The sequence below is a fragment of the Plectropomus leopardus genome, chromosome 3, assembly GCF_026936395.1.
Source record: "Plectropomus leopardus strain MGB_pleo_1.0 chromosome 3, ASM2693639v1, whole genome shotgun sequence".
NCBI lineage: Eukaryota > Metazoa > Chordata > Actinopteri > Perciformes > Serranidae > Plectropomus > Plectropomus leopardus.
This window is the reverse complement of record NC_142178.1, coordinates 31,990,651-32,051,598: the sequence shown is the minus strand read 5'-3', so window position 1 is coordinate 32,051,598 and position 60,948 is coordinate 31,990,651. Positions and strand designations below refer to the sequence as shown.

General features: G+C 38.3%; 1 long non-coding RNA gene across 1 annotated transcript; it reads right to left on the bottom strand.

The window, feature by feature from the left end:
- Positions 1 to 1,092: 1,092 nt before the first annotated feature.
- On the bottom strand, positions 1,093 to 4,422 carry LOC148190029 (uncharacterized). Its single transcript, XR_015776154.1, has 3 exons — positions 4,026 to 4,422; positions 2,586 to 2,736; positions 1,093 to 1,447 (listed from the first exon to the last, which is right to left on the bottom strand). It is a non-coding gene; the product is annotated as an uncharacterized LOC148190029 (long non-coding RNA).
- Positions 4,423 to 60,948: the final 56,526 nt, after the last annotated feature.

Genomic DNA, 60,948 nt, shown 5'->3' with positions numbered 1-60,948 from the left:
GTTTAACCAATGTTGGGTTCAGCATAGTTTGCGGGTTGCCCTGTTATTGCTGCAGAGACAGCAATGCAGTTATGATTCACCAACCCAAGGTTATGGAAAAGTGCTTTGCTTCCAAAGAGTATAGTGTTTTGAAGAAAAAAAAGAAAACAATGTTGCAATAACTATGGTCATATTGCAAAATACTGTTATCATTGATCACTGTTCACCTCGACTGTTTAGCCTCAATAGCACCGTGGCCCCGACATGTCCAGTACCAGCCAGCAAGCTGTATTGTAGCTTTCGACGCTTAGCAACAAGACTTAAGCTCCGGGAAACACACCAGAAAGACGCCTAAAGTGCTTCCAGACACGTTAATGTCACAACTGTTACTCATACAAAACTGTGGCCAACACAGTTTGACTGGTCCTCCCAAAGAATGTAAGCTTTCTCTGACCCATTGATGAGGCCTAAGTCAAAAGTTACAGTGAACATTTCTGCTAAGATGCATATTGTGACAGAACTAACAGTGACCTAAAAAAGTTCAATAGTTGAAGATCAGAAACTGATTTGAAATATATTTGTGTGGCTCAGATGTTGTAACCTACAGAACAAATCAGTGGCCAGTGCCCCCGCATGTCCGTCTCTCTGCCAAATGTAGCTAGATACTGCCACCTGTTGGTTTGAGTAAGCACCCTCAGAGGTTTAACATCAACACCAGTAGGTAATGGTCTTTATCCAAATGTGTTTTTAAAACAATGATATTGAATCAAAGTGAAAACCTTTACAGAACATCAGTGGCCTTGAACTGCACTGCTGCCAGCAACAATGCCATCTGTCTGTACAAAATAACTAAATGCTGCCATCTTGTGATCTCACTGAAAAATTACAACAGACCAGGATGATACCTGTGCCATGGATTTTTATTGATAATGTTTTATTTATTTATGCTTTAATTTAAACAAGAATAAAAAAGTAAATAAGGATAATCTTTTACATCGCATGTGCTGCATGATGTTAATTATTCATTAATTACCATTTTTTCTTTAGAGTCCCAAAAAACAGTATTGATATGAAATACTGCCAATGCACTACTGTAGTTCATGAACAGTTAAAGAGTAAACACCAAAATATCAACTTGAAATACTAAAGGCATCAAAACACGGATTTTGCAGTGGGTGTAAAAGTGGTACTGATTAACCAGGGAGAGGGGCCCCTGAAAAACCTGGAATAGTTTGTTTTTGCTTGAAATGTTTTATTTCTAAGTAGTAAGTGCCGTAACTAAATAGAAATTTAGCTGAATGAAGCAGTTAAAAGACTGAAGTTTGTATTTGAAAAGATTTGGCAGTTCTCTGAAACCCTTTTTACCTCTTGTATGCACAATGTGTTTTAGTCTGCCCCTACACTAAAGGATTTGTCTCTAATGCTGTGTGAGTGACTGCTTATGCTGCTGGCTGCTGCACACTTTGACCTGTATAAGATTAGACAAAAAAAACACATTTCGGTTACCTACGTTATGCAATTAGAGCAATGCAATATTAAGGGCAAAGCATTCAAGTAGTAAAGGAATAGATTATCACATACCAAATTATGAAGAACTGTTATGTTCAGACTCATTACATTCCCTGAGCATCGATTACTGCCAGTTTGTCTCAGCCCTCAGCTTGTGATTGACACCAAACGCGCCCCTTAGCGGGTTTATGACTCACATCAGGCTTTCTACTAACTGCTGCATAAACCCATCCACAGCCATACTTGACACTAAGAACAACCGACATATTATAATAAGCAAGAAAATCTGCGTATCATGGGAGGAAGGGGAGGTAGACAGATCAAACAAAACTGGACTTTCATCCGGGAGACAACAGATCAGGTCGTTTTGTGACCAAAAGTCAATGTGGTTTTAAAGTAACATTACATATCTTACATACTAACACTCGTGATGTACTAATATAACGTTACGTTATGAAACACACACTTTTTTATTTTAACCCCAAACATGATCTTTGTTCTGAGCCTGTCACTCAGCGTTCTGTTTCTACATGAATTAACCAACAGTTAAGTTTATCAGACAGTCACTCTGCTTGGTGCTCCGCTGTCCCGTGTAAAAAAAACAGAATGCTCAAAGTACACTATACCGGTACGAGTGTGGGGTACATTCAAACAGCACGCCAAATCTATGAGCGGTCAACACATTCTCATCCCAACATGTCACATGGTGTTGCTCTATCAGTGACCTTCCGCGTCTACTCATGACATTTCTGGGATCCTTCTGCGTCAGCTGTCCACGCTGCGGGATGCTGTTACAGTAATGTCAACAAATGCACATGTTGCGGGATGAAGCAGCATGATCCTTATGTTTACACAACAGCACAGATTGTCAAGAGGGTTGGGATTAGGAAAAAGGGGCATATGTTAAGGTGTAAAGACCCTCCCCACACACACACACACACACACACCTACACGCACACACATATCTACATGGGGAGCAAACTCCTGAATCCTGCACAAAAGTCAATTGTTTGTGGGACCCATCTACCTTCCTACCCTCCCGCACTATAAACACACTCATGCTTCTTGTATTATGTGGTTACAAGCAGTGTTTTTACCTGATGCTGTCCTTCAGTGTTTCATGTGCACATGTTTCGTCCTGCCGCGTTCTCAAGTGACGCCGCCCATGTGCATTGCTTGTGGACCCTCCCAGTGCCCTATGGCTGTCGGTTGGATGTGGATGGTGGCTTTTGGTATCAGGCTCGTACGCTGGAAGCACAGACAGAGCGGCGCTGTTTGACGAGTTCAGAGAGAGAACGGACTGGAGAGGTCCAGTTTGTACTAGAATGTGCTTGAACATTTGGTAGTGAGTATTCAGCTAAGCGTCACAAAAACACGCGAAGGGGTGCCCTGTGCATCAATATGAGATGCTGAGGGGCGCAACAAAGGGTTGGTATTTTACGACCTGGGATTGGGAACAGGTTGTTATGTCATGCTGTCACTGACATAAATACACGTAGCAGAACACACCACCCACATCAGCCTGGCAGGACTGACTGATCTGACTAAGATCAGTGTGTGGTGCGTCTAACCCTCATCATTAACCTCTTCTACGGTAGATTGATGAAAGTTAATACGCTGCGGGAGGGCCCAGCCTTCTGGGACTGTATTTGCTGTTACGCAGCAGGTGGTATCCCAGCATTCACTTCTTTGGCTAACGCTTTTTCATTTGACCTGCTGGGTTAATTAGCAGCTGCAAATCATTTTTTGGTATTTGTTTTAAGCTACGGGGAGTAAGTGCCACATGAGAGGGGTTTACTGAAGCAGCTAAATTCTCATAATGTCGGCCACATTGGCAGTCACACAGAAGCACTGAAGTAACTGCCAAATACTTTCCTAGAAAGGTCTTAACAGCATCTGCTCCAAGTCTGTTTTTTTCTATATTACATCAAGCGGAGAGCCCACAGTCCTGACAACAGGGTCATCCCAAATGCTTCACTCATGAAGAGGTTACTGAGTGTTTTGCTGAGGGACGATTTACGGTGATGGGAGGCATTACCGAAATGGATGGTCAGGTCGAAGTAAACTGATCTTTAATCACCTCCCCAGCACTAAAAAACACCCCCTGAAAGCCAAAAAGCCCTCAGATGTTGCTTCCAGCAGCTCAGTGTGGGAAACAGAAAATGTTTTTACTCTAACTTCTGCAAATAAAAAGCATTATTTCTACCTTATCTTAGTTATTACAGAATTAAAAAAATGTTTTAACCCAAAGTAGAATGTGTGTTATGTTTTTCTATTGATTTTTGACAGTACAACTATAAGCTTAGTGCAAAATCAGCTTCAAGACTTGATATAGTAATGTAATTTTCAATAATATTGTACATTATTGTGAAGTATTTAAATTTAAACATGCTACTTGCTGTAAAACAATTATTGTCTGTAATGATCAAAATCAGACCTGCACAATTCATATTTAGAAATAATGTATAGGGATTCTAAATTGATACATTACTTCTTAGTACACCAACAAAAAAAATCCAAAAAAGTCCAGTTCACACCTCTTTTGTTCCAGTTTGGTTTCCAAAGACTCCTTCAAAATGTATCTTGCTCTTTAGCTTTCTAAAAATCAGTAATCACCAGCTAGTTTCTAACTTTGTCTGTTTGCCATCTGGTGCTGGGCGGGGAGCATCCAGTATGTCAGAGTTTTTTTGTTTTTCGTTTTTTTTTCTGAAACAGCTACAGTGTCTGTAGGAGTATGCAGGCCAGAAAACAAAAACAATGGGCTGAAAAAGGGGAAAACAGTAGAAGTGCAGAACTGGAGATAATTCAAGATGAGTTTGTCAGTATGAAAGACAACTTTTACATTACGAATTGTCATTTATCCATAGTTATTTTTTAGTGCAGGCTGCACTTAAAACTCAATGCAAACTAATCTGATGAGAGGAAGAAGTGCAGGTGAAGAGAAGGGCAGAGAAGCTCAGGTGAGGGGAATGAGGTGATTAAGTAGGAGAGCAGACTGACTGACAAACGAGGCTGATGCAGAGAAGCTGTGTATGGACAAATGAGGGGAAATGCTGCAGGAACACAGGAGGAGAAAAACACAATAAACAGAACCTTTTCAACTGAATAATAAATGGACTGGGGTGAAACAAAGACAGACTAACTACTATAGGCAACTTGATTCTCAAGTCTACGACAGATAGAGCTTTAGTCTGAGATTCTTTGCACAATGACTTTTGCAAAGATTTGATGGAATTGAACAAATGACATAACATTAAATATCACTGTTATATTTGCTTTCAGGATTAGGTTTCAGAAGTGGGGGACACAATGAAATGAAAAAAAAGACAGAAATATAATAGGCATAATATAGTTGGATATAGTGGGGATACTTAATAACAAATTTAATATTTAGGCTAGTTATTATGCACATGAATATGGAATTAGAATGGCAATATAAGTTTTACACTGGGTTCACACTGGATGCGAAAGCGCTGCAAAGAGCACTGATTTTTCATAAAGCACTGCCCACTTTCTTTCAGCACCCGTGTGACCATTCACAGTAGACGTGCTTTGAGCACTATTACCAAGTGTTTTTTGTGTCTGCACCTATTCACACATTCATCGCAGCACTGCTGACAGTTGTAATGTGGTTTACAGAAACATACAATGAGAATATTTTTTGAGATGATTGGGTTGTCTAACTGCAGGGAGTGTCTATTTTCAGAGAAATGGGACTTTGGGCAATAGGCGTTTTTGGGATAATGTTCTGGTCGAGAAATGCGGTTTTGGAATCGGACATCTATCTGACCTATGGGGCTTCAGAAATAGGGCTGCAAAATAATGGACGGTCCCCTGTGAGGGTGGAAAAATAAGTATTGCCTCTCACATTGTGATTGGTGTGCTGTGTTGTTTATTATCTTAATTTTTTTAAATAATTCCAAGCAGTGCTTCACCCCTCTGTTTATCCATTGCACATCAATAGAAAAAAAAAGAAAAAGAAAAAACGGTTCTGTTAAAGCAGTTGTCAATGCAGTAAACTTTAGTTATAGCAAAGTTACTGTTCATTTGGAGACTGTTTGAGATTCAGCACTGAGCAGTTGTCGTTTTAAAGCAGCAGTGGAGATGGGGCCGTGGATCGATCTATCTGTCTGTCTGGGTTTGTGTAAAACCAGGGAAGCGAGTCGTGTTTTCCTGCTTCCTCAACATTCCCATCCCGGAAGTTTTTGATTGATCCCGAGCGCTGTCGGATCGGAAGCTCAGCGTGCAGATGGGAATGAGAGGCCCCTCGTCACGGCCTGTCAATCACAACCACCACCCACCCACCCACAAACACTCACACACACACAGACTCTGAGCAGCTTACACACTTCATAGACTTGCCTTTTCCCTACAGGAGAATAACCACAAGAATATTTAGTTCCCCCACATTACCAACAGACACACTTTCACACATACACTCAGAGAAAAGCTCAGTCATCTGGCCTCTTTCTTTCCCTCCCTCTTTGTCTCTCTCTTCTGTCATGTGGTAAATCTTTGAGGTTTTTGACAAGAACACAAGTAGTTTAAAAAAAGAAAAAAAAATCTAGTTTCATCACCATCCTCCTGATCACGCTTTGAAAACATGACGGTACACTGATGTAAGATGTCTCCAGCTAACCAAACAGCGATAGAAAAGCAATGACCATGTCTGACTGAAACTAATAAAAGAAAGAAGACACAAGCTTTTTAAATTGAGTCCACTAAGGCGGTGGATGGAGCTCAAACAATTCAAAAGTAACTAGTATTATCAGGCTCACCCTAACCTCCTAACCTGGGTGTATAACAGACAGAGAGGACCACACAGTGTAGAAGTTATAGACAGCAGAGATTACAGCCAGAAAGTTGTGAAAATTCCACACTTCGGAAGAGAGATTTACTGAATTTTATGCATATCGATAAAACCAAGTTACAGATGTTAGTCAGTCCCTAAAGGATTTTGCAGGCTGTTTTTGTGATTGTTGTGATCTGAAATGTCTAATGTTGTGGCAGTGTTTCTAAAGCAGTGTGTCTAAGAGTTTCTAAGTTGTGATGCAAGTTGCAACAGAGTTTTCCTTTATTAAGTTACAACTATGTAGGTTTCACATAATGATATGATGCATTTTCAGAGCCTCTATTGATGTAAAATAAAACAAAATCTTAGCTGGTCCAAAGTTTTCTTTGTCATCTCAGTCAGAACCAGTCTGGAAGATTTAGAAAAAGCAAGGTCGAAGAGGATGAAACGGGCTGATCTGATTGTAAAGACAGTGATCGACAGGAAGAATAGGTTACATTTAAAATGAGACACACACAGATAAGAGTGTGACCACCGAGCATTTAACAGCTTCACTGTCAGGCGAGCAAGAGCCCGGTGTCCCGATCCCCGACAGCATCAGAGTCAGGCGAGGGAGAACCCAGTGTGCCTCTGACAGCCTGACAGCAGTTGTGACACTTTATAGTTTATAAAGCTCAACACCTCCCACAGTTACTCAGTACTATAATCTGTGTCCAGTGTAATCTGTTAAATTTCATTGTGCATTTGAAATGATAAGTGTCACTATAAAAGACATTAAAATTTGCTATCGCTGTGCTGCAGGAAAGGGCTTGCAACTGCTGTACGAGTGCAGTGCAGAGTGACAGCGAATAACTAGCCAGTGGGATACACCCACAGGAACTCGGCTGGACTGGCCACCACAACAAAAAACAGAGAAACTCAAATTACAACACAAACAGTGAGAGAGTAACTTTTTCTGCTGATGAGGCCATTACTCCACTGTACAGTTTCTTTACATAGCAATAGTTTGTTGTATTTATTTAAGCCCTCTATTTTTCATACAATACTGTATAATACAAATATTTGTGTTTTTTGTTTTGTTAATAGTAAAGATAAAGTTTTAATTCTCATAGTGAATGAAATATCATGCTTTATGTAAACCTCGACAGTAAAGGATTTCTTGTCTGATAGGATTGCCAATTATACTTCAGTGTACTTTGAAAAAATGTTTCCCAGAGACATGGGAAAATCTAGAGAAATGCTTCACACACTGAAATCAATATCTTGCTCATGGAAATGTTGCTGTGACAGTGTTTTGTGCTAATCTGATAGAACTAAAGGATTTTTTCAACAAATGGAAACCACAAATCTCCAGCATTGCAAAATAATTCTTAAACTTGCAAGTCTGCTGCCTTCAGAAGGTTTTCTCTTTTACTTTATCCTCCTTATTTAAATATGTTAATCCAGTCCTGGGGTTTTCCCACCAGCATTTCAATATAACATGATAGTTTTGGCTGTTCCTAATTGAGATCACCACCAAACTCTCATAAACTGGTCTTTGGATCTGGCTTCAATCTGTGGACAGATTGCCCTCAGCATTCTCAGATTCCTCACAGGCCTCAGTGTCATTACAGTGATGCTACTGACCTCACCCCGACCAAAGAGCTGAGAAAACACAGAGAAGCTGAGGATGCAGTCTCTGTTCTCCTCCCATTTCTTTTCAGTGTCATCTTTTCAGCTGCATCAGTCTCAAGAGCATGATTTCTTGACATGCAAACTCACACACAAGCGTTAACAAGCTGTTGATTGACATATTTGACCTTTGAATCAATTGTAATAATAATATTATTAAGCATCCTGTTTTACATTTATATGTTGAATTGCTAATTGCAGAGCCAAAACATGTGGTCTAACATGTTGGCTGGACACCTCTCCAAAAATATTAATTTGGGAAGTTTGGGAATTTTTCAAGAATTGTCATCTTAGGACTCATTTATACTGCCTTTTGTGGATGAAAAAAGATTACGCCAGTTTCACTGTCATCATACCCAGCACAGATACAGAAAATAGATGGCACCATAGAGGGCAGAGTCAAAAGTTTCAGATAAAAAACAAAGCGACAGTAGAGGTCAGATGGTCAGTGGATGGAGTTTTTTTCACTATATTATTGATTTATTCCATTCAGCCTTTCTCTAAATGCCCATAACACCTCATACAGGAGTTTCTGGTTTGAACTATATAACACTGCCCCCACAATCTTTGGTGGTATTGCTCCCCCTCCATTCGCACCTGTAAGCTCTCAAAAATGCACACAGAAATGGACAAAATTAATGGAAAGTACAGACAGAATTTTCCATCCATGTCGGTATCTAACGTTGAGCATCAATGAGCCCTTACTGTGGTGGAATGGTTTCTCTGTGGAACTGGAAGCTGTATGTTTGGAGGCAGTAGTTCCCTAGTAGGGTTCAGGGATTATACATCCCATCTGGCCTGACGATACCCCTGGGTCCCTTAAAAAAAGCTAGAAAATGTTGCTGGAAAAGGATGTGTGGAATACCTTGCTTGGCCGACCATCACCACAAGCTGGCAGTGATATGGAGGTCATACATACTTTTGTTTTTTCTAGACTTGATTATTGCAACTCTTTGTATTCATCAGTCAGGAGCAATTTTCACAGCAAGTTTGTTACTGTGCTGTGAGGCTTTTAAAGTACATTAACACAACAGAGCACATCACACCTGTCCCAGCATCATTGCACGTGCTTCCTCTACATCTTAGAATCAATTTAAAAAAATTATGTCTCGCTTTAAAAACACAAGACTGAGCTCAGAGTATATAATGGATATTTTAACACCCTATGAGCATTTATGTGGTCTGATATCATCTAGACAACAACTATTTGCTGTTACTGTAGAGATACAATCATGTACATCTCTATCTATATTTATTATATCATTTTTTAAACTTTTACACTGCTTCATGTTTTGTTTTTATAGTTACTTTATTGTTTTTACTTTTGCTCCATTTACCTGCATGTATTGTCTTGTGAAGCATTTTTCAGTTTGTTCTGTTTTGGAAAGTGTTATATAAATGCATTTATTATACAACATTTTATAGAGGTAGTGTCAAAAGTGATCTGACAATGAGACTCAGATAATGATGGGCCAAAAGTAACTCATACACTGCACCAAGTTTCAACAGGATTGCCTCATTTGATAGAGAATAAAAAAATATGATGCCATCAGAATTATATGAAAGATCATAATCATATAAAGGTTTTGCACATACTGAAGAATAAGCCAACAAAATGTAACTGTTGGTCTGAAACAGGAAACAAAGGCCTTACTTTTCACCACACTATGGCACTGAACACGAGAGATAAATGTGAATCATCTGAAGAATAAATGAATATCTTGGTGGACTGTGTCTACGTAGCTGTCAGTTAAATATCAAAGCGATATTGATAGGTGCTGGTTAGATTGCTGAGGTGGAAGTGACACATCATATTAACTCTCGTTAGTGTAACAAGGTCATTTTTTGTGTACTTTTTGAGTATTTGTAAAAATCTGTAATTTAGTACTTTTTATCACAAGTATCATACTCCATTACATTTCAAGTCACATCCATCATCTCTGATATTGTGTATGCTAGATCAGGTATCATCAACGAAGCAGATGGAGGAGGACTTGCAGGTGTCTGCAGAGTGTCGCTCAGACAGGTGAGTACAACAACAAACTCTTCAACTCACTCCCTGGATGAGAATGTCAACAACAACAGCGTTGTCAAACAACATTGCCTTTGCACCCACAACCACAGCAACAATCACTGTCTCCCCGACACATATTTCTTTACTGTTGGTTTAGGCTGTAACTCCACTGGTCAAGTTAAATGGAAGTGAAAGTGATTAAATGCTGATGTTAATGATTCTCTTTTATAATGAATGTCCATAGGGAAAATGCTATTTTGGCTGCATAGTATTTTTCAAATTTTATTTCAGTACTGTGGTTGGCCATTAGAGTAAACTGGCTGAAAGGCAGCCTGGTAGCAACCAATGTTGTGTCAGGTCTTAATTATATCCGTAGGTAGGTCATGTAGTTGACAATCCAGTTGATCCCAAAGGAGTCAGATGGGGTTGAGTTCAAGGCTGGGCAAACCCTCCATGTTCTTCAACATCAAACTGGACTTTGTGCAAGGAGCAAATAAAATTGTTGTGACAAAGTTAGAATCACATATTTGTCTTAAACATCAGTGTTTACTGTTGCATGGCCATGTGGTGGACATCACCACGATTCAAGCATCAAATACTTGCAATCATGCATAAATTAAATCTGCTGTGCCACTTTTTCGAACTAATATGGAAAACAATGAGCCTGTCTTTGGTAAATATAGCAGGATTCCAATTGGTAAGTTTTATTTTGCATGTGCAGCAGCAGCTAGCTTTTTACATCCTGGAGTCTTTCCTCTTTCTTAAAAAATATTGTATATTGCACTCTACTTACCTGACTATAACATAAAATGTAGCTACTGTGTAGTGTGTGTGTGTGAGAGAGTTTAAATAATTTAGACTCTAAATACACTTTGGAGAAGTTTTTTTCTGGGCATGAGCAACTGAAAGTAACTGACCTGTTTTAACTTTTAAGTTAACCTACTACAATACACATGCTGTATCAACTCTCTTGTACCAAATAAAAAGTTTTACCATCATTGAAAGTGTGGAAAAAGACCAAAGAGCTTATAATATCCTAGCAAGTGTAATGTTTTAATTCAATAGCCTATTTGAACACATTTCTATACCTAGGGTAATAGCTGTTTCAAGCATTTAATATTTAAAACATTCATTTTGTTTGTCCTCTTGTCATAGGCATATTTGTAGCGCTTATTTTCAGCCTAATCTTTTTTCAGTTCTGCCAAGCCGTCTTCTTCTCTTTGTGAGATCCTAATCTTCTTTGATTTCCATACTATTCTTTTCTCCTCTGGCCAGAACATTTAATGGACAAATTGATGGACCCACTTAGCTGTCCAGGTCTGCTGGCAAGACAGAAGTTAACAGTCTGAATGTTAAGGTTTGAGCTGATTTTGCAGGTAGCATCTTGTGCAAGTGAAGACAATTTTTTTTTTATCATAAAACCGACATGAGGAACTACCAAGCCTTGTCTGATTCGGACTCAAGCAGGCCTTTACAGTGCGAGCAATTCACTCAAAATTGCACCTAAAAGTTGTGCAAACTGGAAAAATAATTAAGGAGCACAGTGTGCGAGTAACAGAAACACCATTACAGAAACGCCTTTTTGTAACTATTTAATTTGAAATGCCGGATACAGAAAGAGGCAACACTAACTCCAGTGACAGTATCACAGTCACAGACGGGTGACTTGCGCTTGCAAAAGCTATTGTTAACGATACAATAGCTGACCTCATGGATAAAAATGAAGCCCATTTACAGCAAAGAGAGAAGGAAGAGGAATTTGATGAGGGATATTTGCAAGGTTCAACAACTTTGCAAGGTTTGAATGAGCTGGCGGCTAACACATACATGGCTGACAGCAACGAGGCCGACATAGCTGCTAAGGTTAGTGAAGCTGCTGTAACGCTTGCTGTTGTCCCTGACAGAAGGACAGCATGAGACTGACATGATTTAAACAGTAAGCATGCCAGACTGCCAACATACAAAAGCAGTTGAACAGTCTTTGCATTTAGTAGACATGGACCAACATGGCCAACACACAGACAGACACAGTCAAATTGTATAGCAGAACCGCTACAATACACCAAGAGAAACAACACACATGAATGCATCGAACAAGTATGTATTTAATGGTTTAGTAAACCCCATGTTGGAACATTGTGAACAAATTTTCTTTGTGTGCTACATGCACTCATTGGGGAAAAAAGTTAGAATAGAGGCCTGCCAGGGTGCAAAAAGGATTGAATGCATGTATTGTTTAATTGGAAACATTACAATAGTACTTGCTACTACTTCAGTTGAAACCTTGAAGGTATCAAATACCGCTACTTAGCCCTACAGGGACACTACTCCACCATGCATGACACAGTACAGACATGTTTTAAACAGTAAGGTTTTAGTGGAAATTCATAAGTTTGGGAAGTACTGAGCATGCCACTGGCTAAATGTGACTCAGATTATACTGCATGAGTTAATTTTTGTCCCTGTTTACAGTCTTAGAGAATTTTTGCTTTTTTTGGATTTTTCCATTTACCTTGGAGACATGTGAGAAAAACAGTTTGCTTTGAGAAATTCAAGGTAAAATACAATGAATAATTGATGTACAAATGGACATTTTTCAGGTGAAGTATTCCGCGAAGCAAGGACCCTGGATGGCCTTAGCTCTGCCGGGTCTCTGCACAGCAGACAACGGTACTGTTGGTATGTTTTCATGTGTCATCGTCAGCTCCCCAGATAACAGACTAAACTTGCTCAGCTTTACTCTCAGGCTGAGCAAGTTCAGAAGCGTGATTGATTCTCTGTCACTGCAGAAAACTTCAAAAAGAGCTTCAAATGACTCGCAGTTAACTGCCTTTCTGCTTCCAGACTGCTTCTTTTTTCACTCCTTTAAAATCTTATTAGACATCACATCAGAGACTCTGGACCTATTCAGCTGTGTCACTCCCACTAGGATAGCCACTTATCCTGTCACCCCCCCCTACCCACCGGACATGGCAGGACCCTTATTAACAGGCAAAGCTCCAGTGGGTCGTACCAAAACCCCCATGGGGGGGGGTGGTGATCAACACTGTGCCGCTGCGCCGGTGAGTGACAGCTAAACGGCTTAAAATGTCACTTTGAATAAGAAGCAGGCCACACACAGGGACTCACACATAGTGCATACAAGGATTCGCACACACAAATGCATACACATACACACACTAAAATGCATACATACCATTTATTTCAGGAGAGGACGTTTGTGTTTCTGTAGAGGGCGCTCTTTTCTTTGTTCAGCCCTGTAGTTCCACATTTATACATTGTGAACGAACCAAAAAGTGAGTGTTAAACTGAAAACTTAATAGAACAAAGCTGAGAAAAGGAAGTGGTCTTGAAGCCCCATGTGTTATAAAAGTTAATATCTCTCCACTCGCCAAATCTCCATATATTTCAAGCTGAGATGAGCGATTTTATTGTTAACGGCATGTTTCACTTCATCTTTGGTGATTTGATTTCACTTTATAATGAGGATATACATGTGTCTTACACGTACTCTGTTTCATAAAAATGGGAAAACACAATATTTAAACAAACAACAAAACAAATAGAACAAACATAAATACATAAGACATCAAAATAAATTGCTGCAACACAATCAATTTAATCGCTCCCTTTTACATTTAATGCCATCTTCTTTTTCTTTATGTTCTCTAATCAATCTTTGATGACAGTGATTCAACCCAGTATTTCCTCCAATAAAAAGCCTTTCTTGCCATGTTATTGCCCAGCAGCCTAAAAATTGATCCTAGCCTGTTCAGTTGGAGTTGAGATATTCTGGCCATTATCCATAACAGGAGGAGTTTCTTTTGTGAGGTTTTCTGATAAAGCACATTCACATTCTGCTAGTGTAGTTTCCAGCTGTAGACAGACGATTCTGGCTGGACACAACTTACATTTTACACTGATATTCCTATCTTTACATGGTGCATGTACCGTGGTGAGTATCTGAGCTTATCAAAGCATCCAGCCTCCTCTGACATTTGGTTCTTCATTTATGGTCTTCCCTCCCGCAGGTGATATTTTTTACCTTTCAGAGGAAAGAAATGGGATGATAGGTTTATTGGTCACACAAATGTGCTGATAGCAGAGGGAGCAGCGAACCAAGTGAAGGTTATTTTTCCTTGAAATGCACTCATTAAAGATTAATTTAATATACTATAGCATTATCATGTTTCAAGTGAAAGCAAATTATCGAGATTTTAAGTCAGTAACTCAAATGTGCAAAGTCGTTATAATTATAAATAATAATTTATAATATATATAAATCACCCACCTGTACAGCTGTCATGAACTGGGGATTTTTCGCTTTTTTTTCACCAGGCTGTACACCAGACGTGTTTTTTTTTTTTATACCTGTAATTCTTCATAATGTTCTGCATTTAAACATCGGTTTCTGTGGGCATTCACTGACTTCTGGAGCCACAAGTGGCCTTTCTAGGAACTGCAGCTTTTGGCACTGCTGTGCTGGCTTTCCATTTTCAGCTGCCGGAGGTTGCCCCTTGAGTTTGACTTTGCCTGAAATGACTTGCTTTACTTATATTTTAGCTCAATATTGGTTCAAAAAGTGTTGGGAGGTTTAAATTAATGAGTTGATTGATAAAAGAGTACATTCAAAGAAGACTCAGTGAGTATTACTTTGTCCTCTGTCCTCAGGTGCCCTTTGATAGAAAAACATCAAAATCAACGAAAAAAGTACCACTAACCTCAGGGCTTTTCATAACTGAACTGTTAATTAGAAGTGTATGTGTGTTTATGTGTGTGTATGTGTGTGTCTTTCCATCAGGGCTGTGCTTATAATAATAGTGTGTTTATCATTTTTGCTGGGTCTGTAGAGCAGCTCTCAGCGTTTTCTCCCCGTGCTGATTGGAAAGCCTTGCCTGCAGTAAGCCCCGGGGCTGTATCTAGAAAACCTTGTTAAAGTCTCTACAGAGACCCAGCCATGGAAATATTTGCCTAAAAGATGGACTAATGCCAGTTTCTACCACTCAGCCATATAGACTGCGTCATTATCTTCACAGCTGGTGTCTTTCTTTGTAAAATTTCTTTGATTTGGCACCAAAGACGTAGATTCAGATAAAGAAGCTGCAATTTGAGTTGACATGCTGAGGTGACCCTGATCCTGTGAGACCCATTACTGAGACAAGCCTTGACAAATGGTTTAATGGTAATTCATAATATATTTTATGTATTTACAAAGCTATCTTTAATTATTTTATTTTGATATTTTGAGTATGCTTGTGTTACAGTCTGAGAATATTGCAGTATGTCATTTTTTCTTCTCAGAAATGCTAGTTAGTTTTCTACCAACAATCCTATAGCTAACTTACTTAAATATTGAGTCTTAGCTGACAAATTTATAGCTTGAGGGTAAATAAAACGTTCACAAAAGCACACAAATCCAGACAACAAAAAACTAGGTGCTGGACGAGAGATAATACAAGTGAAGAAAAAACAAAGTCTGCACACTAGACTTTGCTCCCATAAATATGTAATTCAGTTACCACTGAGGTGACATTTCGAGCTACATGCTCCTCTCCAGAGTGATGAAGATGTCTCATGAAGAGCATATAGCTGGAAACGTCACCTCGATGGTAATTGAATTAAATATTAATGGGAGCGTAGTCTAGTGTGCGGACCTCGTTTTTTCTTAGCTTGAGGGTATAGACATGTTTTCTCATGGCTACAACCCTAACGCTCATTTACATTTCAGTGTTACCCTACTGTGCAAATCCACCCTGGCTCAGAGCCATCAGCAATTGTTGGTCAGGGAATTACCTGTGTACATCGGACTGAGACAAGTCTGTGACGTTGTACCATTCCTGGAGCCAGTAGCAAATCATCTCTGGAGGTTACCTGAGAGGATTCTTTTATTCTTCAGTCAGATCCCAGGAGTTTTCAGCCTTGGCAGAACCAATGCTGCAGAAAGTATGCCGGATTTATACAAGCAACAAGAGTCAAGAAGAAACAATTCAGAAGCAAGAGAGCTCTCCCCAGGCAGCAACAAAGCACAGCTGATAATGGAGAAAGTCTCTGAATTTATTGTGCTGGATGACCAACCCCTTTCTCTAGCTGGAACGCTCAATCAAACAGTTGGAGCCTTGTTATACACTGCCAAACCATCAATTCACCTCTGAAACGGCTATCCCAGATAAGAACAAGCCGGTGTGCAGATTTATTATGAAATGCTTGGATAACATGCCATGGTTAGTTTCAAAACTGATATCTGGAGCTGAAATGTGTCCAGTGTCACTGTTAAGTCTTACAGCACAGTGGATAGACTCAAGTTTCGCTTTCGAGAAAGCAAGCCTGATGGAATAATGTAAATAATGTATACATTGTATGTTTCTACAAACCATAAATATGGTACATTTAATTGATTCATATGTATCATATCAATGTTTCTAAAATGACGTAGTATAAGAGCTGACTTTGTCATCTGGTGGAGGGGATGGTGGATGTGTGTCACCTTATTGAGATGCCTACCAAGCTGCAAAAAAGTGAGAAAAACATACATTGCTGCATTTTTTGCTGGATCAGCAGCACGGAAAGCTATTGTTTTTACAGACATATTGCTACTTTGCAAGCAGGGATTGTGTTGTTTCTTAACCATAACCAAGTGTTTTTTGTGGCTAAATAACCACAAAATAACCACAGTGTTGTTGAATTTTCAATGCATTTGCCAGATAATAACATACAAATGTAACATATATGTGGTCTGCAGAAACATCCAATGCCAACATTTTTTTTCTGGTGATTTCGTTAAAAAATCAGTGATGCATGCTAAGCAGTTTCTTGGCTCACAAACAGGAGGGTTCATTACAACAGCAACCAGATAGATGTTAAGTGCACGGAAAATTGACAAGAGGAAAGTTTTGTTTTAAGACACAGTGCCAGTAACATATAGTACGTTACATGATCAAGAGCCTTACTGCTCAGAAACCGGCCCTGTGTGCATAAACAGTGCATTGCAGCTTGCCAGCCACACTTTCAAATATACTGAAAGGGGATACTGAAAAAGACGGTCGCAGTTCTAGCCCGCTTTGAGGAGTTGACAAGGGTGGTAGGCGCTTTATCTGCATACGATGTCATCCCCATTCTTAATTCAGAAATCGAGGCCAACAAGAGAATTAGGACCACGAAAGGCTCTCTCCTTAAAGCTGTGAATAGACGTTTCAGAGATGTGGAATCCTATACTCACTTGCAACGCTGCTGGATCCAAGATATAAAGAGAGGTATGTGGGGTTTCTTGTTAACTTTATTTAATATGAAAGAGAGAGAGAAAGAGAGATTTACACTCACAACTCCCACACCTGTCAGTGTAACTTGAGTTTTTTCTTTTGCACATCTAATGACAGTGTTTCTCATAAAGCATCAGCCTTCACATCGGAGTAATCACTTGATATAAAGCACAGGTTAATTTTAAATGTTAACACAGGTTAAAGTTTAAACATTCCAGGTACTTATGCAAAGGATGCATTAATGGCAGAAGTAAAAATAATGGAGAAAGTGTTGAAGAGGACCACATAAGACGCCTCAGAGCCAGCAATTAAGACGCTATGGGCAAAGTCTAAAAGAAAGAGCAGACTTGGGGGCTTTTTGATGAAATCCTGGAGGAAAGCAGAACCTGGTCCAGAATTGTTGCCCATGATATGAATGCTTTATACATTATCATAAGCCATCTCCAATGTCATTTCCATGAATTTGGACATACATCCAACCATGCATATCCTTATGAGCCAGTAATTTGTATAACTCACCTATTTGGGTGGCGAGTATGTACCCAATGTGCTGGAGGGAGTAAAGAAAGAAGTAAAGAGAATGGTGCCTAGGACCATGTGAACTTTGAGGGAAGTTTGAGTCATTTTAAATTAAGTCATCTTTTCCTCAATCCAACCACAATATTACAACCTTACAATTATGTACTAAGGTATGTAACTTTACGTCAAGTACATAATATCATCTGTGGGTTACTAATTCATAGGATATGTACAAACTTTCATGTGTGCATTTTCATAATATATGACACAAACTATAAACGTAAAGGGATGCATTGCAGGCGGAGGGATGTGGAATGTAGAAGCTCATGAACACGGGTTTTTATGAAATTTGCAACAAAAATTTGAAAGAAATAAGTTTTTTATATGCCTTAAAGTCTAAAATCTTTAACTAAAACCTGTGAAAAATGGGAGCAAAAACAGAGATGCTGCTTTTAAATTTTTGTTCAGTGTACTTTTGTGGTAAAGAAAAGTAGAAAAATTGAGAAATGACTGAGCAGATATACTGTGGGGGTATGTATTGGTGGGCAAAACTAAATGCACACGTGTGCGCAAGTATTTGGCTGTGTGTTCGTGCGTGTGCATGTGTGTGCGTGTGTGTGTGCACATGTGCGTAGGTTGGGGGGCAGCGATGTGGGTTGGGGGTTAGGGGATTTGTTTCCTGAAGAGGGTTGAGCCTGCCAAGTCAAGCAATCAAATTCATTTCTATTGAGATGGAAAACAAATAGCTCAATCTATCAATGCCACATATATCCATCTCCTTCATACCATAATACACACATACACACACATGCACACGCGCACACACACACACACACACACACACACACACACACGCATGCATGCACGGGCACGCACACACATACACACACACCACACACGCAGGCACACACACAAATACGTGGACTAAATCCCACTCTCTTTCCCTGATTGTAACAATCGCATTGGCAGACTTGATCTTTCTAATGCACGTTTACACACTTATTTTTGTGTGTTCATTTACACACACACAAACACACAAACACACACACACAGTCACACAGAAATGCTGCCAAGCCGTTGAACGCTTGGAGGCGATAGGAAGCCAGATGTTTGAACAATGAGCAGCGCCCCTCAGAGGCAGGACGGGGAAGAAAAGTCTGGAGCTTTTCTTACACAGAGGAAACAAATTTGTCACTCGGCTCCCTGCAGTACAAGCACAGATACGAGCCCGGCAATTACTGTGACAATGCTGTTCAGACACACACACACACACGCAAATATGACTTCACCTTTGAGGGCATGTGCACACAGTCTAAGCAGGAAGCTGAAGAACAGTGAATGGTCTGAAAAGAGAATCAATTAAAGCCCAGATGTTTTGACAAAGAGAAAGAAAGCCACAGGGAGTTTTACATTGTTAAACAAATTGCAATCTCACAATACAATACATTTTAATACAATGTATATGCTGTCATTCTATAATGATAGAGCAGGAGAAGCTGGCTCATTCACACCAGCAACATGCAGCTGAGTACTTAGCAAAACTTGGACTTGGAAATTAACAGATATTTCGGATATTCCACCGAAGCGTATTTCCATCTATGAAAGTATAGACATCCTAAGTACATAACTTCAGTTGTCAACAACAGCTGGCGTGAAGTTCACACTTTTATTGCTTATTTCACTGTAGTGCTGGGAGTGCTGCTATCAGAGCTTCAACAATCGATTAGCTGTCAACTATTAAATTAATTGCCATTGAATTTAGTAATTGATAAATTGGTACATAATTTTCAAAAAAACTTCTCTGATTACATCTTGTTATATTTAAATCGTTTTTTAGTGTCTTTACTCCTCTGACAGTAATCTGAATATCTTTGGTTTGGGATTTGGTGAATAAAACAAAGTATTTAAAGGTGTCCTGGGCTTTGGGAAACACTGACATTTTCTCCATTTTCTGGACCAAACAATTAAAGGATTAATCGAGAAAATAATCAACAGATTTGTTGCAATCTTAGCTGCTATTAAATTAGCTCTCTGGAAGCTCTTTTACAGCTTAGATGTTACTCATTTGCTTCTTTTGCCACCTCTTTTTCATTGGCTGTTGGTTTCTTGATTTTTGCTTGGTTGCTGTGTCTAACACATGACAGTCTCCTCCACACGCGCAGCTGTGCTGGTGATGATCTGAGAGTCTTTGATTTTATCTGAGTACTTTTGTTGTTTCTAACAGAATGTGGTTTGGATTCATCAGCCTTATTTTACAGTTTACCGATTGCTTTACATTTGTATCAAAGCTTGTTAGTTTACTGCTTATGTAAACCCCATATTCCTTGCAGCAGGGGAGAAGCACCAAAAGCAGATGCAGTGAATTTGTTACCAATTTAGCAATACTTCCTTAGTGGTGCTACAATTCAGTAACAAAATGGTCATCACAGCAAGATATTTGTATGCTCAGATCTATTTGGCCAGCAGAGAATTTTAAATATTGCAAGATGGAATAGTTAAAGTTTTTCTCCACAGTGTCACCTTTTAAGAGTAACTGTTATGTTCATTGGTGCCCAATTAGCCTGACCTTGGCTTGACCTCCATGTCTCTTTAAAAGGACTTTCAAACATGAGGTGCTGCAGATCTTTTGCAAACACCAACGAACTTTCTATCTAAGTTCTCTGAATGAACTTGGTGTGGCAAAATATCATGAGAAGCAAAAACTGGTTTAATAGCAGACCGGGTGGACAATTTTTAAATTATGCCAGAACCAAGTATGCTATACTCTGATGACGTTTCAGTTTGAATGAGGAAATCCATCGTTCCCAAACATATTCTCTATTCTCTATACTAATATTGATACGTTGTGTGTGAAAAATACAACGCTGAAGGCATCCTTTGGAGTCTCTAGGAGACACACCCTTCAGCATCTGTATGTAACGCACAGCTGTCTCCTGGGTGAAACATGTTGGATTAGATAGTCAAACAATCACAGTTAGGTTTAGGTATCAAAACCACTTTGTTAGGTTTAGGAAAAAACATCATGTTTTGGGTTAAAATGAGTACATAACATTACTTAAATATATCACATGAGCACTCATGGATGTAGGGTTAAGGTTATAAACATTATATCAAAACAGCCTCGACTTTTGGTTTTACAGGACACAAACAGCATATTCCTGGGTGAAAGTCTGGGTTTGTTTGACCAATCCAGCTCCACTCCCTCCTGCCCTACATGGACTCTGTTGCTTTTTAAGCTAGTCAGTAGCTTTCAGTCTCAAATATCACCCCAAATGGGTCTATACTGAAGTTAGTTGAAAGTCTGGTGCATCTCATGCAGATGCCAAAGGGTGCCTCTGCATCAGTATTACACAAAAAGTGCAGTAACCAAGTGTCAGTAGTTTGTGGCCTTGGAATGAGAATGAGCTTCCAGTGGCAGCCAGAATCAAATTCAAAGCACTTCTCTTGGCTTACAAAACAATCACAAGAACTGCTCCAGCCTACCTGGAATCCCTGATCCAGGTCTACTCTCCTACTCGTCCACTACGCTCTGCATGCGAAAGACGCCTGGTGCTTCCAGCCCAGCACGGCTCTAAATCTCTAGCCAGACTCTTCTCTTCTGTTGTTCCCAAATGGTGGAACAAACTTCCAAACTCTGTGCGTTCTGCTGAGTCCCTTTCTACTTTTAAGAGACAATTGAAAACTCAATTGTTCTGAGAACACCTAGGCACTTAACCTGACTCTTCTCCTCTTTGCCCTTTGGGGTAGAGTAAGTCTGATGGTCCAAAACCCAGCACTTAATGATTATCTAGCACTGACAAAGTTGTGTGATGTTGTATGTTGATTGTCATCGTAAGTAGTGATACTGAGATTGTTGAATCTCAGATGCTGAGATCGCTACTGGTTATTACTTTGGTTTCCAAAAAAAAGGGGGGGGGGGGCTGTGCGGCACTTCTTCTGCCACTAGACGGCAATACCTGTGACCAATCACACCTGAAGCACTTTTTGCACTTACTAAGGGTTTTTTCCTTAAGTCTAAATTCTTGCTTGTGTTGTACGTCGCTTTGGATAAAAGTGTCTGCTAAATGAAATTGTAGAATTGTAGAACATGCTGATCATTCAGTTTTAGATGCACCATTTACTGTTTACATGTTTACTGGTAATGCATCTGTAAAATATGTTAACTGAAACATGGTGAACTAATTCTGTGAGGCTTTTTTGTGGATTTACAGCCATTTAAGTATTTTTTCACAGAGAATAGAAATCAAGGTAATTTACTGATAGAAATGACATTAAATCAATATGGAATGGAATGAATTGTGCACTTTCAACTTTTAAAAAATAGTTAAATTATCTCACTGGCATATGCAGTAAAATGATGTGTATTCATTGTACTGACATGGAGTGTCATTGACCTTTTCGTGGTGCAAGCAAGTAGTTGGCTTATTTTTCGGTGTGTCATTTGGAGTTGAGGGTGTTACAGGAAAGCTAGCGAGTGGCATTTAAAAACATTCAGAGATTGGTATTTTTGTAGATCAGATGATTAAAGTTACAATGTTTAACATTAAAGAAGATAAAGGGCGGAGGAGCAAGACGTCAACTGTAACAGCTGAATTGTGAGCGCAGAACACAATGATGGAGATGATCTGTAGAATTATCCACCCTGACATGCATAATAAAATGTTCCTCAATGAATTGCCTGCACAATTTCATTTCATAATACACACAAAGAGCATCACCACCCTGTCTGGCTGTCACCACACACACACACACACACACACACACACACACATGCACGCACACACAGTTTATCACATTTGTGATACATAATGTGACACTACATTAAGGAAAATCCCACCTATAAATGAAGAAGAGAAATAAATCATCATGTGCCAATATAAATAAGAAGCTTATCACTACAAAATTCAGAGAGAGCTCACCTCGGTTTAAAACGAGCACGAAATTAACAGTAATAAGACACAGGATGAAGAACAGTAAATGAAGGCAGCCTGTGAACAGAGGCAAGCACTGTGTATGCAGTATAGACATGTGTTTTACTATTATTTTTCAACTTATGCCAAAGTAAACTCTAAAAACATACAAAAAGAAATTATACTTCTGCTACTTATATTGTATATTGCAGTGAGGTGTGTCATTAACAAGACAGCTAGTTGGGCTGTATATACTATAAAACTATGATAACAGCATGCATTTATAATTAAATGTTCATTTTGATGTCACTGTTGAATAAATACAAGCAGTTCTCTGTCAGTCAAATATAGAACAGGCGTTGAGCTGGATGCAGTTAATTTGCTCTTGCCAGTGTTGGATTCAAGACCACCTAAAACGAGACAGTCATGACCAAGACCAGAGTGTATTTTGACAGGGACAAGAACAATACCTTGACAGGTTGAGACCAAGTCAAGACCAAGACTATACCCATGTGAGTCCCACATTGCATGATAAACTTATAATAAAATGTGGAACATTTGTGGTCAAAGCCAAAGAAAACAAATGGAAATTCCTCTTCATTCACCTCTTAACTGCAAAATACACCGACCAAGAATTTTAATGGTTGATGCAAGAATGGATCATCCTGAGAAGATAGATATATCTCTTGCAATGAGCATTTCTTCAATTCCAAGATAATCCAGCCACCTGACAGGTGTGTCACATCAGGGTACTGATTGAACAGCATTGTTACTCACAGGTGTGACTTAGGATGGCCTCGATAAAAGGCTGCTCTAAAATGTGCAGTTTGATCACACAACACAATGCCATAGATTTCATGAGTTTTGAGGGAGTTTGCCATTGTAATGCTGACTGCAGGAACTGAGTGTCATTTCTATTGAGTGCATATAAAAGTCTTAGATATTTAACTTGAACCTGAGGAGAATGGGAGTAAAAACAAGTGTTCCATTGAAATCTTTGTTATTTATTTACCGTGAGACATGCCTTGATAAAGGTATTGTAGAGGCGATCTTCTTTATATTGTAATTTTACTTTGTTTTCTTTAAGCAAATCAACTTTATCTTCTTTATTCAGCACTCCTTTTTTGCACTGGCAATTTTGTGATATCCCTGCTGTCGTGGTCTTGAATCAAAATCCCAAGCTCTCTTTGTGTGGACCAAGATGAGACAGAGTGAATTGCAGTTGAGTTTGAGATGAGACCGAGACCTTCAAAAAGTGGTCTTGAAACCAGTTTAGAGACTGAAACCAATTTGTTTGTTTTTAACTCTGCAGTTTTAAGAAGTATTAAATAGCCAGATATAGTGGAAGGTTAAATATGGACCGCTGGGCAGTTTGATATTGATGTCATTGGACACAATCATCGATGTTATTCATTATCTTCTAACTTTTGATAAGTTGAAATGTAGTGAGTGGTTCACGAAGTTGAGAGGATAAAAACTGAAGAAAAAAAACAACAAAAAATCCCCAACATACTGTTGCTCCTTATTCAGAATTAGCCTTGGCATACTTCTTCCTGTACAGTCACTTCAGCCAAAATAAACATGAAAAATATAAAAATAATTTTCCCCACTGTTTCTCCCATATAGGCAAAGATCCCAAAGACATAAGTAAGAATATGTAAAATTCATCAATAATGGATGGTTTTGGATGTGGAGGAGGGGTGTGTGTTTCTGTAGTGGATATTCTTGAGGAAATTAACAGCTACTCCGGACAGTTCTGAACAAATTCACCTGAGAGGGTTTTCATTTTTAACATCGATGTGCTGTTGACACACACACACACACACAGATTACACATTTTAAAACAAAGGTTGTAACCTTCTTTCACTCCATTTATTTTGTCTTTTTTATTTTGTTTTGGATCAGTGTTTCCAGCTGATGTGCACGCACGCACACACACACACACACGTGGACACACAAAACAAAGCACATCGTCCTGCCATGGACACATTAATGTCCCTTGAGACTTCTTGTCCAAAACAACTCAACCATCGAAGAGACAAATTGGACAGTGTGTGTGTGTGTGTTTGTGATTGTGTGTGTTCTTGAGTATTTTATAGTTCATGTAACCATGTGGTGTTGTGTAGCTGAGGGTAAGTGTGTGTGTGTGTGTGTGTGTGTGTGTGCGTGTGAGAGAGAGAGAGAGAGAGAGAGAGAGAGATAGGTGAATGTGTGTGAATAATAACAATGTGTTTCTCTCCTGAGGGGCTCCACCAAGCCTGAAGAAATAAAATATTAATGATCAATCACTGCTTTGGGACCACAGACACACATTCACGCATGCACACACACACCAACATGCACGCACACATGCACGCACACCAGAACACACCCACACCCACGTCCACACACACAGACAAGCAGACAAAATTTGTTAAAAATGCTGTGCGTTTGGAAGAAAAAATGAATACTACTGCTACTACTACTACTACTACTACTACTAATAATAATAATAATAATAATAATAATAATAATAATAATAATAATAATAATGATAATAATAATAATAATAAAATTAATAAAAAAGTAATACATAATAAATAGGCCACACTTTGTGGGGAGTTCTCTGTCATATTTAGTGTCTTGGTCTGTGTTACAGACAGAAATATGTATTTGTGGTGTACTTTTCATTGTTTGCAAGGAAGACTGATCACAGAGGTTGTTTATGCTAAAAACCATGGTCTGTTGCATATGCAGTGATAACAAGCTTGGCGGTTTAGAGTTGGGTGTTTTTATATTTTGTGATGCATTTTATCTTGTACTCTGGTTAAAGAAAAAATAGAAAACTTAACTTTCTCTTGTAATGCCACACTGAGATCAAACACATAAGATGGCATGCAATCTAATACAGTAATAATGTCTTGAAACAAACTGTACTTTACTGTCAAAATAGTTTAATTTTAAAATGTTGTTATCATTTTACATAAACCCGTGGTTCAGGGGACTTAGTTTTCCAGTGCTGCTGTTTAATCGTCCCCATCATCAGCATCATGGAAAACATTATCATCATCCTCATCATCATCATCATCCCCACCAACATAATAGTTCACACCTATATATCCCACAAGGGTAAGCCGAGGCCCTTAGGCAAGTGCACGAGAACACAGTGAAAAAAGACAGAGTGGCGCTCACCTATCACCGCCATTATTACCCCTTCCCAGCTGTCCCCTTTGGGGAATGGACCGGTCCCTTGTCACCGACTGACATCTCTCCCATGGGTCTCTAATGGTCCACACACGCACACATACACACACTCACACACACACCTGGATCCCGAAAGTCAATTCCCAGGGAGCTGTCAGACTATCCCTGGCCAAAGACCAGAGGTATCCATGAGTGAGTGGTAATGTGTGCGCACGCGTATATGTGTGTATGTGCGTGCGTCTAAATGTTGTCTAAATGTGAGACAGCGCCAGTTTTGACATTTCTTGATCCCTCTGACACATTCTTAGGGGCAGTGGACAGTTATTTTTTTGTAAAAATGAAAATAAATAAAAATAAAGTAACACATTTTCTATTGTCCTTTGGCCTGCTGCTGATGTGATTGGCAGAAATCCTCAGGGGCAGAGAAAATAGTCACACCTAGACACCTGTTTGTGCTTGGTGAGTGTGTGTGTGACTGTGGTATGATGGACATATTTCCTCAAGGCATTATTGACAGCTAAAGTCATAATTATATGAATTTAACCTAAAGAAAAGGAATGACTTGACCCTTACCAACCTAATTTTGGTCAATTTACGAATAGCTCTATCGAGCCAACTTTCTGACCTTGTTTTCTAATAAAGTTTCACTTTTTAAACTGCAAAGCTGCATGTTTAAAATTCGCTTCTTGTATCTAAGTTCACGGGCACACTGCATTTACCAGAGCAAAGATACTGAGTAGGAATTATTACTACGGATTTCATGATTAAAATGCAGAAATCTGTAAATACAAAATACAGATCTGATATCTTCAAGAAAAAAAAATCTGATTATAAAACACAGATTTCATACTGACAAAAGTAACTCATAGCTAAACCATATATATAAATGATAATTAAAAGTAAAGATTGAAAACACGTTATAATAATAATATTGCTATATATAAATCACAAAAAACAAATCTGATAATCATCTGTATAAACCCATGTTTTGATTTTAATATATATATCTATACAAACTTAATAATTATGAGATAAACACACATACCATCATTAAAGATACAAATGTCATAATAATGATATTTGACATGATTCAGATAAAACAAGTTACAAAATTTCACTTCATAATTATGAGATCACGATTTCTGAATTATGAGAAGCAGTTATTGTAATTATGGGAGACAAACCTTATTACTACAAAATAGAAATCTCAGAATTATAATACAGGGATCTTATAATGGCAAAGCACAGGTCTTATAATGATGAAGTGCAAATCTTATATTCTTGAGACAGAAATTATGTAATTGCAAGACACAAATCTCATATGTGATATTCACATCTGTTTATACATGATATATATCACAATATGTCAAACTGCAACAAACAGATCTAGTTAACAGAAAATACTGAGTTTTGAATAAACCTCATAATTACAAGTTGCAGATCACAAAATACATATTTATGTAATTACAATACGGATCTCATAATTTGTAAATGCAAATTTTGCAACTTGCAAGACACAAATCACATGACTTCAAGATACAAGTCACATAATTTATAAACACAAATCTCATAATCACAAGATACAAATTTCATAATTACTAGATACAGAATTCATAACTAGGAGACATAAAGTTTTTACAGTTAAGCAATGAAAATCTCATAATGTCATAATCACAAAACATGGATCTAATTATCAAAATATACAGAAGTCATTATTATTACAGATGTATTTTATAATTACATATATCATATAAATCAACAAATTCTAGATGTAGGACATAATATGAATCTTATCATTATATGAAAGAGCTTTAATAATCTTGTAACTGTGAGTTAAAGATGTCATTGCACAACTATTCTGATATTACTACTATTGCTTCTGATACTTCCAATATTTTTTTTTAGTACTACACTTGCTGCTGTTAGTACTACAGCTTAATACTACAGCATGTCAATACTTATCTGCTGAAATCTGATAAAGAAATGTTTTGGTCTTTTGAGTAGTTTACAATTGTACTGATGGACAGTCCTGCTGTCCATTGCAGCATTTTGTCCTTTTAGCCTTTAAATGAGCTCATATTGTCTTTGCAGTTCTCCACCTATATGAGCATACATCATTTCTCAACCGAGAGTTTCCAAAATCCATCGTATCTTATTTGGGTCTAAGCTGCCCATTTTGGAGGAAAAGAAAAAAACATTGAAACACCAGGTACCTCTGGGCTAAAACACAACAAAACCGTCCATTTCAAATTTGCCAGCACAAAGCTCGGCATTCAACAGCCAAAAGCAGAGAACTGAGAAGAGACAACAAAACAGAAATAACAGAAACTATCCCATATCCATCCTCCTTCTGTTTTTGTCTCCCTCAGTTGTTGCTCTTTCCTTCCATCTTTCTCATTTCTTTTTGGAGAGGTAAGTAGACAGAGCAAAACACACACACACACACACACACACACACACACACACACACACACGGGTAGAGTAAAATGTAGAGAGACAGAGAAAGAGAGGTGGAAGTAGCGAATGCAATTGGGCTGGTATCAATATCCCACAGGCCAGCCAACAGACTGCCTCATCCTCAGCAAACACAACCTGTCTGAAACACGGATTAGATACAGACACTTGGAAAATGCGTCCGTGTGTGTGTGTGTGTGTGTGTGTGTGTGTAAGTGTACCTTGTGGGACATTGATTGCTTTGTGTTGATTTGTTCAGACTCATTTCAGTTGTACTGAACTCTGCTTATTTACCAAACTGACTTTGACTCTTTCAGTAGAACCATGTTTACATGTTTACAGTTGCTTTTAAAATGTTGTTTCCAAGCATAAAATAATCATCTTTTGGTTTCTTGCAAGCTATGTATTATTTTAGTAGCAGGTACTGTTGTGTCCTCCAGTGAACTATTCATTTATGATGACCACCTTCTTAAATATATCATACATTGATGTCTGAAAGCTTTACTGGTGAACTTACAAACATGACTGTAAAGTGGACCAAAAATTAGTAACGGAAGTTAATACTCTTATCCAAGGCATCTGAAAGTAGTCCAATTATTAGTTAAGTATACAGAAAAAACTAACAGATGTATGTATGAATGTATGTATGATGTATTGTGCATAACACAGCACAATGTAGTTGTAAGCAAAGGTAAGGACAATTTAAATGCTGATTCATGTCAAAGTCACCGTGTATATACTAAATAATTACAATAAAACTAAATTACCTGATAATGATGTGTAACATATCTATATTTAAAAACAATTTCTCACACAATGTTACACAGTATTTGTGCTCTTACAATTATGGGTGCAGTTATCCATTATGGTCATAGCTGTGTGAGTTAAAGGTGTATGTTATGTTTGTTTTAATTTTAATTTTATTTTTGTCTTTTTTCCAACAATGGCATTTTTTATCTATTGCCATAGCTGCTAAGATATATGTGAATAAAGCAACTGGAATAATTTTGTAATAATTTGTAATTATTTTGATTTCTAATTTTTGCAAGTTTTTTTTTTTTCATAAATGCACATCATTCAAAGACCCTCTACACGAGTGTGTTTGTGTGATTGTGTGAGTGGCAAAACGCTGCACAGCACAGTCTTTTAAAAAAAGCATATTGCTCATGGAATTTCTTCGAGCAATTTGAAAGAATCAGGGTGTATATCAATGGGTTGCTGTCCAAGGTGGGGAATTACTTGTTGGACACATTTCAAAGTAAAATCTCTGTGAGAAAGTATTCTATTACTGCAAGGATCAGGCCAAAAACTAATTCTAAGTAACATTAAGATGTGATATGATAGATGAGAGTTTTCAGATCTGCATTTTTATATATTCAATTTTGACTACTACTACTTCCCCTTACTGCTAGACAGCTAATGAGAACCTGGTCCACAGACCACAATGCAGGGGGAAATGCGTTTCAGGGGACTGGTCAGCTGCGCTTTAGGTAGTTCAGATTATATGAAATAATGCATCAATAATAAAAAACTCATCTTTTACAGCACTTTTACAAAGATTTAAAACTAAAGTGCTCCGGACTGTCTAAACAGTGTGGTAAAGCAGTGTTTCAGATGGACAGGCATGAATGTAAATGTGTTGTTGCTCTGCTAAACTGAATTGGAAAGGTGGGCTCACTGCGCAGCCATCACTGCAGGCAGAAGGTGTCAGGCAGATGTACAAGAAATTACGCAGTGGACAACTGCATTGTGTTGGACAGTTACTCCAAAAAGCAGTGGAGGCAAGCAAGTCCTGAAAGCTCTTGTCCAAGGAGAGACTAAAAGCTTAAAGTTTATTCTGTTTTGTCCACCTTTTTGTCTTAATCTACGGTATGACAGATAACAGACCTTATACTGCTTATTTTGCATTTCATAAAAAAAAAAAAAAGAAGAAAAAAAAACAGAATTCAGAGTTATTCCTAAGAAGGATTCAGATGCAAATGCTTCTGGTTTGAGGGCATTCTATGCCTCTTTACATGATTCTTTACACTGTTTCTTTTATTTTGGGATAGTTTGTTACAAAAAAGTTTAAGCTCCACTGAAATGAATCTGACTGGAAGACACAGACAGCTCATATGCCATGGCTGCATACTTACTTCTGCAAATGGAATATGGGCTTATCATTGATTTAGTATCAGATTCAGTCCAAGTAAATCTGATGAAGAATTATGTGAAATGCGTAGTTTGCTTCTTCTTGCCCACTTTGAAGAGATGAAGAAAAAATCGGTATACACATGAAAGACACCACCATTGCATCTGATGTTGACATGACAGAGCTGGACACGGACATCCTGCATTGTGATCTGTGGACCAGGTTCTCATTAGCTGTCTAGCTTGACCCAAGCGAGAGTCAAGACCCTCAGTATTAAAGTTTAATGCATTTGTCTCCCGATAATGAAGGCAAATCTTCATTTCTCCACATTTCTCCCTTTTTAAAAATCAAAATATACACCTTTATTTACAGTGTTATGATTGAAATGTCTTGAGTCACTAAAATTTGCATCTTCAAAATCAACCTGGATTAAGGTTGTGCAACACAAGGAAAAGGTACGCCAGTATGTTGTCAGCCAAAGGTGTTGAGCCTCATTTTCCAGATGGAAAGAGTAAGAGAGTGCAGGGGAAACTCACTCACTCTCACACTCCCTGAAGCCCCATTAGTCCAAAAATTTCTCCTTGGACCGAAAGCCTATTTCTTCGACAGCCCGTCAGCCCAAAAATAATTCAGAGCCCATTGCTCTAATGTCCTGTTTCTCCAACAATACACACGCTCCACAGTTAGTTTCTCAACAGAGTTTTAGCCACCGATCCTGGATGTTTTTACCAAATCTTTACAGGGATTCTCAGCAGGGATTGAGCTACTGAACCCTGGTTTTACCTGCTTTTCCAGTGATATTTGTGTCACCTAATGTGGGTGTTTTAAGCCAAAACATGATCTTCTCCTAATCATAACCAAGTGTTTTTTGTGTCTGAACCTAAACACATATCCACCACAGCATTGCTGATGAATGTAACATATCCATAGTTTACAGAAACATAATGCAAAAAACTTCTACTGGTGATTAGTTGGTGAACCAGACGAAGAGCCATGAAGACTATGCAGTAGCTGTGCAGGAAGGATGACTAAAAGAGATGGGGATTGGGCTGGTGGCTGAATTTGTCCAGCAGGGAGAAAGTTGAGGCTGAGCTGAGCGAAGAGTCCAAAGCTCGGGAAGCAGAACTGGGGAGTTGCTGAGCTGAACTGAGTTGGGGTCTGAGGCAGGGGAGCAGGGCTGACATGTTGAAGGAGTTGGAGACAGGGGTCTGAAGCAGAGCAGACATGGCTGCAGGGAGAAACTAGGAGCACAGAAACAATCAGATAGGCTCTATAATATATTAAACGGCAGGAAATGCAGACTGACTGAGCAGGAACTATGAGCTGAGTCTTGTTGGACGCTTGATCACAAGATGGGATGCAGCTGGTGGAGCTCTGCTCTGGCTCCAGCACACCTGTCTCCACTCAGACATTCACACATACACACACACACACACGCACACACACACACACACACACACACACACACACACACACACACACACACACACAAGGAGAAACAGAGACTGCAGGGAAGGCAGTGGTGGAGGCTGTGACATGTATCTGTCGATGTCAGACCTTGTCCACATGCTCATGGGTAAATCTGAAAGGTTCACACAGTCTGCAGTTTAGGTCACTGAGAGCAAAACTTTTGTAAAAATCCTTTCAGGAAATTTCATTTCATTTCTCTTTTTGTAACATCAGAGTGTGCTAACATCTCCTTTGTGAGGTGTCACAAAAGTGACAGCATTTTTGTGCAATGGCAAACGTGGTCAAACTAGTGTTGGCTCCAACCTCAAGGCCTTATGTTCCCTGGCACTTTAAAATTGTGCAAGCATTTTAAGTACAAAAAATAGATGATTACTTGTGCTATGGAAAATACATTAGCATTTTTTTATGTCCTGTAGCAAGAATCTGGCTGTATATTAATAAAGTAGACCTGATTAATAACGTTCAGTACTAAGGTACTTTCCCACTATTTGGACCTTTCACATAAAGTGATGATTCAAATTTAGAAATAATTCAGTTTGGTGTTATTGTCACCCTCTCCTTGAGTACCCAGTGTTGCTCTTCAAAATAACTTATTTGAAGTTACCTTGTCACATATCTACATACCTCTTTAAGGGACAGCTGCCTGGAGGGAGATCGCCAGGGAGCTAAAAGCTTCTGGTATTTTTTATTATTTTTTTTAATCCCCCATTGTACAGTTATCATGCATGTTGAAATTAGCTTTAGAGACCAAGAGTGTTTTTTTGTACCAGGCTGCAAACGTGTTTATTTCAGCTGTAAAATTGAACATTTTGGAGCCAGCCTCAAGTGGCCATTTGATGAACTACAGTTTTTGGCACCTCTGCATTGGCTTCATTTTTTCAGCTTCAGAGGCTGCCACTTGGTGCTTACCCAATTTTAAAGTGATTTTGTCTCCTGTTGAGGACACAGCTGTTTGGTAGCCTACGTGGTTTCATTTTCATGACATAACAGAAATACAAATATATGGTAAAAGTATGGTAATGTGCACACAGACTGTAAGAATAAACACTTTCTATTTTTATGCCTTTTCAAGGTAATAATGATTCCAAACAAACCACTGTTATTGCTGGTGTAAATGGCAACCACATTAATTTCTATAAAGAAGATGACTTCTTTTTGAAAAAATAAAAAAAAATAAAAAATAGATGGAGAGGAACTCATATTACAACGGAAAATGTAAAAGTGTTATAAAACTTGCAAAAGGTGGCATCATTTGGTTTGTATGGCTGGGCAATGGGCACTGGTTGTTCTTAGCAATATTTAATGAATACTGGCTGTTTTTTATCACCAGTGGGCATCTGTGTGTTTAAATGGCTTGCTAGGCAGATTATTTGTAGTACAATTATCTTTAGTGGGCAACTATTCTTTTTAAGTGGTCATTCACAGTGATGTAAAGCTGCTCTTTGTAGCATTTGATGACTGTGTTTAAAATGGATATTTAATTATTTCAAGGCAAAGAAAAGAAAGATCAAGTGACATGGGAAAGTGAGGAAGCCTTGGTGAAGAAGAGAAGTCTACAGAGTGAGGGGTGAGAAACAGAGGCAAAGTTTCAAACAGCTGATGACTGAATGTGAAACAATTATAGCAGAGATTTGGGTTGAGTGGTGGAGAGGCAATCCTATTAGGGCTTTCAGGAGAAACATGTCATTTCATCGACAGTGACAGTGACACCAGATGTCATTTTAATTGACACTATGCCATAGGAGAGGAGGGACTGAGAGAGAAAGAGAGAGACAAAGAGAAAGGAGAGAGAGAGAGAGAGAGAGGGAGGGAACCAGAGCTGGAGTCCTACTTCCCCCAGGGCGATCTTAATTGGTAAAGTTAGGAATATAAGCTATGAAATATTAAATGTATAAAAGTAGAATATATTCACTCTATGCTGGGAGCACTTTCACTCAACACAAGCTTTTGCACAGTGGTGCACCTAATAGGCAAAGTTGGTAAATACTTCTTTTTTTTCCATATACCATTGTTGTGAAAAATGACACCCCTCTGCATTAAATAATCATAAGTATCCTGGGCTTTCTTTCATGCACCCAGACAGCCCATATACAGTGTGGAGCTCCACTGAGAAGAAAATGCACTTTTGAAATGTTTTTATGCCTCCACACAGGTGATAGCCATGGCCGGAGGCGTTACGTTTTCAAGTTGTCCATATATCCATCCGTTCATACATGCTTGTCCCATTCTCATGAACGCAATATCTCAAGAGCGCTTTGAGAGAATTTCTTCAAATTTGGCAAAAACTATGCCTTGGATTCAGGGATGACCTAATTGGATGTTGTTGGTCAAAGGTCAAGGTCACTGTTCCATGTGTCCTCATTTCGTGAACATGATATCTCAAGAATGCCTAGAGGGAATTTTCTCAAATTCGGCACAAATGTCCACTTGGTGACAATAATAAACTAATTAGATTTCAGCAGTCAAAGGTCAAGGTTTAGGTAACCATGTACCCTCATACTTGTGAACATGATTTCTCAAGAATGCTGTGAGGGAATTTCCTCAAATTTGGCACAAACTTGTAAATTGGTCTTTTTTTCATGTTACTTTTATTTGCTTATAAGAAAAGTGCCTATCTGATTGACCAGTTCAGTAGTGAGATCAGGACAATATGCGATTGACAACACTCTCTGTTGTTTACCTCCAAATTAGTCCTTCCATTGACCTTATTTGCATTTTTGTGTCCTTTAAATTTGACTTAGCCTTGTACCTTATGGGACATATCCAACTGAAGTGGATATGCCACAGCAAACAAAGAGCAAATTGCTGAACACTCATTTATTATATTAACATTTTTGTAAAATATCAACTGGTTTCCAGCTCAGATATGAATAAAATGGAGCATGTTTTCTCTCAGCATGAGCCGAGAGTGACAAATAGAAAACTCAGAGCAGCTGACAGCCCTGAATGCTTTCAACTGGGTGAGTAAAATTGCCCCACTTTGCTGCCATGTTTGTAAACACAGGGGAACTAGGCAGGCGCCTTGAGCGCCACCAGCCAGAGGAAGTGCATGGAGGAGAGAAAACATTTTCAGTCATTTATACAGCAGGCATCTAAATTCTGATATCAAGCTGACATGCAGTGCAGTAATTTAATATGGAAAAACCAGTACAGGCACCACCATACACACCAAAAAAAGGCTTTTACCACACTGTCCTGAGACACTGTGTCAATCTGACGACACTTACATGTTGTCAAGGAAAGCGGCTGACCTGACAGAGGTGCACTGTGGGAGATAGGGCTTCAGGAAGGTCAAGTGCAGTTCAGCACTGACAGATAATAGAAAAAAGGGAATGAGGTGTGAGTAGTAGTTCAATGAAATGACAATGGTGTGAAATCAGTATATTCTTTATTAGGAATTTTATTACCCTCGGGAATGCAATAAAGAATGAAAGGAAAAAGTAAACATTGAAACTGATAAAAGTACATAATATTTAAATTTCTTACAATATTTATAATTACAATTTACATGCTGATTTCTGTAAGACTGTTCCAGTTGCAATTAATGTATTGTGGTTTTCATAATAATAACAATTGTATAATAACATTTGAGGTAACTGATTCACAGAAAAATGAAGCACCAGTGAGTCTCCGGCCCCGTGCACCAAATTGGCAGTCTTGCTGCTCACACACATTAGGTGATATTGGGACTTGTGGACATGTGTAGGGCTGTTTTTTTTTTTCTTTAGTGCAGCACCTGCAGCTCCTGATGGATGTCCGACCGTCTCCACCCACGCCTGCAGATGTGTCATCTCCCTCCCACCCACTTGCTCCCACAAGTTCAAAAAAAAGTGTCATGATGATGCAGTGCGGACTAAAGGTGGATGAAGATGATAAGGATTGTACCCATTTCTCACTGTGTTTCCGTAGCAACAGATATAAATCAGATGCAGAATCAGAAGTAAAAATTTAGTTTATTAGGTGCTACATTTAGAAGCACACAGAACACTGAAAAACACACGCAACTCCATCAATAACCAGGTGACATTTCATCCCGTGCTCACCCTATTGGCTCATTTATGGTCAATGTTAATCTCTTTTCGACACAGAAAGAGCCTTGTGTCTGTACTTTCGTTTCATTCGTATTCGTGCACGTTTTCTTAAAGCTTACCAATATGGATAGACCATGCAAGACCGTGGGGGCAATTTAGCAAAGTCCAAGCAAGATACAACTGCAGGACAGGAAAAAGACATTTTAAAAATGGTTGGACAGTACACATTGGACAGTGAAAATAATTTTCTATCTTCACGTCATGATGCAGTTAATGGCCTTACAGACCATCACCGCTGCAATGCCGATAAAAAGGACAGAATTATGATTTTCTCCACTACTCCACAAAAATCAACCCCACTTCCCTAAAAAAAAACAAAAACAAAAAAACTGGTGACATATTCATCCAGTTGTATATATAGATTGGTTAAATAAATAAACCATAGTCTCAAGCACACCTCCGTTCAATGAGGAGCAAAACTTAGATGCGTAGTAATGCACCATCTCTCAGCATTGTTGTTGGCAACAGCATCCAACAGAAGCTACCCTGCTGAAATTCAATACAGCAGCATGATTCAGTTTCTGTTGGTATGCAGGTGAGTTTGAGCAAAGGCACCACCAGTTACCATTCGCTCTTAGCAGCTCAGGTTCTGGATGGTCCCTGCCAGTTGTATCTTCTTGCACAGATAATACAGCTGCAGCCTCAGCTGCTCTTCGCTGGATTCTTTCCTGTAGTTCTTCGGAAAGCCATTTATGTCACTGGTTTGTGAATGAACAACAGATTCTGAAGCAGACCCCAGAGCCCACTGTTCTCATGCACTGTTACTCTTCTGTTTTTCTATAAAAACTAATGCACCAAAAGTCGTATATATTGCACATTATGATGAGCCAGTAATTTGTGCTTAAACCACGTTCTTTGGAAGACTGTGATTACGTGATGTACTGACCGAAGTGAAGTAGGAAGTACCCCAGAGCGCTCAATTGGAAAGTAGGTTTAGGTGGTGGGTGGGTCACAAAACACAGGACTGTCCCCAAGAGACAGATGTTTGGAACCATATGAACTTTAAGTCATTTTAAGTTATGGCCTCACCATGTTTATTTGACTAAACCCAACCTTTGAACTTCACATTAATTATCCAACTTTACGTTAAGGATGCAACGTCATTCATGGGCCATTAGTTTGTAGGACATCATACGAACTGTTGTGTGAGCATTCTTGCGGGACATCAACAGATGTATAAGGATAGATTGCCCACATACACAGAACATCGCTAATTCATATTGATGGAGATAAAGTTTAAAATTAAAAATGATTCTTTCAAAGCTAAGGTTGGGGGTTCCTGCATGTAAACAATTAGATTCAATGCAACTGGAAAAGCACAGGAAACACTTGCCTACAACATTTGACAGCATGACCACTGTCAAAATGAGTTTAGAAAGTTGCTAATTGGGAGATAAAAAAACATTGCAGATCTCAGACAAAGCCCAAATAAAGCCTGTTTGCTTACGGGAAAAGAGGGTATCGCTGATTTCCAAGAAAGGGAAGAATGTCAGCTTCAAATTAGAGGCCGATTTATTTATTTGAGGACAATTACTTAAGGCCAATTAGGGCATGCAGCCAATTAGCCTCTCTGGCTTTGAAAATAAATAAGTGTGTTCACTGGAGCTGTTTACGGCAGCTGTGGGCTAATAATTACTCCGAGCATTTGTTTCAGCTTTAGTACTTCTAGACGTGGGTTTTGGTGATTTGACAGGTTTTTTTGTGGCACGTGAGCTCTCTTAATTCAGATGGTGATTTTAGCAACTCAGAAATATAGTGGAATTTAGTCTACTGTGCTGTTTTCACTGAATAGTTTCTAGTTTTAAGTCTGATATACATCATTATGACGTGTATTTATTGTTTTTGTCAAGTAACTTTCTCTCTCATTTTCCTGCTCACACTCACACATATTTTATCTTCCTTGCTAGAAGGTTTATGATGATTGGTGAATTCTATTAGTGTCTGTGTGTGTGTGTGTGTGTGTGTGTGTGTGCGCGTGTGTGCGGTTGTGTGTTTCTCACAGTGCAGTGTGCAGTGCCATATTCCACTATAGGACCAAGAGTGCTGTATAGTGACTGATGAGCTGGATGCAGGGAGGGGATAGAAGAATGAACATTTAGAAGGCCATACACACATACCCACATACACACGCGCGCACACACACACACACACACACACACACTGACAAATACGTATTGTCAGAGCATTCATGAATGGGAAAAGTCTGTTTAAATGAGACTCAAAAAGTTTTAAACAAACAAAACACAGTAAATAATTAAAATAAACACACACACACACAAAGCATTTCTTTTGCGGTATAACTGCAGCTGTACAGAGTGGATTACACTGATATAAAAAGACAGCACAGTACTGTTAGTCAAGGGTGTCATGGTTTCCTGTCTGGTGTGATGGATGTGATGCCGTTTGATTGATTCCATGCTTATTGTAAATTGAATCAATACTTCTCTGTTTGCCTGTGAGAAACACTGTCAGTGTCCCCTGATGGTCCAAATGCTTTTGGAGAAGCTTCTTCGCTCTGACATGAATAATATTCTGGTTAAGTGATCGTATGTCAACGTTACTCACTAGAATTCCATTGATGTTTAGTTAGACTGCACCACTGGAGCTTCCTTTGAAAATGTTAACTGACCAAGTGTTGAGTTTCTAACCATATTTAGACTGCTTAGGACAGTGTCAAAGGCAATGAAAACAAACTGCATATAAAAATATCCAAAAGGCTTTACAAGTTCGAAAAACACAAATGCAAAAACCTCAACAGAAGCGAATGTCAACAGAAGTTGACAATTAAATGGGCGACTATAATTTCTATATTCTTCAGTGTCTTTATATTTTTATATTTATGTATTCTTCCTCTCTATCTGTGTATAGTGATATTAAGGCTGATTTATGGTGTTGTTGGGAGAGGTTTGCTTTTTCTTGCTTTCCTGAGAAAAAGATCATGGTTTGGGTTAAAATGAAAAGGTTTCTGCCATAAAGGACATTCTGCCTACTGCCAGAGCTGTTGAGTTCTTCCATAGGCTGGCATGCAAAATATTTTGGTTCAGTAAATGTCAGCCGGCCTGGTGAAGACATTTTGGTACATCAATAAGAAAATATACTGCCTGGGTCCAATTCTGTCTGTATCAGGTTAAAAAAAAGACACTGAATAACACTGCATATTTGTTCCGAGCTCATAGCGATAGTGATCTTAGTTAGCTAAGGAACAATGTTTCACTTACTTTTCAAATAAGCAAGAACTTTCCTTTTACATATGTGAAGCCCATTTTAGCTTTTGCATTTGTGTTTTAGCTATTGAATTTGTGTTTTGCGAATTTACGAAGCATTTTGGATATGGAGTTCATTCCAACTGTTTTGGCCACCATATCTTACCATAATGCAACATTATGTTTGTACTCTGTGTTGTTTGTACTTCTGAGTATTTTTAATAGTACATTTATATCATAAAAATGATATCTGAGGAAAAAAAGACACTTTTGCCAAACTTCCATGCAGCCACTTGCGTTATTGAATTTCATTGGAGCTTCATAATTAATTTAACAAATTATCAATCTAGACTTCATTCAGTCTCACCACTTTCACCAGTGCTATTTTCAGATGTAGAAAAGTTGGTAGAGACCTAAACAGAGCTAAAAGAATGCTGAATATTGGATTTACATTCATGTGGATACAAACAAGACTCCAAATAAATTAGTGCATTACATTTTGATTATATAAAGGTAAAATTCTAAATAGGTCTAATTAGGGCTTCACAGAGGAAAAATATGCTGCTCACAATTTGTTTTCGTTTTTTTTTGTTTGTTCCGAAATAAATCAGCGTCTTACTCGGATGTTAGTAACTTCTGATATGTTTCAGAACACATCAACAGAATAAATCAAAAGAATCAGGAGCAAAGGAATAAATCAGCAGGAGTCCCTTTGCTGTGCTCATAGGCTTCTCAGAGGATTCTCAACTCTGAACAGATAAAATACACAGAGCTGAGACTTTGATTCAATTAATTTCAGTTCAAAACTTAATAAAGGACTTGACCTATAGGGAGGTCCACAGACAATAAAACAAATGATATTAACAAACTAAAATGAAAAAGGATTTTAAGATCTTAAATGAGGATTGGGCTGAGACAAGAAGAGGGCTGTTTCTCGGGAGCTGAATTTAAAAAGAATGAGAAAATGGTTAAAATATCATATTGTTAAACTGGGCTCAGTTATGTCTAGGAAAAATAGGCTGGACAAAAAAAGAGAGAGATTTTGAATTTTTCTTTCCTTTGCGGTGGCTTTAATTTCTTGCTCTAGCAAATGTGTCTGACAGTTTTCCAGAGTAGCCTCTCAGCATTTTCAATATCCACAATTTTCTTGATGGGAAGATATGTTAACAGTAGGGTGCAAGAATTTAGAGGAACTACATCTATCACCTTTTTAAATGTAAATGACAACTCTAAATACCCAAATCAAGACCACAATTATCAAATATTCAGTTCTGGTGGGGTTGTGTGTAAAGCACCTTTTGATTGATGTATTTTGAGTGCCAAAACCTTATTTTTAATGTGAATCCTTAGGGATCAACCAATTATCGATCTGGTTGAAACTTTAGGATCAGGTGAACCCCATCCATGACTGCCATCCATTTTCCTACTTCCATCTCATTTAGCTGCAGTGCCTTACACTGTCTTCCCACCATCATTTGCCTTTTGCTCAAGCTGTCCATCCCCTCTATGATCTTTGCATGTGTCCATCCATCTGTCTTTCACAACATCCATCCCTTGCACTTCATGTCAGTCTTTCTCTTTTCTCTCTATCCATCTGTCAATCCCTCTATTATCTATCCATCTCTCCTTTCTTGAGGCTTTTTAGTCTTTTTCCTGCTCTCAGAAATCATGGCCCTGATCCCTATGGGGAAATTTGTCCTGATAAAATGTCACTCACACACACTCACATGCAAACCTTCTCATAAACACTAAAGCATGCACACACGCTTATACACACACAAATACACACACGCACGTATCCAAAAAGCCTGTATTTGTCCTAATAAAACGTCAACCCGGCAGCAAAATGAACTGTAATGACTTTCAGGCTGTACTAATGGCCAATAAATCCTGGATTAGGAAGCTCACACGCACTCTCTCTCTCTGCCTTTCTTTCTCTCTCGCTCTCGCTCTCTCTCTCACATACACACACACACACACACACACACACACACACACACACACACACACACACACACACATACACATACATACACCCACACAGGGTCATGTTTCATGGCGTGCTGCGCTGGGTTCATTCAGGAGTCAGATGGGTAAAGTTTTAAGCTGTTTTCTGCTGTTAATGACTGTTGTGCTGACTTTTATAATAACAGCATGGAAAGGAATCAGCAGGAATTAGCATGCTAGGATCATTGAAACCAATGATTCATGATGACTGGGGCTGGAAGCCATACACACACACACACACATGCACACACACAGAGAGATACAGCTTCACGCACACAAGCGCTTCCATCAGAGAATTTCAGTTCATGACAGTTCAGAATCATTTTTCGGCTAAATGTACAAAATAAAATCCCGGAAGCAGTGTCGCCGTCGTCTTTCATTATCAGCTGAGTGATGGATGCATTTCATCGCTTTATTTCAGAGAGAATCAGCAGGATAAAGTGCAAATGAGAGGGGAAATTGTGTATGTCGGATTTTTAAGGGGAATTTATGCTTTATTAGACAGTATGTGGAGGAGAATGATCAGTGAGATTACAAATAAAGGGATGATGTGGCAGTACAGGACATCAGTCAGGATATATTTTAGTTTGAAGGAAACCAAGCTTTATCTGGATCAAATGAGAGAAACCAAATTTACTAGAACTTTGTCTGGTACAGATTTGTAGAGCTCCAAATGAAGCAAAATAAGGCGATAAACAGCAACATGATGTACGGTATGTCTAGGTGAACAGATTTGGTAAATGCTGGGGGTAGTTGCGGGGTACATTCTGTTGTGATTAAAGTGAAACTACATCCATGAAAATGTTGTCTTTGTGTGAAAATGACCGTTTAGTTTCCTTTTTTCTTTTTTAGAGCCAAATGTTTGAACAAAGAAAATCTGTTCTTCTTTGTCCTCTTTCAGAAAGGAAACAATTAATTAGCTTGGGTCCATTTCACCAAATTTGCAACCATTCAATGAGATTATTTCCTCTTGCTCGTTTTTTCAGTATCTATTCATCCATCCATTATCTGTAACCACTTATCCTATACAGGATTTCGCGGGGGCTGGAGCCCTGGACAGGTCGCAAGACAATCACAGGGCTGACACATTGAAACAGACAACCATTCACACTCACATTCACATCTACAGGCAACCTAGAGTCTCCAACTAACTTGCGCGTCTCTGGAAGTTGAACCTTTGCATCCAAATTTATTTGTGAAAAATAATACTGAAAGCTTTTGTGAAATCGATCAGTGGTTAGCAGCAGGGCCGAAAATCTGGTCAATCAAATGAAAACAAGGAATTTTCAGATCTTCATCCTGAACTATTCCTGCTCTCTGTGAATACTTAAAGTATATCAACTAAAATAGCACAGAACAGTTATTTTGAGTGTTGGTTATGGATGTTATCAGTTAAATGGGAGCCCATTTCATAATTTTGTAGGTTGCACATTTGGAAAATTTGGCCTCATTTGACCAGTAACTCATGCTTCACTAGGATATCAGTTAAATCACTATTTTATCTTCTTTTTTCCAGTTATATCTTCTTTCCTAATTTTTTACTTACTAGCAGTTATGCCTCTCTGGTTTCCATCTCTCAATATATATTTGAAATGGGTATGAAAAAAAGTATGAGAAGTATAAGAGTATAAGAAAAATACACATTTAGAAACACACATATGTACAATTTTATGACTGCAAAGTTTGATAACCCCCCCCCCCCAAAAAAAAACAAAAACAGAAAATCAGTTTAATGATATTGAGTGATCATCTATATCAAAGTCTAGGAGAGAGAAAGTTTTCTCCTTATCTTTACAACCATGTAGCCTTCAACAAACAGATCTATCCACATTCTTTTTTCTGAAAAGACACTCCTTTCAGTGTGAAAATTGCCATCATAGTTGGACGAAGGCCACATCAAACCCTTTTTGAACTGGTTGGGCCAAACAGGTAGCCTAGTGGATAAGACACAAGTCTAAACTGCAACATATCCAGTTCATCCCCAGCTAATTGTTGCAAGTTTCCTATTGAATCAAAGCAAAAATGCCTAAAAATAAAGTCAAAGAGATGGAAGAAGTCCAACCAAAAAACTTCTAATGAATAATTAACAATATTTATAGAATTTGTTTTGCACATTATAATAATGCACATTATTTTGCTCACAGTTTCGAGGCAATGGTGAAACCACAAGGGAAGAATGAAAGAATAAATAAAACACTGACAATAATAACAACAACTGTGAATGAAGACTCACAAATAAAATAAGCATGTACTGTGAAATCGAAGGCTAGAAAGTAGCATCCAGACGTTTGTTTCGGCTTACTGTAGCTACTGCTCTGTGGTCGTGATATGCTACTTTGTTAAAAGCTGAAAGGACATCCACGGTTTTCCAGTTACATTTACATTACATTACATTACACCCAGTTTCGCATTAGTTGGGGTGTAACCATGGCAGCCCCTTTTTGTGCCTTTACAAAATGGCTGAAGTCAGTTCACGCACATTTTCACAGAGAAGGGAAGGTTTTTTTCCCCCCTATCTTCGTGGTAAGTGTACATGTAAAAAGGTGGATTTGCAGAAATCGCCTCCGCTTATTGAAGGAGTAACTATTTGTGGATGGCCTTTGGACCTCGGCACTTCACACGACACACACAAGACACAGCAGGTGTGGAGTTTTTCACTGAGGAGAGCAAAGAGAATTCCTAACCAGACTGCCGAGGGAGACTCAGACAAAGAGGTATGGGATGATGGTCATGTGGAGGAAACATTTGTGGCAGAGGAGGATAGACAGAGCCCAGAGGAGGCGCCTTAAGCTGAGAGGGAGAGCTGAATTACTGTCACCCACTGTGGGTGAACAATAACATTTGGGTTTCCAAAAAGAAATGTAGAAGGAACGAAGCAGAGAGGAGGGCTGCGGCACAACTTGGTACAGAAAAACATCCATTCTTAATATTATTTCCTTTGCTACAAGACAAATTGCCTTTTCTTTGATGAATATAAGAGGTCAAATTCAAGAGATAATTTGCAGGTTTTTTTATTCACACTTAAAGGCTTGTAAGAGGATATCTGAATTAATTTTCATGGGAGGGAACATGCAGATTGCAGAACGGGCATGGGTGTGTGTTGTGTCTGTGTGTGTGTGTGTGTGTGTGGGGGGGCTTAATAATAGAACAAGTGAGCATTAAAAGTTATTAGTAATTTAAAAATCACTTCTTCAGGCAATCAAAGGCCAAAGGCACTGTGGAGCACTGTCAAATTATTGTTATCTTTATATGTGACACTGGCTTAATTTGGAACAAGTTGAAGATGGGACATTTTTCATATCAGCAAAATAAGTTTTAAAGAAAATGCAATCCTTCTTTGATTGCACTTTTATCCCTTAACTTTATTTGAAAACTCCTTCAAAGGAGCATGTTGCGTCTGCAAAATGGCTGAAGTGTGGTTAAACGAAAAAAAGAGACAGAAAAAAAAATCAGAAAAACCTGAGGAATATTTTTTTTTAACTACAAGTGCTATTATAAGACTTTTAATCAGCTGATATTGAGACTCACCTTGAATAAATAAATGAAAAAAATGTGTTCCAGACTGAGAACATTTATGTAAATGCCCCCTCATTTGGGAACAACTGGGAAAAATGTTGGTACAAGACGTGATGAGTTGACAACATACTTTGCAGAAACATAATGGACAAAAGTAAATGTTTAGTTTTTCAGAAAGAAATGCAACAAACAAATCATTAATTCATGTATTGTATTTCAATTTTTGCTTACTTGTAATTTGTAATAAGGTATTAGGTTGCAGCTAATAGTTGCTGTCCACATTAGAAAATGTATTTTTTACACTTAAAAAAGAAAGCTGTTAACCAGCTTAAAATTGTTATTTCGATTGGTAATGCATGGATTTAGTTTTTTCAAATCAAGTTATCAAGTTTGATTAACACAACTGCTTGGGAAATTGAGCTGAGAAAGCTTTATCTGTTACTAATTGGAGTAATGATTTTAAGTTGGTAAACCTTTTTTTCAGTGCAGCATTTGCAAGGTAAAATAATGTTTTAGTGGTTTTAGGGACCATACTTGTGCAACAATAAGTCTGGGACAAAAACAATAGTATAAAGCAATAGTATACACTGTGCTCAATGTGTTTTTTTAAATGCTCAGAGCAATAAAACACAGCACATCTTCTTTGTAAAGTCAATATTTTTTCCACACTACAACTCAAAGCTCAGTACAACTTCCAAACTTTGGGAAATCAGACCATCTGAGTGAATGCAGCATCAGCATTTAGTGCTCTGACACAGCGAGGAACCTTTGGATAAGAGAATAACACTATCTAAGTTCAGCTTGAAACACGAGGCCTTGAGTCCACTGCAGGTATGTATCTGACACTATTGCCAGTCTTTAGGAAGCCCTGCAGTGTCACAATTTGCACTGAAATCAGAACTGTGGAATGCACTGTCTGTCAAAAGTCACTTCTTTAATTTCCTGCAGCCAAATAAGATTAGGTTCAGTATGATCTACTCTGCTGCTCCTCATTCTGAACTTCAGTGCTGTCGATTTCCTTTTCCCAGTTCATTTGCATTCATTTTTTCTTTTCTTTTTTTCATTTATTAGCTGAATGTCACTTTTCCTCTGAGTTGATTGGAGGGTAATTCAGATCACCTGTTGAGCAGGGAGTGAGGACTGACTCCTAAATTAGAATTGAGAGCAGCTTGGTGCATTTCACCATCTGGGCCATTCAGGGTGTGATGACAGCCTCTCTTAGAGCTTAAGAGAGGTGAAACTCACTGAAGGCATTCTGATTCTCCCTCAACTGAATGCAGACCTCATGTTAACAGATACTGTGAGACAGAAATACTGATCTTTGGGCTGTTTTTTTTTTAAGAATTCTTTTCTGTGTTTTCCTGATCTGGATAAAGCTCATTTTAAATTTATATTGCGAAACCTGGGCAGAGGGACATTACAAGACACGTTTCCACTAGGTTATCTGCATCAGGGTTTTTTGCTTGCCACATGATAACCTGATGTCTACAGACTTTATTTGGGGATTTTATTAATTGGTACATTGTTAATTGAAACCAAATATAACCCCTATTTATTTATATAACTGTCTGTTTATAATCAAAAAGGCATTTATTTATTATCAAAGAATAATTTGTTATTATTATTATTATTATTATTATTATTGAGGTTGTTTTTTTTTCATTGTGAATGCTATTGTATGATTTCTGTTAAGTAAATAGGGAATCAGTGCTGCCACACTACAACGTTTCTTTAGCAACATTTATTGTGTCTAATTGGGGCTTCAGCAAGCGCATCCCACTCCCTCTAATCACTTCCTATTTGCCCAAATTAAGCTGTGTGTGGTCACTGATCGGAAGTCTTCACCACATGCAGTAAAAAAAAAAAAGTAATGTGAAAAATAACTCTATTCAGTGTTAATTGGATTTACAGAGACCAGCTGAACCTTCCCAGTACATATTGCAGTGCACTGACCTCATCACATATTTCTGGGTAATGGATCTTCCCAAAGTAATCTCATAGGGGTTTTGGTACAATATACAGAACAGATCTGTAAGTTCATGGTTACTTGTGTTGAATCTGCCCAGTGTGTTATATTGGAGTCAAGTCAGGTTAAAAGCTTCCCACACGTAACCTGCACAGTATTGACCACCTCTATAATAAATATGTGATCAAACAGCATTATATTCATTTTATCAAAGGTGAACAACACTGACTGGACCGCAGCTCCTTTTTAATAAAGAAGAATATTGACCCCACATATTGATGCATCTCACCCTGTTTGTATGCCTCCCTGTACATTATTAATTCCACTCATAAAAGCTGTAACACCGTGTTGGCTGTAGACTAAAGAGCTCAACCTAAACAAGCAGATGAGACTAATATTATGGGCCGGCTTCACACTCAATGAAGCTAGAATCTGCACCCACACTCTTCTGTATCTTCCTCTGTCTTCCTTTGGTTAAGATGTGCTATATACATTTTTATTAAAATAAAAAGAAAATGTGCTGTTAGAGACAAATTGTGCTGTTAGAGACAAATTTTACTATTTTTCAAATATTTTTGCCAATATAAAAGATTACTTGAAATTGTGACAGATGATTTCATTTCGATTGATATTATTTAACATTCTTTATTTCATATTTTGTTGTTATTTTCATAATGTGCAGAATGTTGTTTCTGTAAGCCATTATGTATTCAAATAGTGCAAACAAACAAATGTGTCCACTTTGTCAAATTAGAACTCATTCGACTAATCATTCAGGTAATATACAGTCATGTTTGATCTGTTGTATTTATTTATTTTTACTGTTATATGGTGGTTGGATATGTTTTATTTCTTGCAGTTAAAAAAATAAATCACTTCTTGTTATTATTGTTATATATTATTATAACTGTATCGACTGTGACAACATTTTAAGCCTTTATTGTTACAAAAGAAAGCTGTGTTCCCGACGGTTTTTAATGATAGGTAAAATACTTTATGCCTGAACTCATTATATTTTATTCTAAGGCACAATGATGTATATAAATGCAGAGAAAACAATTTCAAGTCTAGGGAGCAAGAAATCATTATATTGCATTTAACCTGAGTTTTCCCCTCCTTAGGCAAAATTACATTAATAATAAAACTATAACAACAAAAGACAAGCAAATAATTAATCATACAAAAAAAATGATACTGACATTTCCATACAAATAAACATCAGTGTTTGAGAATAACCTGAGGGAAAAATGATGCATCTCGTGCATTGTTTTATTTACTACACTTAACCTTTTTTGACAGTTTCTTTGTCTCCTCATTTAATTTGATTATTTTTGTGTTAATGCACTTTTCTGGTACGGTGAAAATAAAACCTATATTTAATACTTTACATTGTAAATAGTAGATACTCACACTCTGCTTAATATTCCAGATTTCTCAGCTAGACTATCTCTTCTTGTACCTCCTTTTGCTGCTTTGACACTTTATCATGGGATCAATAAATTCTTTCCCACTGTAACTAATATTATATTGTAGCTTTTTTATTGTGACTGTACAACTGCATTAATGAAAAGCATTTCCACATTTCAAACACAGTGAAATGCTGGTCATTGTCTGGGCTGTGAAGCGTGAATATTGCATGTTGAACAGCACCAGAATTTCATCTCAGAGCGCAGCGGCAGAGGTAATAAAACTTGTGTCATTTCAACATCAGTTGCACAGAAAAAACAGCACTTTTAGCTTGTTTATATTGATAAATATCAATGTCTGGATTTTATAGACCTTGTTTCTGTTAGATAAATATTTATGTGCAGAGCAGGTCGGAAGGCAGAAAAATGCTAAACATCAAGTAAGCTTGAATAAAGGGCATCATGTATCAGATTTATATAATTTATACATTACATAATAACTAAATCACAACAAAATGAGCAGATTTTTTTTTACTAAAACAGATTTATAATATGGTAAAGGGTATTTTACACATATAAAAATGTAAATGTTTTCAGTTAACTTTAACTTTTTGATAATATATAAATTAGTACAAAAGAAGGTGACCGATATACTCATCGTTAGAAACAGAAAAACACAAACCAAAAACACAAATGGAAAAGTGAATTTCACATTCATTATGTGACTCGGGGTAGCTTACTTTGTGTCCTTTTTATTAAAGCTGCTCAAGCCTTTTTTAAATTATATATTAATAAAAAAGGAAAAAACAAAAGAACATATGACGTGGTGAATTGAAGGTGAACTGGCCCTCACAATGAAGGGCAGTGTGTTTATCACTGCAAACACACTAAAACACAGGTGCACACACATGCATGCATACAGAGAAAAACAAACAGCCAGGTTTATTCTTGAGTGAGATACGGAAAGGAAATGTGTCGTTATTGGAGCATATCACTAGATAGACTGATCAGCAGTATTACTCCACACACACTCACACACATCTGTAATTTCCATGACCACTGAACCCTAGCTGACAAGCTGTCAGCGGAGCAGGAGAAAAAAAGACATCTTACAATCCATCGGTGTGTGTTTTGAATGGAGTCTGTGTACGTGAGCGCCTCAACAAAGACATGATTCCCTCTCAAATCTCGCCCTGAGAATCATTGTACAGTAGGTGTGTGTGCTTGTGTGTGTGCGTGTGTGTGTGTGTGTGTGTGTGTGTGTGGCTGCATATGTATTCAGTGCAACAGCAACACACAGTCTAATTGTCTAAAAGCAGGAGGGCTGAAGTTTCTCTGCTGTATGAAATACTGCAAAGTGCTTATTTTCCATTTTTCCACTCGGCTTCCTGCTGAGTGTTTCATCACCTCTGGGAAAACAAACTCCACATTTTCTTGGAAGTTATACTGTCTTCTTCTTCTCATCCCTGTTAGCTCTCTCTCCCTCTCCCCACCTCTAAGTCAGTATGATAGTAATATGAAAGTAAACCCACTTGTATAAGTTTGCCTCTCATTCAGTAAGCAGAGTGGTATCTGAATAGATGAGTGTTAAGTTTACCTTCTGACTCTAGACTTGATAGTTGATGTTGGCAGCCTATTTTTTTAAGCTACTTTTAATGAGACATCAACAAGAGGTAGCTAATGGAAATTGACTTCATTATACCAAAAACCCTGCAAGGAATAATCCCATCCTAGACCCATCCATTCTCATTACCAGGGGGCTAAAGCCAATGCAGGACACATTGTGCAGGAAGTGGGGTATACCCTGGACAGGTGGCCAGTCTAGTGCATACAGAAGGCAAGGCAAACTCCATAATCTGAGCAATATTCCATAATCTGAGCAAGAGGGAGCATCTAAATGTTAAATAGAAGAGGCCCGAGAATGGACCCTTGAGGAACTCCACATGTGATTTTTGTTCACTCAGATTCCATACTAACAGATGATACAAAAAAGTCCCTGTCTTGCAAATATGATTTGTATCAGTTAAGCAGAGTGCTAGAAAGTCCTTCCCACTTTTCTAGCCTTTGGAGCAATATCCTATGGTCGAAGGTATCAAAGAGAACAATTCACATAAAGAGGCAATTAAGAGCTGCCAATTCCTGCATTACTTTGGCCTTTAAAAGAAACCAGAGCACCCAAAGGAACTCCAATCAAAGAGAGAATATACAAACTCCACATTGAAAGGACCCAGGACCTTCTTGTTGTGTGCCGACAGTTCAAACCACTGAGCCACGATTGCATGTAACACCTTGACTGTGATCTGAAGAGTGCACATGAGCAGTTTGTGCAATTTGTGCAGCTGGAAGTGTGAAGCATTTAGAGAGTGAAGATCATCACCTCTGAATCTGACAACACGTTTACTGTTGTGAAAAAAAAAAGGTGGACTGCTCTATTTGGTTTAGTTGTTCAGGAATCTCTGAATCCTAAGGGATAGTGTGACTGACTGCTGTTCAGGGGCTACAGTAATCTAGGGTTCAAACTATAGCGAAACCATGAGCTTTTCATTTACTGGTCAGTCCGTGTTCTTACAATCACTATGATCACAAGGTTTGGGTAGTGAGCAAAAGGAAAACATCCAGAAGACATAGACTCTGCAAAGCTACATCAAGTATATATTTCCTTGGGAGTTTGGCCAGAGACCACAATTTTCAGGTGGTCTTGGTTAGAGGGTTTTATGTAAATGTTTGAAAGAGAAACTAGTGTGCAAAATACACTCAAGTGTAGAGCTGAAATGATTACTCGAGTAAATCAAATAATTCGATTATCAAAAATCATGAAGGCGAAATTGTTTGCCTGACCTGATCTAACCCCATCACCAACAGTCAGAGCCCTAATAAAACCATTGCCATTAACTATAGCCTTGACAATGACATGGTCTGTTATCTAGTTTCCATGTTACCATTATTCTATAAAAAAGTGGTTATAAATCAAATGAATAAGACCATTTTCCCTAAATCATCTGAAGTTATGTCAGATGATTTAGGGATGTATAATGTATGCATCCATCAAGCAATACTCATGAAGAAAAATCCAGATTTCTCATTCTTGAATTGTATCAATGTGTAGTTCTAGTTATTGGCCAAAAAGTCGTGTTCTTGGTGTGGCAGGCAAAAGAAAATATGAATAGCCTGAAGGTTTATGCCAGCAGATGTAAACTTTAAATCTAAAAACTAAAACTGTAATTCAAATTTAACCCAACAAAAACATTTAGGAATGGTATCCATACCCAATAGTAACAGTGGGGTTTTTGGATTGGACATCCAGCTCAAATACAGGATAACTATTAAGAATCCGGAAAGAAAAGGCTGCCTTCAAATATACACCGAAGTAACAATTTAATAGAATCACCCTCACAATCTGATGCAACCCAATACAACAACCCTGCAAAACAAAGCTTGTATGCTGAGTATTTGTTGACGGTGTATCAAGAGGATTTGATTCAGCTCTATGGCCTGTTGGATGCTGCATGATATTGAAATGTGTTTCTAATGTTTACTTTATGGGCAGTATATAAAAAATGGGATTACATATTAAATATCATTTTAACAAAATAACAAAATCTGCTAACATGCTAAAATGATCAAAAAAAAAAGCTTAAAATTAATCGAGAAAGCAGATTGAAGGGGGAGAGAGGTAGCAGCTGGAGGAGTTTGAATCCTGCTATGGACAATAGTTTCAGCCTTTAGCCGCGTGTGTGTGTGTGTGCGTGTGTGTGTGTGTGTGTGTGTGTGTGTGTGTGCATATCAAATGCCACCAGCATTTTTCTGATCTAGAGGGACACAACTTGGCACCCACTGGAACCTTCTCTCACTGTGACAGTTTCAGCTCACTGATTCACTAGGAGTGTGTGTGTGTGTGTGCGTGGACCTGCCTACATATGTATGTGTTATTGTGTCCATAACGACTTCTCTCTCTCTTCCCTTCGCAGCCACACGATTGTCTGTTTGTGGGATTCAACATGAGCGCTTCAACAGCCCACTATGCTCATTACACACACTCATACACACAAACAGAGCGAAGACAACCCCAGGGATTGTCTTTGTCAAGTCACTCTCCCCTTTTTCATTTTTTTGCTCTTTCTCCTTCTCCACATCTGTTCACAGCCTCTTCTTTCTTTCTCTTCCCCCTCTATCCTCACTCTCTGCCATCTTTCTTTTTCCCTTTCTTCATGCTGTCTTCTTTCTTTTCGTCATCTCCTGCATCTCACAAAGTAGCCGAGGTCAGACAAGGTCACGGACATACACTTTGATGTCCTCCCCTCTCTTGCACCTGCTCCCCTCTGTGTCTTCTGATCCTGCCCAGGAAACCTGTCCACCCAGATGAGGACCTGAGGGAAGACAGGGAGAAGCAGCTGCTACATCCACGGCACCAAATGAAATATACGAGCTGCTCAGAAAAGTTGCCCTTACTATATTTTGTCTATTCTGCACACCTTGTATGTATTCAGAAATTCTCTGACATGTGTATCTTCAGCTAATTCATTACTGAACGCTATGTTACTAATAAGTAAGTAATAATAATTAATTTGAATTAAAATTTGTTTATTTCAGTGCAACTTCTCTTAAAATGATAAGATTTAAAATAAATCTGACAATTTCAACAGTTGTAGGTAGTTGCAATCAAAAGTGTTTATGATTTAAACCAAAAATACTTAATTTATATTATTGTCCTGAATAAGCAGAAGTAACTGATGTTTCCCACAGTTGGAGTAGATTGTCACAGCTACAGAAAGTAACTCATAAAATAGCACGGCAGAGAAGCTGAAATTTTCCATATCCTATGGCGTATAAAACAATCTCAGAATTTTCATTAACACCATTTTTTTAAATGAATAAAAGAGTACCTTGCACATCTGTTTTAAAACAGGTGCATAGGAGAGGAATGAGTTATCACACAAGTTGCAGACAAACTCCACACACTGTCTAACTTGCAAAATAAATGTAATGTTTTGATAACAGGAAGTTTTGTGGCATTTCCCACATGCAGTTAATAACAAACATCAATTAACCATGTGAAAAACAATAATATTATGGATAGAGATAGAGAAGTAAAAAAAGGAAAACGTACTGTACAGTTATTATCATATTATGCCCCAAAGTAAATCAAAAATCCAGTACACACTAAGAAACTTCATTTACTGACAGCATTAAAAACAAAAAAGATCCAGAAGTGTTTACATTAAATAGGTTCTAATAAGGAATGCTTTTTTTAAAGTGTGATTTTACTGTAAAAAATAAACAGGAAAACAACTCTAACTGATCAAGCTTATCGACCTAAACACTGCATCAAATTCCTAATTCCTCACTGTTAGCTAGAATAGTGGCCAGTTTTCTCCAAACCAATAGAATAATAAAAAATAGTTTCTTAAAATTATGACAAATAAATCTTAACAGTCTCAGATGCAAACTATATTGTATTGTAGTAATAACAACTCAGTTGCTGCCCAAAAAACAAACAATTTATTGCCTAACCCATGTAGGGCAATATTTATAAGTTAAGGAATGATAAAACCACTTTGGAACAAGGAACAACCTTCAGTCACATGTTAAGCGGCGCAGTTCGAGTCTCTTTCTGTCTTTCTCTGGGTTTCTGTCACATGTTAAATGCTTCAGACAGTTTCCATATTGCACTTTGTCTTCAAACATCACTTTGCTGGGCCAAATGGGAACCTCAGGATGTTTACATCTCCCAGCAGCCCTTATAGACTGACGCTCGGTGTTAATTAAACACAATGCAGCTGATTTCCACCATGACCAATTTAATGCGCTCTGTCTGGAAGGGAGATAAGAATGGTTTGTCAGATGGGAACTGTCTGTCTTTAGGCACAGCGTCCGGGGAGACCGCAGTGGCAGACGGACCGACTAAGAATAGCAGAGTCAGAGTGACAGGATGGGTGGATGGAGGACCAATTCACACCTGGGCTGATGGGAAAACACAGAGACAAAAAAATGTATTGCGATGTTTCCACCTGCTATGTGTTGAAAACAGCATAAAAATAAATGTGTCTCATAAAAAATGCAGTCAACCCCGAAGCACTAAAGAAAATATGTAAAAAATAAATATCAGGAATTGTATAAATAAATATGACAAAGAAAAAGTGGACAAATGTAATAAGTATACATTTTGAGTCCTTAACTTCTCTTTAAAGTCTTTAAAGTTAATAAAGTTCAAGCTGTTATTGTTGGCCCCTATTTGACCAAATGGTACCTATAATTTTTGTGATTGCCTGTGACAAAGTACATACCTTTAATTTTCTCAAAACATGAACATACTGTGCCGTACAGTTAGTGTAGAAAAGCACAAGTGTAAATTTTATACACTTAAAATGGGAATTGCAACTTGTAACAAACACATGTAAATGTTTAGCTGTTGACTTCAGCAGAATGTTATTGCGGGGAAAATAATTTTTGTTTGCTTGTTTGTTTTGGGTTTTTTTCGGTATGATAAAACTGGTTACAGCATCAACAGAGACTTGTAAAACATCATAAACCAGGGGTCAGAGTCAAGCCAAGTCAAGCCAAATCAGTTAATCCAAAGCCCAATTTCACAAAGCATGTATTAGCTTTGAGGGGCTTTACAATTTGTTCATCATGCAGGTACACCTTTGGATAAGGAAAAACTCCCCTAAAACCTTCAACGGAGAAAAAAATTAATAAAAAAGCCTTTCAGAGCATTTTTACCTCCATGCATCGTGCCCAGTGTTATTTTTAAAGGTGTGTTCAGACAGAAGGTGAAGTGAATATTAGACATGGCACCGTGGCTTGCAAAGTCAATGAAGAGACAAGAGTGGGCCAAAATAGGCACAGAACCACTAAATTCAGAGGACACACAATGGAAAACTTGAGCAAAAAAAGTTGGCTGATTCCAAGACTTTATGATGCCACCTCATAAATGTACAGAGACCACAAGAAACAGGAGAAAAAATAACAAAAAGCCTGAGTTCTGTGATGGGTGAGAGTCTGAGCTGTCACATACACAGTCAACCTCCACACAGTGGGTGCATATGGTTCTAGCAACCTGCAGATACTGTTTACACTCAGGACACAGACTGTTTGGGCTGATAAAACACAGACTGCAAAAACACCCCAGCAGTCAAATTTCTAAAAATAAAGAGAGTCCATTTGATTTGTATCAAGTCTGATGTTCCGATCAGACATAGAAGATGCACTGACCTTTTTTTCTAGATTATCAATAGATCAAATGACTGATGAACTAACAGTATAAGTTTACCATCTTTGTGCAACAACCAAAGTAGTGTGAATGTTGCACTAAAATATGCATGTGTAACTACATAACATGTATTTCAGCTATATTGGCTTTATAATAATTTAAGAATTTTAGTACTCTCATTGAGTCAATTAGTGTAGATTGTGGTGTAGATTGCTGTTATTAGAAATATCTCTTAAGAAAGTATTTTGATGCTAATTAATGCAATTGTTCTGCAAATTATTCTTGCAGTGTTATCCTTTGCAGCTCTTTGACCTTAAATTGCATATGGAACAATGAGATGAAGTGTATCATTATATGACCAAATTCAAAATAGCAAACCTTTCCACCCCACTGTGTCTTTCTAGAGAGAATGGAAAATATGTTTTTTGTCGAGAAAGAAGTGTTTGTCTAGCATAATGTGAGGTACACCTGCAGCACGTTAGCTGGATGAGGAGCTGATATTGGCACAGTAGTAAAATAATCTGCGGACTCTCTTCATCTATTATCATTAACTGTACCGCTCTGCGCTCAGCCACACAGGATTCCTAACAGCCTATGTGTGTGTGTGTGTGTGTGTGTGTGTGTGTGTGTGTGTGCATGCGCGCAAACATGCATTTCTGTAAATATAAGAGAGGGGGATGGGGAGCAGGGAATTTACGTGTTACTCAGCATAATTGCGTAAAAAAAAGTGCATGCATTTGTGTTTATTGTGACTGTGTATGTGTGTATGTATGCGGTGGAAAATGAGTGTGCATGCATCCCCTAAATCACATCACATGGCTAATGTAGATGTTAAATTGAATCGGCTGCTGCATCATTTGTCTGGTGGATCGTTACTGGTAATACGTCTGTCATATTAGCCAGGCATTCCTCATCTGGACAGCAAAATCTCTTCCCTGTACTCACTGGAATGGCCGCACTTAAGTGGTTGTATTTTTTTCATTTGTTTCTTTCCATTTGTGCAATCTCACAAACAAGACAAATGTCATGCTCGCACAATTTATTGTGATTCCAAATACATCTTGGATTTAGTCCAGTGTTAGACAGCAGCAGACTGAACCTTACAGTACAGTGGAAAGCTGTTGAGGTGACATATAATGTGCAAATACAAACTAAAAACAATATGTGCTTTGCTGATCTTTATGGCAGTGAGATGTTTAATTTAAGACCTCCTCTTGACATAAATTCAAGATGTTATATATGCATTATATGTATATTTGTTTTTTGTAACATGGACCACACAGTTCAACAGTGTTACATAAAGATAAACCATGCAATAGATATTGTTTGTGTATAGGGGGTCCAGAATATGACAATATTTGATATGGTCATGTAAACAGCATAATCCATTTAAATATTTTGAATCAGGCCATTTTCTGAATTTAGAATTTTCCGACCAGACATGTTAGATACGCCAGTATTATTTGGGTTTTAAGAGCATTATTGGGATATATAAACAGCAATTCAGAATATATGTCTCAGCTGGGGTTTTCACTGCAGTTTGCAACCAACAGCCTCTTGTCTGTTTATGGTAGGCACTTTGCAATGTTATAGATATGTTGTACACTGATCAACTTGCCAATAGTTTGCAAAGCTGTGGGAGAGAAATTTATGCAAAAAAAAATCCCACATTTATGGTTGCCACCTTGGATCAGACTTGACTCTGACCAATCGAGACATGGACAGAAGACTCTCAGTCAGATTGGCATCTGGGAGTGTTGGAGGCCAGATCAATACCTTGAGCTAATTGACACGTTAATTCCTGAATGGCATTGTCATCAGGGGCTGTGCATGGTCTGCACCAGTGTTTGGGTGGGTGGAACGTGTCAGAGGGCATCCACATGAATGCCAGGATCCAAGGTGTCCGAGCAGAACATTGCATTGTAACGAGATGATCAATGTTACTCACTTCATCTGGCAGTGGTTTAACAGGTTATACTGATTGGTGTATATAAACAACTGACAGAGCTGAGTGTAAGGGACAAGGAAGTGAAAAAGTGGCTGCCGACTGACTGTTTGAGGTTACTGCTACGAAGGTATACTCTGAGCAACAACAAATCAGGTATCTTGATAGGGGCTACAAAAGGGTACGTAGCAACTTTCACTGCTTCTCGACTTTTTATGGGCATTGATAAAAAGGACCACATTACCCTAGCATCATTGCACGCATTCCTCTATATTTTTAAATTGATTTTATTCACTTTTAAACTGCAACTTGCTCTGTCCCCGGAGTGCTGTAATTTCAATCGTTAACATCATAGGATTCAATTTTAGAGGGTTTTGAACCAAAACACATTGTGTCAATGGATGCATAAATCCATTTGAATAAATGTCCTGAATTTAATACATTTATTGCAGATTGCTGTTATATATTCAGCTATTTGTGGGAGTGGAATCAAAGACATGGGATGATGATACAAGGAAATGAGGGGCGGACAGATTAATGTGCACCTCAGAATGAAACTTCTGCAGAGGACCACAGGACATTATAATATTCTGTCGATAACCCCAATGGCCGCCTGTGGACCTCGATTTAAAATTTGCCCTGGCTAAGGCCCTGCTGCTCACCAAATTTTAGGAACTTTTCTTGAGGCCAAGTTGATATCGACATTTCCTCTCATAACTTCAGGGAGAAACATGCTGCTTGGAGTGGGTGATTTTTCTAAAATGTGATTTTTTACCAAAACAAGCTGAGAAGGAAAGAGGTTATGCTACCATAGAGCAAGAGCCGAGGGAAGCAGAAAACCCTCTGTAACCCTGAACACAGTAATTGTGGCATTTTTCATCGGCTGCTGATTTGAGGGAGATAAAGGAGGGCAGGTGGGGTCTCTGCCAAGCTGTTTGCCTGCCTCTAGCACAGACAGGGCAAGCCTCTGTCAAAACATAAACCCAGAGAAGCAAATGAAAACTGCAGCTCCTTATCCTGGTGAAGGAGCAGAGAATGAGGCAAAGAGTGCTGTGCATCAACCATAAAGTGCCCAGATAGCAAAATACTAGGGCCAACAGGCCAGCATTTGCCATTCTTCATACCCAAATTATCCAGATCTGACCAGTATATATGGCCCTCAGCTGACTCACATATGGTCATCCAGTGCTAAAACATAGTCAGCTGTCATCAGCACATGGCAGGCGAAATACGCAGTGAATGAAAACTAAATAGAAGATGTGAGAAACTGATGCTAACACTTGACACCGCTGAGGAGCAAACTCTTCATGAAGCCGCTCATCTTCTTTCTAGGTGGGAGCATAGATCAGGAATGAGTGAGGGAATGGTGAGAACTTTGGCTGGGAGGGAACACAGATAGCTGGTTTTACTGGCACCTTCATCTGAAGCCACTAACGATTGCAAGGTAACAAAACATGTCATAACAGAGGCTACATTTATATCTTCCAATATTATTCCGAACTCCTCCAAAAGCGCCGCTCTGTCAGTGCTTTCGGTGTACATTTGTTCCACGTGCAGCCGTATGCAACGCACATGGACGGTGTCACTTGAGGAAATGGCTGGATGAAACGGTCGCCTGAAACACTGAAGGACAGTGTCAGGTAATAATGCTGCCATTAACCACGTAATATAGGGAGAACAAGTGCTCTTATAGGGTGGGCGGGTGCATTTGTTGACATCACAGTAATGGGATGCGTCATCTACTATGATGCCATCACACCACATGCATATATTGACATCACCATTAGCTGACGCACAAGGATGCCTAAAACATCATAGGTTGATGCAGAAGGTCCTGACAGCGTGGCCCTGACGAGTTTGGAGTGGGAAATGTTGAATATTAACCCAACTATGACAACATACTGACTTTAATATGGGTCATGTGAACAGCATATTCTATTAAAATATTCCGAATTAGGCTTTTTTCCAAATGTAGCATTTTCGGATTAAGACGTGGGATAATGCTGGTATTATTTGGGTTTTAGAAGCATTCTTTGAAGATAGACTATATAAAACCTCAGTTTGTGACACATCTTTTTGCCAACAGTTTTGGTCAGAAGAAGAAACATGCCTGCTTTAAACTTCATGAAAGACTTGGATATTAACAGTTTTTTGGATATGTGCAAATATTGTAATGCTGACATTTTTAAGAAGGTAGTTGAAGGAATGAAAGAGGGAGACTGTGTTTGCACGGTCAAACAAGTCCGCCCCTGCTGAAAAACTAAGAAGATTCTATTTCAATGCGAAAAAAACAAAATGGCACAAGATTTTCCACCTTTGCATTTTGTGATGTGATAGCAACATGTTAGGGCACGTTAATCAGAATACACCAATCTTCATGTAAACATTAATATTAGTGGAATATTCATTTTCATCAGCCATGTAAGCAGCAAAGAAGGAGCATAATCTTTTGTCAGAATAAGGGCAAACACTGATATATTCTGTGCATGGAAACACTGTCACTGTGTCAGATGCTTTGCCTGGATACACCAGGTGTTCAAACACACAATGGAAGCACAGTAGCACAATTCATCAGAGGTGTACAGATTAGAAATAAAAATGTAAAAATAAACATCACTGTAAAAATGGAGATGAGAAAACAATAGGAAAAAAATATTAAACACCAGCGATGAACACATTTAAATTGTGTTATCATGTGGATAAAGTGCTATGCTTCCTTCAGCTGTCATCTTGAAACTTACTGAGGTATGAAGTTATAATATTACAAGCAGGCGGCAAGCCTTTTGCACATTGCCTTTCTGATAAATTCAAACAATGGCTATGCTTTTTCTGTTGGATTAAAAAGAATATATCATTGACTGCTGCATGATTAATTTTAAAACACCAAAGGACACAATTATGAGAAACTCAGATAAGTAAGTTCACAGAGGCAATCTACTTTGTGTTAAAATAAAGAGACTTCACAAACAAAATATGACTGCTGACAATAATATAGCTGTCTGCATCTTTATTTGTCCATATGTCTTTTTAAGCGAATATGGCTGACACAGATGTGCATGCAAAAGTCATTTTTATCATCCTGGAATATTTATACAATATGAAGCATAAAGCTGCTTTGCTTCATATTTTAAATGTGATGCCACAGACAAACTTGGAAAAATTATTGAGAAAGTTGATCCATAAAACTTAATGATACATACTTTACATCATATTTACTTTGACAATCTTATGAATAAAATTATTATTATTATTATTATTATTATTATTATTATTATTATTATTATTATTATTATTATTATCATTGTTATTGATAATAATAACAATAATAATAATAATTGATAATAGAGCCTGATTTCTTTCCTTGAGTGGAATGAATAAAGTGGCCAGATACTGATAGCTGTATGGATAAGTGTGTGTGTGGGAGAAACAGTGACATGTTCATACATACATGAACCTTGACTATTAATGTGTAGGCAAACATACTGTCTTCACATATTCATGCATGGCTATTTGTGCTTGTCTATGTATGTGTGTGTGTGTGTGTGTGTGTGTGTGTGTAAATAGGTAAGACCAGTTAGTGATGGATAGGCTGTTGACAATTCAAAGATGTCAGCTGTGTAAAGTATGCTAATGCTATTCTCTGCTCAGCATCCAAACAGCAATATATTCCACACTGTGGCTAGAGCGCTTATAATTAGCTGCGTGTGTGAGAGTGT